Source organism: Miscanthus floridulus, chromosome 6, assembly GCF_019320115.1.
Source record: "Miscanthus floridulus cultivar M001 chromosome 6, ASM1932011v1, whole genome shotgun sequence".
NCBI lineage: Eukaryota > Viridiplantae > Streptophyta > Magnoliopsida > Poales > Poaceae > Miscanthus > Miscanthus floridulus.
Window position 1 is genome coordinate 144,555,765 of NC_089585.1, and position 69,117 is coordinate 144,624,881.

General features: G+C 46.7%; 8 protein-coding genes and 3 pseudogenes across 10 annotated transcripts in view; 3 read left to right on the forward strand and 8 right to left on the reverse strand.

Moving 5' to 3' along the window:
• The first annotated feature begins 24,557 nt into the window (after window positions 1-24,557).
• Window positions 24,558-28,927, forward strand: LOC136457239 (zinc finger protein VAR3, chloroplastic-like). Its single transcript, XM_066457302.1, has 5 exons — window positions 24,558-25,181; window positions 25,279-25,396; window positions 25,547-25,821; window positions 26,623-26,721; window positions 26,812-28,927. Exons 1-5 carry the CDS (start codon window positions 24,760-24,762, stop codon window positions 28,616-28,618), a joined length of 2,721 nt encoding a protein of 906 aa, XP_066313399.1. The 5' UTR covers window positions 24,558-24,759; the 3' UTR covers window positions 28,619-28,927.
• Window positions 28,928-29,461: 534 nt separating this feature from the next.
• Window positions 29,462-33,507, reverse strand: LOC136460062 (pentatricopeptide repeat-containing protein At2g22410, mitochondrial-like). 2 transcript variants are annotated; one of them, XM_066459899.1, is made up of 2 exons: window positions 33,327-33,507; window positions 29,462-31,384 (listed from the first exon to the last, which is right to left on the reverse strand). In XM_066459899.1, exon 2 carries the CDS (start codon window positions 31,309-31,311, stop codon window positions 29,593-29,595), a length of 1,719 nt encoding a protein of 572 aa, XP_066315996.1. In that variant the 5' UTR covers window positions 31,312-31,384; window positions 33,327-33,507; the 3' UTR covers window positions 29,462-29,592. The 2 variants fall into 2 exon arrangements, with proteins under 2 accessions (XP_066315996.1, XP_066315997.1); XM_066459900.1 differs by lacking the exon at window positions 33,327-33,507 and having other exon boundaries at window positions 29,462-31,129; window positions 31,234-31,372.
• Window positions 31,788-32,563, reverse strand: LOC136461424 (pentatricopeptide repeat-containing protein At1g09220, mitochondrial-like). Its single transcript, XM_066460721.1, has 2 exons — window positions 32,089-32,563; window positions 31,788-31,987 (listed from the first exon to the last, which is right to left on the reverse strand). The coding sequence occupies exons 1-2, from the start codon at window positions 32,561-32,563 to the stop codon at window positions 31,788-31,790; spliced, it is 675 nt and encodes a 224-aa protein (XP_066316818.1).
• On the reverse strand, window positions 32,560-33,201 carry LOC136461425 (pentatricopeptide repeat-containing protein At1g09220, mitochondrial-like). The gene has a single exon (XM_066460722.1). The coding sequence runs from the start codon at window positions 33,199-33,201 to the stop codon at window positions 32,560-32,562; it is 642 nt and encodes a 213-aa protein (XP_066316819.1).
• Window positions 33,508-35,429: 1,922 nt separating the features above from the next.
• Window positions 35,430-37,890, reverse strand: LOC136461426 (uncharacterized; annotated as a pseudogene).
• Window positions 37,891-39,632: 1,742 nt separating this feature from the next.
• LOC136460063 (pentatricopeptide repeat-containing protein At5g15010, mitochondrial-like) lies at window positions 39,633-41,802 on the forward strand (annotated as a pseudogene).
• Window positions 41,803-47,477: 5,675 nt separating this feature from the next.
• Window positions 47,478-48,611, forward strand: LOC136461427 (uncharacterized; annotated as a pseudogene).
• Window positions 48,612-48,852: 241 nt separating this feature from the next.
• Window positions 48,853-50,042, reverse strand: LOC136460064 (protein ALP1-like). The gene is made up of 2 exons (XM_066459901.1): window positions 49,557-50,042; window positions 48,853-49,485 (listed from the first exon to the last, which is right to left on the reverse strand). The coding sequence occupies exons 1-2, from the start codon at window positions 50,040-50,042 to the stop codon at window positions 48,853-48,855; spliced, it is 1,119 nt and encodes a 372-aa protein (XP_066315998.1).
• Window positions 50,043-51,718: 1,676 nt separating this feature from the next.
• LOC136460066 (zinc finger BED domain-containing protein RICESLEEPER 2-like) lies at window positions 51,719-55,565 on the reverse strand. The gene is made up of 3 exons (XM_066459902.1): window positions 55,061-55,565; window positions 52,513-54,925; window positions 51,719-52,402 (listed from the first exon to the last, which is right to left on the reverse strand). Exon 2 carries the CDS (start codon window positions 54,883-54,885, stop codon window positions 52,543-52,545), a length of 2,343 nt encoding a protein of 780 aa, XP_066315999.1. The 5' UTR covers window positions 54,886-54,925; window positions 55,061-55,565; the 3' UTR covers window positions 51,719-52,402; window positions 52,513-52,542.
• Window positions 55,566-62,267: 6,702 nt separating this feature from the next.
• LOC136457240 (NAC domain-containing protein 68-like) lies at window positions 62,268-63,920 on the reverse strand. Its single transcript, XM_066457303.1, has 3 exons — window positions 63,534-63,920; window positions 63,036-63,319; window positions 62,268-62,947 (listed from the first exon to the last, which is right to left on the reverse strand). Exons 1-3 carry the CDS (start codon window positions 63,730-63,732, stop codon window positions 62,501-62,503), a joined length of 930 nt encoding a protein of 309 aa, XP_066313400.1. The 5' UTR covers window positions 63,733-63,920; the 3' UTR covers window positions 62,268-62,500.
• A 4,716-nt stretch (window positions 63,921-68,636) lies between these two features.
• The window catches only part of LOC136457241 (protein MOR1-like), a 17,192-nt gene continuing 16,711 nt past the window's right edge, over window positions 68,637-69,117 (reverse strand). For both annotated transcript variants that reach the window (XM_066457306.1, XM_066457304.1), the window contains exon 53: window positions 68,637-69,117. This exon is cut by the window's right edge. In XM_066457306.1, coding sequence (XP_066313403.1) covers window positions 68,987-69,117 — 131 coding nt within the window. In that variant the 3' untranslated portion in view covers window positions 68,637-68,986.

A 69,117-nucleotide genomic window follows, 5' to 3' on the forward strand; every position in this document is an offset into this window, starting at 1 on the left:
CGTCTTCTTCTTAGAGCTGAACTCCATCACCGCCGCCGCCACAAACCACAGTACAGAGCAAAAACAAGGTAGAAACTGCTCTATTGATTGAGTGGCTCTCTCGCTCGATCTTTCAAAAAAAAAAAAGATTGAGTGCCGCTCTCTCAGTCCTCGGCTACCACACAAATGAAATGAACCAACTGTGGCTAGCTCTCGCGCCAATCTGATAGGCATGCAGTGGATGGTGGCCAATGGCCATGGGTAGTGGGGGATTTTATACACAACAACAGGACGGCTCACCCTCTCTTTCTCTCTCCCTCTCTGTGCCGCTTGTGTGTGTGTGTGTGTGTGCAGGTCTCAAAGTCAACTTGCACAGTTTGCTTTATTCGTTTCAGAGCGAGGGGAGGACCGACCGATGATGGAGGATGTGTCGTTTTCCGCGACCTGTGTCTTTACATTTTTTGGTGCTCTTGATTTCTTCATTTCCATCTGATCGCTCGATGCCGCTGACACTGGCTGGCCCGTGGTGAGGGGCGAGGTGTCGCATGCGCAGGCCTGGTGTGTGGTGGTGGGCGCACCGCAGCTGGCATGTGTCCACGGGTCCGTTCGCCCGTGGGAAGTGCGAACCCCACCTAACATCCGCACCCGCCACCGATCTTTGGCTGCTGGTCAACGACACAGTCGGGGCGTCCGTCCAAGAGCTTGGTGATCTATATGTATATATCGTACGTGCATGGAGCAACTCTGAGCTGTCGGATGCGCGCCTCTTGCAAATGAGCATCTGGACGGACATACACGTACGTATGGGATGGCGGGCGGCGTTGTTGTGCATTGCGATTGCGAACCAACTGTGACGCAGCAGTTGAATGGCTCGGTTAGGTATTTGGGTGCACGTCCACTCGATAAATTACGTACAGCACTTATCAACAAAAGTCCCAATTTGCATCGCAAGTACGAGCACACGGCAGGATTCCTCCGCTCCGATCCAATCCTTGGTGGCTCGCGGACGGCGTAACGAAAAAGGCGATCGTGCATGCAAACGAAGAGTGAACACGGAAGATGGTGTGTAATCCACTGCGGGATCCCACGTTCTGCGCGCGACCCTTTTTTTCCACACGGCGCAGTGCATGTACCTAACCTAGCCTAGCGGTCCGATCGACATCTTAGTCGGGAACGGGAAGGAATATATATGCTTTTCGCTGCAAGGCACGCAGCTCAACGAGGCTGCAGTGGTCATCATTCATCGGCACCCGTGACAGCCGAGAGCCCATGAAAGTACCATGAACGATCTCTACCATCCTGAGGGGCCTAGCAGTGGCACACCTCGGCGACTTGAATCGTGAATTGACATGACATCGGCCGGAGGATTCCGCTCACCTTGGACGGGCGTACGGTACGGGCAGCACGGCGCGGTGGCCGACGAGGCGAGCACGTAAACGACACCGCGGACCGCACATTCTCTTCTCATTCTTGGTCGCGGATCGTGGACTCGTGGTGGAGGGGACGATTGGTCATCCCCCGGATCCTGGCGAGCGGGCTCCCATTGGCCACCGCGCCAAAAGCTATCGGAAAACAGAATGGCGACTGCAGCCGCCTTTTGGCTTTTTGCACGTTATCGCTGACATCGGCCTTGTTTAGATTAAGGATAGGAATCAGTATTTGGCACTGTAGCATTTTCGTTTGTATTTGATAATTATTGTTCAATCATGGCTTAACTAGGCTCAAAAGATTTGTCCCGTAATTTACAATCAAACTGTGTAATTAGTTTTTTTATCTATATTTAATACTCCATACATGTGTCCAAAGATTTGATGTGATGAAGAAAGTGAAAAAACTTGCAATCTAAACAAGGCCCTCGTTTTGTTTCGACGAGGGGCAATCGGGTGTGGACGTCCCTTGCGTCGCTGAAAAATCTTTTAACCTACCCACAGATCAGATCTGGATCCCCCATCCATACTCCATGTGCTAACCCTTGTACCACGAGCTTATTTGCGGGTCATTGTTTTATTTTTATCTTTTATTACTCTATCTGTCCTTAAAAAAAGTGATGTTCTATGATTTTTCAGATAGATTAATAGAGAAGAGAAATATCACTAATACCTTTGGTTTATTGCACTTGATTTCCTTAAAAAGGATGTCAAATGCTTTACTTGCCTAATTAACATGCCCTGCATGCAAGCATGCGGACTATCCTGGCCGGTTGCGTTCGGTTAAGGAAATTAAAGGACAGATTTTGTCAGGGTCATAACCCCGGGTGTCTCAAAGCACCGATTAGTTAGCAGGCCGCGTGGCCTGCAACGCAACAGTCAACACGGGCCCAAACGACCGAGGCCAAGCAAGAGCCGAGTAGAGCGAGCCAGACGCTAAAGATGGGGTCAGCCACGACCTCTCCCACCCGCCTTAGTACACGACACTCGCAAGATGCACGAACTCTCCCCGTCACGACCCCTGGAAGGGATGTGGGAGGTCAAGCGTAGCTAGGCGCACCTGCCCTGACAAGAGCAAGCATGCCGCACCGACCCCGCAAGGACTGAGGGGTACGACACCCACCATCCAAATACAAACCGACTAGACGCTCGTATGATCCCACCCACTACGGGATAGGGATCCACGACAAGGGGCTCGACGAAAAGGCCATCCAGACTGGCAGAGTGCCCCGACCCCGACGATCGGGGTCGTGGCCCTCGGCCCCGCAAGGTGACCAAGCGATCGACGACCCAGGGCAGCTACCTACTTTGGGTACGACGCCCCTAGGAACCAGGAGACGATGACGAAGGCCACGACGGACACCACGTTGCACAGGACGGCTGATGAACCGCCATCGAGGCTATAGTGCCGCCATAGCCGGCACAGTAGCGCCACGTCGCATCCTGCCACAACACGGCCAGAAGGCCATAACGATAGCCACGACCGGATGTGCACCAGAAGACGGCGTAGCTTGCAAGTCAAGTTAGCTAGACCCCCCTCAGGCTCTCGACCCTTCGGTTGGGAGAACCCCCCCTTTATACAAGCCCTGGCCCCGAACTCTATATAAGGACCTCTAGGGCAACACAATTCAGATCATCTACTACCATTTCATTCATTCACCATTGTAGTAGGGCTCCTGGAGCTTCTCTTCGGGCAGCCCTTCGCCTAGCATAGGACCTTCCATCTCTTCCACCTTTCTTGCACCCCGATTGTAAGAACTTCAGAGCATTCAAGCGAGGAACACGCACTCGATCATCTTTGAGACTGGACATAGGGCTCCGGCCTGAACTAGTATAAATCCTCGTGTCTATTGGATGCTACCATCGTCTTCCTAGAGCAGCGCGACAATCGTATAAGTTTACTAGTCCAGTTTACAAAACTCCGACAGTTGGCGCGCCAGGTAGGGGACAGTCGCGCACTCTCGTTTGTTGAGAAGGAAGCGATGGCTCCTCACACTGCCAGTGGACTCGCTGGTGGAATGGCGCTCGACGGCCACATCCACCGTAAAAACTACGAGTTCACCGACATCAAAGGGACAATACCCGCGACCGCCCGTGGCTACGACCCGAGTACGCATCAAGGAAGCAGAGGGTTTCGTATCCCGAGGTAGAGTCGACTATTTGGTCTATGCTTGGCAAAGGAAACGGATCCTTTGGGCACACTTTGTTGAGACCCGTATAGTCAACACACATCCTCCATTTCCCGCTCTTCTTTCGTACAAGAACGGGATTAGCAAACCACTCTGGGTGGTGTACTTCCTTGATGAATCCGGCCGCTGATTGTTTTGCTATCTCTTCACCGATGGCCCTACGCTTCTCCTCGTCGAAGCGACGCAGGCGCTGCTTCACCATCTTGGAGCCTAGATGGATCTTCAAGGTATGCTCAGCGACCTCCCTCGGAATGCTTGGCATATCTGAAGGTTTCCACACAAAGATGTCTTTGTTGCCGTGGAGGAAGTAGACGAGAGCGCTTCCCTATTCAGAGTAAAGTGTGGTACCAATGCGTACCATTTTACCCTCGGAGCTGCTGGGATCTATAAGGACCTCTTTGAAGCCCTCTATCGATTCAAACAACCCAGTCAACTTTTTGGCGTTAGGCGCTTCTTTGGCTACCTCCTCCTTGAGGGCGGTGAGTTCCCTAGAGGCAACGATTGCTGTGGCATGGCCGCAACACTCGACCTCGCACTCGTAGGCGCGCTGGAAGGAGGTGTCGACGGTTATGACCCCATGGGGGCCCGACATCTTTAGCTTGAGGTATGTGTAGTTGGGGACGACCATAAACTTTGCGTAGCATGGACGTCCCAGGATGGTGTGGAAGGTTCCGGGGAACCCAACCACCTCGAAGGCGAGGGTCTCAGTCCTATAATTGAACTGATCCCCAAAGGTAACAGGCAGATCAATCTGCCCAAGTGGTATGGCCTGCTTCCTGGGCATGATGCCATGGAAAGGTGCTCAGGTTGGGCGGAGGCGCGTTCGATCGATGCCCATCTTATCGAGCGTCTTGGCATACATGATGTTGAGGCCGCTGCCCCGTCCATCAGCTCTTTGGTGAGTCGCTTTGGGCCAACGATTGGGTCGACCACAAGTGGATATCTTCTTGGGTGGGGGATGGTATCCGGATGGTCGGTCCGATCGAAGATTATGGCGGACTCCGACCACCGGAGGAAGGGGGGTGTGGCCGGTTGGGCCGTGTAGACTTCGTGGCGCGTGACCTTCTGACGGCGTTTGGAGCCATAGGCCATTGATCCTCCGAAGATCATAAGGCAGCCATCTAGTGTTGGAAAGCTATCGTCCTTCTCCTTGGCATCGTCCACAGTGGGGGAGGGTCTTTCCCTTGCTCCCCTTTGCTAGAGCCTCTGGACAAGAACCGCCGCATGAGGCCACAGTCCTTGAGCAGATGCTTAATAGGAAAGGCGTGGTTCGAGCATGGCCCCTCGAGTAATTTTTTTGAAGTGGTTCGAAGTGCCCTCCGCAGGCTTTTGACCACCCTTATGGTCAGCAGCGGCCACGAGCGAGTCCTCACGCCATTGCTTCTTATTCTTCCTTTTGGCAGAACGATTGGAGGTGCCTTTGTCGGCACCCTTGTCCTGCCTTGCCTTGCCCTCAAGGCGATCGAAGATCGCTCTGACCGCCTCTTCTCCTGAGGCATGGCTGGTGGCAATGTCTAGGAGTTCCTTGGTGGTTCATGGGCCCTTGCATCCTAGCTTATGGACCAAAGACTCACAGGTCATCCCAGATAGGAAGGCTCCTATTACGTCGACGTCAGCGACGTTAGGGAGCTTGTTGCACTGTCGGGAGAAGCGCCGAATATACCCACAAAGGGTCTCACCAGCCTTCTAATGGCAGTTCTTGAGGTTCCATGGGTTCTCAGGGCACTTGTATGTGCCCTGAAAGTTTCCCACAAAGATCTCCTTCAAATCCGCCCAACTCTAGATTACGTTGGACAACAGGTGCTCCAACCATGCTCGTGCTGAATCAGCCAAGAACAGTGGAAGGTTGCGAATAATAAAGTCATCATTATCCGCACCACCGGCTTGACATGCAAGCCAATAGTCTTCGAGCCAAAGTCTGGGGTTTGTCTCCCTAGAGTATTTAGGGATATTGATAGGTGGTCGATACCTTGGCGGGAAAGCAGCGTTGAGGATGTGTCGGCCAAAGGCCTGAGGGCCTAGTAGGTTGAGGCTCGGGCTTCGGTCCTCGCCGCTATCGTAGCGTCCACCACGACGTGGATGATAGCCACAGCGGGCTCCTTCCCTTGGGTGGATGTAGGTACGTCTACGGGCATCGAGGGTGCTACGTGCGTCACGATTACGACCGAGATGCTGATGTATCTAAGCCGCAGCGCACTGCCTATCGCCTTGTGGTGCTTGGTGGACTGATGCATCCCTGGTGGGATGCATCAAGGGCATGTGCTGGCTGGTGTTAAGCTCGCATCGCTGAGACAACAAGCTCTCTGCCTGCTGCACCGCTACACGCTCGAGCAGCGTGTGAATTTCACGGTGGGCCCGACGATCCTCGGGTGTTGCGACCTCCGAAAAGCCATGGAGCAAGGCCGTTGCGGCGGCGATGTTCTGGCTTGCCCGAGCGAAGTGAGAAATGGTTTCATCATCAGCGATGATCCTTTGATTTACGTCACGGGCCATGGCTCGTGCGCGCCCACCATCTTCGCGACGTTCGATCTCCTGATCAACCTCTGCATATTCCCACACAAGCTGTTGTCTGACTTCATCGATCTCCTGCTTTTGGGCTCTCAGCTGCTCCACCCCTATGCAAGGTGTGGCCACTATCTCCCCTTTGGTTTCGCTACTAAGGTTGCCTACTAGGGTAGCCTTCGCAGCGGAGACGCTTTCGACGTGTCCCTCGGGGGTACCTGCCATGAAACATTCCTGGGAGGGGTGATGGATCCCCCTGCTGGAGTCAGAGCCAGAGTCTGACCCCGGCCCCTCCATGAGGAGGCCATGGAGGGATTCCATGATGCTTTCGATCATCCCCATGAACTCGTTGTTCATAGGGGACAGGATCATGCACTGTGCCACAAGGTGGCTAACGGTCGCCGTGGCATTGCAGAGACTGAATGGAAGCGCCGTTGGGGCGCTCCATGCGGAGTGTTCCAGAGAGAGGGTGAGGCAGCATGGGTCCTCCCTAGATAGCTGGGGTCCAAGGGAGACGCCGGGCCAGCGCTCAAGCCTCCCGTAGTTGAAGCCGATGGAGGGGAGAGATTGGATGGTGGCATGGGCCAATGCCAACTCTCCTCCCACCATGACGATAAAGTCTAGGTCACCAAAACACACGTGTGCACCCAGGACCCAGCTAATTGCATGGTTAGCCATCTGAGGCCTAATTTGGAACGCGCAAAGGCCCCTACCTGGCGCGCCAACTGTCGGTGTTTCGAACAAACACCAACTAGTAAATTTATATTTGTTGCGCGTTAGGCTCGGATGGTGTACTAAAGGACACAAGGTTTATACTGGTTCGAGCATAATGTCCCTACGTCTAGTTTGCTACTACTCATGTTATTAGTACCGAAAAAGGTTCATAGTAGGGGGTACAAATGGTCGAGAGACGAACAGGTCCCAAGTCTCTGATGAAAAGGTCGAAGGGATACCAAGAGCTCAGTTGCTGCTTGGCTATGTGTTGTGTGTGGAATTGATCCATCCCCTTAGTGGGGTATCCTGCCCTCCCTTTTATAGACCAAGAGGGGAGTAGGGGTTACAAATGAGAGAAAGAGGAAAAAGCCAAAGGTAGAGAAGGTCCTTCTAAGGTGCTGGGTCTTCCTTTTCCCTTGAGCCTGCCCTGCTGACATGGCAGACTACGCTAGGGATAGCATGTCTCGTTGATCCTAGTAGGGCTGGGCTCTGGCTTTGTTTCAGCGAGTGGTCATGTCCCATCCTCTCCCAGCGGACGGTGCAGTGTGTCAGGGCACCGAGCCATGACTCTATGGGGAGTAGATGGGGAAGTGACTATACGCCTATTGTTGTTGATGATGTGAGTTCTCTCTTGGACTGTAGTAGTTGTCGTATGCCTATGTTAGCATCCATGCCCGAGGGTTGATGGTGGCGCCTACAACACTGTAGGACAAAAAGTCAGCGCCTACAACACTATTCGGGCTCTGTTAGGTCGGAAAGGGCTTAAAGCGCCCGTCCCATCGTATCCTGATGGTACCTTCCTACAGGCATGCAGGGCATGGTCCTCGATACTGCGGTTGACTTGAATGTCCTATCGTACCCTGTGCTTATCATATGAAGGAGCAGGGTGTAGTCGTTGGGAGAGGCGGAGCCAGCCCTCAGCTATCGGGTGAGGCGGAGCCTATCCTTAGACATCGGGTGAGGCGGAGCTAGCCCTCAGCCATCGGGCGAGGCAGAGCCAGCCCTCAGCCATCGGGCGAGGTGGAGTCAATCTTCTGTCGTTCGGGCAAGAAGTGTAGTAGCGTTCTTGTCTGACCGGAAGTGTCAATGTTCGATGGTTATTAGCTTCACCTCATTGGGTACCCCGGTATTAGGTCCCTGACATAGAGCATCTAGTGGCACTTTGATAACTGTATTTCAATATGAGTTTCACCCCTCTTAATAGTACGACTATCAGTCCTAAATGTGATCACACTCGCTAAGTGTCTCGATCACCAAAACAAAATGGCTCCTACCACTTATACCTTTGCCTTGAGCCTTTTTTTCTTTTTTTTCTTTTCCAAGTCCAAGCACTTGATCATCATGTCCACACCATCATCACATCATGATCTTCATTTGCTCCATCACTTGGAATTGTGCTACCTATCTCATAATCACTAGAGCACATAGGTTAGCACATGGCGTTTCATCAATTTACCAAAACCAAACTAGAGCCTTTAGCCTCGAGCAGCAACTCCACCACAAACAGACACTCGAGGGCTCAACATGCCCTAAGTTACAACAACCAGATCTGCAATGGCTTTTGACACATCGGTCAGTAACATTATCTCTAGCTCTAGCCGCTCTACCCAAACACGTCCACTTACACGTATAGGCGCACCCTTAGCTCCAAAACACCACGACCAACCCATGGAGCAAGCTACAGAATGGTGTGCCCATACACCTTGCCTTGAAACTGCTTAGGTTCCCAAGCAACCCTATCTGACTCGCGCTAGCAGCTGGACATGACCCGCTCACGGAGGCCACGCACGAGAACACGTATTCGTGCTCCACAACGTAGCATTGCTTGTCACCATCCTAGTGACCCCTTCTCGAGCACCTTATAACCGCTCCTAGCGCCACGACGAGCCGACGACCCATGTCTCGACCTCACGATCAGGTTGCCCCGGCCGACCCAACAGACTAGCTCCTAGGCATGGCTAGGCACCTGCGCGCGAGCCTAAGAGGAAACAGGAAACTCGTTCGTTTACGTCCAGAGGAGCAAAGGGAAAGAGAACTAACATCGACCTCTCACTTTCTTCTCACATCATGCTGGATCTCCTATCACCCCTCACCACTCTACCGCTTCAATGGACCATGCACATTTTTAGCCTCGTGGGCCAGCCCCTAGGGTAAAAAACACGTCCACAAGCGTAGGACCCTGGGGGAGAAGCACATTCCAGCTCGAATGGAAAGCGGGCAAAAGAATGACAGCATGACAAGCGAATGCGTCGGTCGCGCATTATGCGCGAAGAGCCCGAACATTGTCCGTCGCCGAATGAGAGACCTTGATAATCTCAATTTGCTTGATCATTAGTGTAGCCATTGAGAAATGCACTCTTGACATCCACTTGATAGAGCTTAATATTGTGGGTATAAGCATAGGCTAGCAAGATTCTAATTGCTCCCAATCTAACAACTGGGGCATATGTTTCTCTAAAGTCAAGACATTCAACTTGTGTATAGCCTTATGCTACCAATCTTGCTTTGTAACTTACTACTATCCCATCTTGATCTTGCATGTTTCTATAGACCCATTTGGTTCCAATCACATTGTGGTTCTTTGGCCTCTCAACTAGTTCTCATACTTGATTTCTAGTGAAGTAGTTTAATTCTTTATGCATAGCATTCACCCAATCAATATCCTTCTATGTCCATCTATCTTCTTTGGTTCAATGGATGACACAAATGAGAAATGCTCACAAAATAAAGTCAATCTTGATCTAGTTTGCACACCTCTAGAAATATCTCCAATTATTGTGTCTAATGGATGATCTCTTGCAATATTGGTCGGTTGAAGAATAGGAACATTGCTTGCACTTGCTTGATCATTGGATTGAGATGATGTACTAGTCACTTGATCTTGCACATTGTCATGAAAGCCACTTGCACTTGCTTGATTAGTATCATCTAGCACATTTGAGTTAGAGAGCACTTGCACTTCATCATCTTCTTCATCATTCACTTGCCTAGGCCTCAATTCACCAACATCCATATTCTTCATGGCATTTGAAAGTTGAATGCCTCTAACATCTTCTAAGTTCTCATTCTTATCTTGAGAAACCCTTGGTTTCACCAAAGTCAACATCATGAACCTCTTCAAGAGTACCACTTGCGAAATTGCAAACTCTATATGCTTTGCTAGTGGTTGAGTATCCAAGCAAAAATCCTTCATCACATTTCTTGTCAAACTTGCCCAATCTAGTGCCTTTCTGAAAGCTCTAGTTTGGTTTTGGTTAATTGATGAAACCCTAAGTGCTAACCTAGTTTATCAAAGTGATCATGAGATAGGTAGCACTATTCCAAGTGATGAAGCAATGATGAAAATCATGACAATGGTGATGGCATGGTTATGATCAAAGGCTTGAACTTGGAAAAGAAGAAAGAGAAAAACAAAAGGCTCAAGGCAAAGGTATAAAATGTAGAAGCCATTTTATTTTAGTGATCAAGACACTTAGTGAGTGTGATCACATTTAGGATAGATAGCCGTACTATTAAGAGGAGTGAAACTCGTATCGAAATGCGGTTATCAAAGTGCCACTAGATGCTCTAATTCATTGCACATGCATTTAGGATCTAGTGGAGTGCTAACACCCTTGAAAATATTTGTGAAAATATGCTAACACATGCGCACAAGGTGATACACTTGGTGGTTGGCACATTTGAGCAAGGGTGAAGGAGATAGAGATGATAGAAGGTCAGTCTCGCTGTTTTACAACTGACCGGACGCTGGTCTCTGGGGGATCGGCGTGTCCGGTCAGGTGTGGCAGTGATAACCTAGCATCGGTCATACGACCAGACATTGGGCCTCTAACTAACCGGATGCTGGAAGGCTGCGTCCGGTCAGAGCTGACATAGCTGCACAAAAGTCAGGGTAACTGACCAGACACTGGCTGTGTCTAGTCAAGTGCGACCGGACTTGTCCGGTCGAAGAAATGCGTCTTTGGGAGCTTACTAGAAATGACCGAACGTTGTGGTCCAGCGTCCGGTCACTCTCTAACTGACGTGTCCGGTCAAGTCTTGACCGTTGAGATCCATTGGCTCCTATTGAATGCTGAATGACACGTGGCCGCCATCGGGCGACTGGACGCTGAGCCCTGCGTCCGGTCAGTAGGACCGGAGCGTCCGATCACCCCAATAAGTGCCCAGTGAAAGGGTACAACAACTCTATTTCGTGGGGGCTTCTATTTAAGCCCCATGGCCGGCTCAAGCTCACTCTTTTGCACATTTTCATTAATATAGCAACCTTGTGAGCTTAGCCAAAGCACTCCCACTCATCTTCATCATTGACCCATCATCTTTGTGAGATTGGGAGAGAATCCAAGTGCATTGCTTGAGTGATTGCATCTAGAGGCACTTGGTATTCGTGTTGCGCTGCGGATTTTGCTTGTTACTCTTGGTGGTTGCCACCACCTAGACGGCTTGGTGCAGCAGTGGAGGATCGACACGAGTTGGTGATTGTTCGTGGCCGTCTCCGGTGATTGTGAGGGGAGTTGTACCTTTCCCGGCAGAGTGCCTAAAGGTAACTCTAGTGAATTGCTCGTGTCATTGAGTTACCTCACTTGTGGGTAGGTTCTTACAGTGTCCAATCATGTGGATAAGGTTCTTGAAACACCTCTTAGCCGCCGAATCACTAAGTGTTGGTCGACACAACGGGGACTAGCGTGTTGGCAAGCACATGAACCTTGGAAGAAAATCGATTGTCTCTTGTCATTTGTATTCTCCCAGTGATTGGCGTAATCTTCATCTTGTGATTGGTTCATTCCTCTACATGGTGGTATAATCATCCTACTCACTCACATACATTCTTGTAAATTAGTTGTAGCAAGCTCTTTAGTGTAATTAGAATTGAGAGCTTGTATTGTTATTCTAGTTCATCTAGCTAGTAGGATTGCAAGTGGTGTGTCAAGTGATCATTGCTACTAGAATTGTTGGATAGGTGGCTTGCAACCCTTGTAGAGCTAGAGCAAGTTTGCATTTCGCCATTTGTCATCCTAATCAAATTGCTCTAGTTGATTTGTAGAATTTAAATAGGCTATTCACCCCCTCTAGTCATATTAGGACCTTTCAAGTGGTATCGGAGCCATGGTCACCATTTGATTGAAGGCTTAACAACCTCGGTGTCAAATTATGGCTCAAGTTGTGTTCAACCATGTGAGGGGCAAACCACCGTTCTTTGATGGCACATGCTATGATTATTGAAAGAGAAAGATGAGGATGCATCTTGGTTCAATCAATGATCAAGTATGGGAAATGACCGAGAATGATTATGCTATCATCGATCCCGATGATCCCACCAACCAAGATAAGATCAACAAGCAATGCAATACAATAGCTCTCAACACAATATGCAATGCCATTGATTCTAAGGTGTTTGAGCAAATCAAGGATTGTGAAAGAGCAAATGAGGTGTGGAAAAGATTGGAAGAAACATACGAGGTCACACCGGCGGTGAAGAGTGCCAAGTTGTACATCCTCAAGGACAAGTTGATAAGTTTTAAGATGAAGGATGATGAGAGCATTCTGGAGATGTTCCATCGATTGCAAGTCATTGTCAATGACTTGAAGGCATTGGGAGAGAAGCTTGGAAAAGCTCACTCTAAGCTTGAAAAGGCTCACTCCTCTCTCATTGAGCAAGTCAAAGTGGAGGAAGCCAAGAAGGAGCAAGTGATCATATCATGTGATATGGGACTAACATGTGATCTTATTGATGAATCTATTTTTGTTGCTCCCACTAACACTTCTTGTAGCACTACCACTTCTACTTTACCTTTGAGTGATGGTCTCACTTGTGAAACCTCACTAATGGTGGAAAATAAGACCCTCAAAAAGGAGGTGAATGAGCTCACTCGTGCCTTAGGCAATGCCTATGGTGGAGAAGACCGCTTGCTAAAGTGCTTGGGTAGCCAAAGGTTTTCTCTCAACAAAGAGGGATTAGGCTATACCCCCAAGAAAGGCAAGGCGACCTTTGTCACTCCCAAAGCTAGCTTTGTAAAGGGCAATGGTCGGTTTTGCAATAGATGCAAGCAAGTTGGGCATATAGAGCAAAATTATAAGACTAACAAGAACAAGCTAGCTAATGTATCCTCAATCAAATTTGATTCTTGTTACATGCTTTATAAGGGTGCCAACGGTGTGAACGCTAAGTTCATTGGTACATCAATTGTGGGCCTAAAGAAGAAGGCCATTTGGATACCAAAGACCTTGGTAACTAACCTACAAGGACCCAAGCAAGTTTAGGTAATTAAAAGGAATTGATCTTCTTTTGTAGGTAAATTATAAAGCCAGATAAAGGCATTGGGTGCTTGATAGTGGGTGTACACAACACATGACCGGTGATCCAAGAATGTTCAATTCAATCAATGAAAATAAGAGCAATGGGTTTGATAGTATCACATTTGGTGACAATGGAAAATGCAAGGTCAAAGGGCTTGGTAAGATTGCAATATCCAATGACTTGAGCATTTTCAATGTGCTACTAGTAGAGAGCTTGAACTTCAACCTTTTGTCGGTAGCTCAATTGTGTGATCTTGGTTTCAAGTGCATATTTGGTGTGGATGATGTAGAGATCATAAGTGTAGGTAGCTCTAACTTGATATTCAAAGGATTTAGATATGAGAATCTATACTTGGTTGATTTCAATGCTAGAGAAGCTCAATTGTCAACATGTTTGATCATTAAATCTAGCATGGGTTGGTTATGGTATAGAAGGCTTGGTCATGTTAGAATAAAACAATTAAACAAGTTAATCAAGCATGACTTAGTTAGAGGCTTGAAAGATGTCACTTTTGAGAAAGATAAGCTATGTAGTGCATGTCAAGCCGGAAAGCAAGTTGGTAACACACATCCTAAGAAGAGTATGATGAGCACATCTAAGGCATTTGAGTTGATGCACATAGACTTATTTGGACCAACCACATACACTAGCATTGGTGGAAACAAATATGGATTTGTGATTGTGGATGATTTCACTAGATATATATGGGTCTTCTTTCTTGTTGACAAGAGTGATGTGTTTGCAACATTCAAATCTTTTGTTAAGGGTATTCACAATGAGTTTGAAACAACCATCAAGAAAGTTAGAAGTGACAATGGTAGTGAATTCCAGAATACTAGAATTGATGAGTTGTGTGATGAATTTGGAATTAGACATCAATTCTCAGCCAAGTATACTCCTCAATCAAATGGGTTAGTTGAAAGAAAGAATAGAACCTTAATTGATATGGCAAGATCAATGTTGAGTGAGTACAATGTGAGTCATTCATTTTGGGCCGAAGCAATCAACACGGCTTGCTACTATAGCAACCGACTCTATTGTTACCCCATGATGGAGAAGATACCTTATGAGCTTTTGAATGGAAGAAAGCCCAACATAGCATACTTTCGGGTTTTTGGTTGTAAATGCTACATATTAAAGAAAGGCACTAGATTGAGCAAGTTTGAAAAGAAATGTGATGAAGGTTTCCTGCTTGGTTACTCCACTACTAGCAAGGCTTGTAGAGTTTGGAATTTGGCTAGTGGTACTCTTGAGAAGGTTCATGATGTGGAGTTTGATGAAACAAATGGTTCCCAAGAGGAAGATGAGAATCTAGATGATGTGAAAGGCACTCACTTGGTCAAGGCAATGAGAAACATGGACATTGGTGAGTTAAGACCTAGAGTGGTGATTGATGTTGAAGATAACAAAAATCAAGTGCTCTCTAACTCAAATGTGCAAGCTAGTGGTTCTCATAATCAAATCTAAGCAAGCACTAGTGATGGCAATGTGTAAGATCAACAAGTGGCTAGTTCATTATCTTAACCAAGTGATCAATCAAATGCTAGCAATCAAGTGCAAGTGCTTCAACCAACCAATATTGCAAGAAATCATCCATTAGACACTATCATTGGTGATATTTCAAGAGGTGTGCAAACAAGATCAAGATTGGCTTCATTTTGTGAGAATTTCTCATTTGTATCATCCATTGAACCTAAGAAGATAGATGAAGCTTTGAGGGATGTTGATTGGGTCAATGCTATGCATGAAGAGCTAAACAACTTCACAAGAAACCAAGTATGGGATTTAGTTGAGAGGCCTAAGAATCATAATGTGATTGGAACCAAGTGGTTCTTTCGGAACAAGCAAGATCAAGATGGGATAGTAATAAGGAACAAAGCAAGATTAGTGGCTCAAGGTTACACTTAAGTTAAAGGTCTTGACTTTAGAAAAACATATGCCCCGTTTGCAAGATTGGAAGCAATTAGGATTTTGTTAGCCTATGCTTGTACCCACAACATCAAGTTGTATCAAATAGATGTGAAGAGTGCATTTCTCAATGGGTACATCAATGAGCTTGTGTATGTTGAGCAACCTCCTAGTTTTGAAGATGAAAAGAAACCCAACCATGTTTACAAGTTGAGAAAGGCTTTGTATGGATTAAAACAAGCACCTAGAGCATAGTATGAGAGATTGAGGGATTTCCTACTCTCTAAGGGATTCAAGATGGGAAAGGTTGACACCACTCTCTTCACCAAGAAGCTTGGAAATGACTTGTTTATAATGCAAATCTATGTTGATGATATCATATTTAGCTCAACAAATCAAGATTTTTGTGAGGAGTTTGGCAAGATGATGGCAAGTGAGTTTGAGATGTCCATGATTGGAGAGCTTAGCTACTTCCTTGGTCTTCAAATCAAGCAAATGAAGAATGGCACATTTATGAATCAAGGCAAGTATATCAAGGACATGCTCAAGAAGTTTGGAATGGATGATAGTAAAGTTATTAGTACACCAATAGGGACAAATGGAAGCTTGGATAGTGATGCTAGTGGCAACATGGTGGATCAAAAGATGTATCGGTCTATGATTGGAAGCCTACTCTATGTGACCGCATCAAGACCGGATGTGATGTTTAGTGTATGCATGTGTGCTAGATTTCAAGCCTCACCAAGAGAGTCATTTGAAAGCAACAAAGAGAGTATTGAGGTACTTAAAACATACACAAAATATTGGATTGTGGTATCCCAAAGGGTGAAGGAGATAGAGATGATAGAAGGTCAGTCTCGCTGTTTTACAACTAACCTGACGCTGGTCTTAGGGGGACCGACGCGTCCGGTCAGGCGTGGCAGTGATAACCTGGCATCGGTCATGCGACCAGACATTAGGCCTCTGACTAACCAGATGCTGGAAGGCTGTGTCCGGTCAGAGCTAACATAGCTACACAGAAGTCAGGGTAACTAACCGAACACTGGCTATGTCCAGTCAAGTGTGACCAGACTTGTTCGGTCGAAGAAATGCGTCTCTGGGAGCTTACTAGAAACGACCGGATGCTGTTGTCTAGCGTCTGATCACTCTCTAACTGACGCGTCCGATCAAGTCTTGACCGTTGAGATCCGTTGGCTCCTGTTGAACGTTGAATGACATGTGGCCACCATCACGTGACCGGACGCTGAGCCCTATGTCCGGTCACCCCGATAAGTGCCCAGTGAAGGGGTATAATGGCTCTATTTCGTGGGGGATTCTATTTAAGCCCCATGGCCGGCTCAAGCTCACTCCCACTCATCTCCAGCATTGACCCATCATCTTTGTGAGATTGGGAGAGAATCCAAGTGCATTGCTTGAGTGATTGCATCTAGAGGCACTTGGTATTCGTGTTGCGCTGCGGATTTCGCTTGTTACTCTTGGTGGTTGCCACCACCTAGACGGCTTGGTGTAGCAGTGGAGGATCGGCATGAGTTGGTGATTGTTCATGGCCGTCTCCGGTGATTGTGAGGGGAGTTGTGCCTTCCTCGGTAGAGTGCCTAAAGGTAACTCTAGTGAATTGCTCATGTCATTGAGTTACCTCACTTGTGGGTAGGTTCTTGCGGTGTCCAATCGTGTGGACGAGGTTCTTGAAACACCTCTTAGCCGCCAAACCACTAAGTGTTGGTCAACACAACGGGGACTAGCGTGTTGGCAAGCACGTGAACCTCAGAAGAAAATCGGTTGTCTCTTGTCATTTGTATTCTCCCGGTGATTGGCGTAATCTTCATCTTGTGATTGGTTCATTCCTCTACACGACGGTATAATCATCCTACTCACTCACTTATATTCTTGCAAACTAGTTGTAGCAAGCTCTTTAGTGTAATTAGAATTGAGAGCTTGTATTGTTATTCTAGTTCATCTAGCTAGTAGGATTGCAAGTGGTGTGTCAAGTGATCATTGCTACTAGAATTGTTGGATAGGTGGCTTACAACCCTTGTAGAGCTAGAGCAAGTTTGTATTTCGCCATTTGTCATACCAATCAAATTGCTCTAGTTGATTTGTAAAATTTAAATAGGCTATTCACCCCCCCCTCTAGCCATATTAGGACCTTTCACTTTCTTCAAAATATAGCATTTGCAACCAAAGACCCAAAAATATATAATGTTGGGCTTTCTACCATTCAAGAGCTCATAAAGATGTCTTCTCTTTCAATGGGTGTCGATAGAATATCGTCGGCAGTCCTCCGAGGGGTATCCCATGAAGGTAGATTGATCGGTAGAGGTACGCGTAATCAAGAACAAGAAGGCAACAGAGATACAAGAGTTAGACAGGTTCGGGCCGTCAGCACGACGATGTGCCCATACACCTTGCCTTAAAACTACTTAGGTTCCCGAGCAACCTGATTCGACTCGCGCTAGCAACCAGACATGACCTGCTCGCGGAGGCTGCGTATGAGAAGGCATATGCATGCTCCATGATGTAGCACTACTTGTCATCGTCCTAGCGACCCCTTCCCGAGCACCTTGCAACCGCTCCTAGCACCACGACGAGCCAACGACCCATGTCTCGACCTCATGATCAAGTTGCCCCGGCCGACCCAATAGACTAGCTCCTAGGTGAGGCTAGGCACCTGCGCGTGAGCCTAAGAGGAAATAGGAAACCCGTTCGTTCAGGTCTAGAGGACCAAAGGGAAAGAGAACTAATGTTGACCTCTCGCATTCTTCTCGTATCGTGCTAGATCTGCTGTCACCCCTCACCACTCTACAACTTCAATGGACCGTGCATGTTTTTAGCCTGGTGGGCTAGCCGCCAGGGTAAAAAATGCATCCACAAGCCTAGGACCATGGGGGGAGAAGCACATTCCATCTCGAATGGAAAGCGAGCAAAAGAATGACGACATGACAAGCAAATGCACCGGTCACGCATTATGCGCGAAGAGCCTAAACATCGTCCATCACTGAATAAGAGACCTACTTCGAGCCCCTCTATGCATACCCACGATGGGACAGAACATCGAGCTGTTCCCGACACCTCGACCGTGATGTTGGGCCACACAATGTTCAGCCCTATAGACCAAACCCTGGGCTAGAACTCACACCCAAAGGTCACAAGGCCAAGGGAAAAGGTCCTGAGCAATGAGCTTGATGAGGGCCGAATCGGCAAGACCGACTCACCTACGGAGCACTCGCGCTGGCCCGAACGACCATGGCAGGCGCATCATCTGGCCAAACAAAATCATTGAAAACTCCCCGAGGCCCCAAGAAGCATGACCCACTCGAGAATGTCGGGTGCCTAGGTGCACACTCAAACGGTGTATCAGAGCCACTCCACCCGGGTCTATGGCAACCGGTCCCCCAGAGGGAGGCCCAGTAGGAAGCGATAAACATGCTGCCCCTATCGATTGCGATGGAGCACGCCATGGTGCGTGGGCACAAACCCCCACAACCTAATAATGGCTCAATGATGAGCCTAGCCAAACAAAGTGATTCACAAAGGTCGACAACTTGGAGATTAAATAGCTTGGGCAAAAACCCTTCATGCCAAGGATCATCGAGACAAGTCATTCAAACAACTGACATTGGTAATGACAAAAGAGAAATCAGAAAGGGCAACACATACATCATAGCCTTGGGGGCTTACACTTTTGCTAATTATAACACTGTCCTAAACATTAGGATCATCGACTTCTAAAGCCGTGAACAAAAACGTCTAGTCTAGCGTGTTACAGGACTAGACAGACTCGAGGTTATAATAATCATTAGATCCCCTCCCGCTTGTGATGGACATATAATGAAGCAGAGAAACTGGTACAAAGTGTCTCTAACCTTCAGCTGCACCATGAGCAGGAGAGGACTATCGAAAGAAGCCTCGGGGACGACCACCTCGTGGAGCTCCCTCTAACATCTAAGGAAGATAAGCCTGCCAGAAACCACCCTGACGGCACTTCTAGTAGAGCAAGGGAGGAGCACCTGGCGATGAGCCAGTGAGCAGGCCATCGAGTCTATGCTCGAATGCTCCTAGACCCAGAGCTGGTAGCCGCATGCCCGCCAACCATGGGGAAGCCTAGCGGCCTGAGCCTCCCATGGCATCAGTCCTCCCCATCTTCACAGAACTTCCTCTAACACTCGTGGAGGATGAACACCATCAATGTGCGATGGAGCCTGATCTCCAAAGGTCCCTCCCGGTGGTGGCGAAGCCGTCGGAACGGACCGTGAACCATGATGCCCGATGGAGACAGTCATTCTCTCACTCGGATTGGACATCAGGGAAAACTCAAAAGACAGGGGAGAAGTAGGGATGAGGTGCACTACCCTCCTCTCCCTCAACTTAAATAGGTGGCATGAAGATGAAGGCGGAGAAGACAGCGATCGACATTCTAGATGGGCACAAACCCCAAGATGCACTCGTAAATCAAGAGGCAGAAGACATGGTGGTTCAGTCTCCCAGGCGACACAAGACATAGCAACGGTCATAGGAGGTACATCAAACACATGCGTACACTCCGCCATTTACTAACCACCTTCTCACAACACTGGGGAAGCAGTCAGATGAAAGGCCGAGCGGTGGACGCCTACACGGTAGCATGTCACGAGTAAACCTTGTTTCTTTCGTTATCTTTTGATTCATGCGCCCATGTTTTATGGCACACAACCATTTACAAGAGGGAACTGCCAAGACACAATGTGGCTAGGGGAGGTCGACAACCCCCTAGGTTCACACGCCGAGCAGCCCTCCACATCCACAACCCCGTGTTGTGCTTAGGAAACTCTCTATCAGGCCGATCCTTAGAAGGGCTCGAGGCCACAAAAGGGATAGGGGTAGGGAGGAGATGGGCCCCCATGGCTCTAATCAATGGTGCAAAGCCACATGACCATCTCTCCCTATGTTTGAGTCATTCGCTTTGAAGTCTCCTAGGTTGACCTCCTCTGGGGGGGAGGCATCTTGCCCTCTGGTCGCTGCGGATAGGGCTAGACAAAATACTCATGGCTCACCAACTCGCTCGACTCGTGTTTGGCTCGGCTTGGCTCGGCTCGGCTCGTTTTAACTTTTTTCACGAGTTGAGCTAGAAGTCTAGCTCGCTGTTTTAATGAGCCAACTTGAGCTAGTTCGTGAGCTACTCATGAGCTCAAACAAACTGAGGCCTATCAGCCCATGACCATGAATCTAGAAGATGATGATGCTGACCTAGAAGTGTACATCTATTCCATTAATACGTAATCCTTATTTTCAACTGTCTCATATGAATTTTAATTTTATAATTGTTGTGGTACTTAAATGTTGATTTATGGATTGTTTTCCAGGGAGAAGATGATGATGCTGACATTGAATTTGTGGACTTTCCTAAGTCTGTGGTGGCATGCAACTAGTAAGTATGCTGGAACTGCATGGATCATGGATGGACCGGCTATGCTGCATGGTTAATACATTTGATGAACATGATATGTATTAATCATGTATGGTTGCATAATGGTGGATGTCACCTTCTGGAATTATTATGGCATGAACATTATAAACATGTGTGTCCTACTTTTTTAGTAGCTCATGAGCTAAACAAGCCAGCTCGAGCTCGCTAACGAGCTGAGCTGAGCTGCCCCTCTAGCTCGTAATATTAATAAGCCGAGCTGAGCTGGCTCATTATCCTAATGAGCCAACTCGAGCTAGACCGAGCCTAGCTGAGGTGGCTCGATATCTAGCCCTAGCTATGGAGGTGGTTGGGGACCAACGAGATTGACAACCGACGATTTATGGGACGTCTCATGTGAGGCACAGCCAAACTTCACGTCGATTGGGAAGGATATCGAGTCCCACTCGAATTACCCATAGACCCCGACGAGGAGCATTGCTCCGACCGCGTGGTTATGGTAGACATGTCTCTCCCCACATGGGGCAAAACCAAACCTGCCTATAACAAGGCATCGTGACCTCTCGAGGTCGTCAAGGACGTCAGGGAAAGATGAAGTCAGGTCCCCGCGACCCCAAAAAGATCCAGGGACAAATCTCGGCCGACTCCTCCCTGTGTCATAGGTCTTAGACCTAAGGCCAGCTCTAGAGACTCATAAATCGCCAAGGGTCTACAACCCTTCTGGGAGAGGACAACAAAGCAGATGGCTAGGGAAACACGATATAGTCTTCCACGAGAAGCGACTTGTGTCCCAAATCGTGATCACGGCTCGGTCACACAGAAAAAACCCAGAGGTCCAATACCTATGAGACAAATGGACGTTCACAAAAACCTAGCGACCATAAGCGTAGGGGTCGGGGAAACATTTCCTCGCATCATCAATGTGAGAAGAACCCACCAACAACCTCAAGTTGAACCCACAAGTCTGGCCCTCATGACACGGAGGCCCACTGCCTCCACAAAGAGGAGAGTTAGCGTTGAGAAAAAGGAACTCTCACCCTGAGTATCCATATGAGTACCAAAACGATCATGTCGTGCGACAATGCAAAAGGTACAAAGGGTATGGTGCCACCTCATTGGTGGCACCTCTAAAAGCCAAAGGACGGATGCTACAAAGGCAGGGAGGGTCAGCTCAAGTTCGCCACACCATCCCTCTTACAAGCATCAAGCTCCCATGGCCAAAGCACAGAGGAGTGAGGATGTTAGCCCCAATGGCCCTAAGGGGCATTCTATGTGCACCAGGAGACTTCCAGGAAGCACTCCTAGGAAGCACGGAGCCCACCAAGCCAATGGGAGCCAACCTCATCCCCATGATGGCAAAAGGAAGACTGGCTGACAGTCGAAGATCACTCAAGCTATGACTACATTCTGCCCAACGAGGGCAACATGATAACGCCGTGCTACTTCATTCTCCTCCTGTTCTATGAAGGGCGCAAAGCGGCCACCGAGTGACCTCCCTCAAAGGGCACAACGCATCGTCGGCCAACGCACGACACTCGAGAGGAAGCCGAAGACGTCCCCTGCCATCGATCGCTTTGGGCATCCAAACCAACACAGTTTAGAATAGGAAGCGGCACTAGGACAGAGGCCCAAGGTCACGTATGACTGAACTCGGAGCCCGCAGCATCTCTCACTCCCCTGCTCGCAAGTTCCCTTCTAGCACTGATCGTTGAAGGAACAACACTAGCTCCAGCCATCACAAGCAACCCCCATGAGGGGCTCATAACGAGAACCAGGCAGTTCCCCTCGAATGATGATACTCTTGCCTCCTCACCTCCTCAGCACCTAGCCTTTCAGGAAATTCTAGGAGGAATCAGAGTCACAACCATGAGCAGTTCAAACAATAGAAGGACCTTTACTTATAGGCCCCTACGCCGCACGACGAACCATTGGGGGACACTACCAATGTCAGATGTCCTCATGAGGTCAAGAGGATCGAGACCCTCACAAAAGCAAACTAGTACAACATCGATGAGACTACTCGGTTTCGCTTGGGTCGCAAACCCCGACGTGTGGTGCATTAACATGGCAAAGCTCAACGACTACCAACCGCATTAAACACACTAGCCCGCAGGGGGTCGAGCAATGAAGCTCGAGAAGGTCACGACTATGAACCCATGCTCCAGCATACACACGCATCAGCACTTTCACGACCACTTCATGGTCGTGAAAACACTCGGGGGCTACTATCGGGGTCATAACCCTAGGGTGTCTCAAGGTACCAATTAGTTAGCAGGCCGTGTGGCCTGCAACGCAATAGTTAGCAAGGGCCCAAATGACCGAGGCCAAGCAAGAGCCGAGCAGAGCGGGCCAGGAGCTAAAGATGGGGTTAGCCCCGACCTCTTCCACCTGCCTTAGTACACGACACTCGCAAGATGCACGACCTCTCCCCATCATGACTCTCTAAAGGGATGGGGGGAGGTCGAGCGTAGCTAGGCGCGCCTACTCTGACAAGAGCAAGCATGCCACACTGACCCACAAGGACCGAGGGGACGATAGTCACCTCGGCCCGGTCAGACACCACCCCTGTTCCATGCTGCACCGATGAGACAACACCGCACCACGATGGCAATGGGTATGACACCCATCGTCCAAATACAGTTGACTAGAAGCTTGTATGATCCCACCCACTATGGGATGAGGATCCACGACAAGGGGCTCGACGAAAAGGCCATCCAGACCGACAGAGTGCCCCGACCTTGACGATTAGGGTTGTGGCCCTCGGCCCCGCAAGGCGACCAAGCGATCGACGACCTAGGGCAGATACCTACTTTGGGTACGATGCCCCTAAGAACCAGCAGACGATGACAAAGGCCACGACGGACACCGCGTTGCACAGGATGGCTGATGAACCGCCATTGAGGCTATAGTGCCGCCACAGCCGGCATAGTAGCGCCACATCGCATCCCGCCGCAACGTGGCCAGAAGGCCATAACGATAGCCACAATCGGACGTGCACCCGAAGACGGCGTAGCTTACAAACCAAGTTAGATAGGTCCTCCCTTAGGCTCTCGACTCTTCGGTCAGGAGAACCCCCTCTTTGTACAAGCCCTAGCCCCGAACTCTATATAATGACCGGCAGGGCAACGTGATTAAGATAATCCACTGCCATTTCATTCATTCACCATTCTAGTAGGGCTCCTAGAGCTTCTCTTCAGGCAGCCCTTCACCTAGCATAGGACCTTCCATCTCTTCCGTCTTTCTTGCACCCCATTGTAAGAACTTCAGAGCATTCAAGCGAGAAACACGCATTTGATCATCTCTGATACTAGATGTAGGGCTCTGGCCTAAACTAGTATAAATCCTCATGTCTATTGGATGCTACCATCATCTTCCTAAAGCAGCGCAACAATCGTATAAGTTTACTAGTCCGGTTTACAAAACACCGACAGATTTGTTGAGGATGTAGATTCTCCTGTGGGCCAAAAACATGTCTAAGACTCAAAACATCGTTTTTTCTGGGATAAATTTCAAATCACAGAATAACATTTTTTTAACGGAGGAAGTATATAATAATACTTTTTCTACGGTGTTATTTGCACTCGCTGTTTAGTTTTAAGTGGATGGGTCCTGTTCGGATCCACATTACCAAGGGCAGCCGCAATGGCTAACTCATAAGCTAGCTCTAAATATTTTTTCATATTTTTCATATTCTAATAGAAGAGAGAGAAAAGCTAGATCTTGATCATGAGCTAGACTCATACACACATTCTAAGATCATGTGAGAGTGTCGTGTGGTCCTAATCGTACTACGAGCCATTACTAAAAGTTAGGACTATTGGAGAGGTTAACTTAGAGCCAGTAACTGGCTTATACCATTACGGGTGCCCTAATGGAGTAGATAGCAACTAAAAATTAGCAAGTCTAGATCTAAACAGGCCACGTGCTAATTGGTGTGCTAGCGAAAATTAGTAAGGTTGTTGCTGCTAGCAAATAGCAATAAGAGAGTTTTAGCATGCTAATTTTACTAGGATCCAAACAGGCGCTTCAATATGGCTCGGCCCACTAAGCATGAGGTAGACGGGCTGTACCTAGAACTGCATCCCACAGGCCCAAGGACCAGCCTAGAACTGCATCCCACAGGCCCAAGGACCAGCACGAACCATCCATTCCCTCACCGGCGACCACACAAACAGAATACCGTCCGACCACAGCGAGATATTATCTCTCCAAGCTCCGTCCGCCGTCCGCCGCCCGCCGCACCGCGCCGTTCGGCTAAACCCGGCCGGCCGGCCGCCCGCTGCACCCCATCCCGAAGCCGGGAGCGGAGGCGCAAAACCCTCTTTCTGCTGCTGCTCCGGCGCCATGGGCGGCGCCTCCAAGCTGCTCTCCTCGCTCCTCCTCACCTCCTCCCCTCTCCGCCTCCGGCCCACCACTACTGCCGCCGCCGCCGCGCTCTTCCTCTCCCCGCCCGCGGCGGCTTCGCGCCGCCTGCTGCTGCTCTCCTCGCCCTCCCCGCCCCGCACCCTCTCCACCTCGTCCGCCGCCGCCGCGTCCTCTTCCTTTCCGCAAGGCTCCAGCTCGGCCTCCCCGGCGCCACCGCCCCGAGCTCCTTTCCCCGAGTGGTCCCGCCTCGTCGACCGACTTGCAGCCGCCGGGTACGGCTCCGGCGCGCCCTTTCCCGCTGACGAGCTCGCCCTCGCGTCCGGATGCGGCCTGTCGGACGGGGCGCAGGCCGCTGTCTCCACCTGCCTCGCCTTCGCGCGCGACCGGCCTGGCCTCCTCAGGTGAAGTGAATCGCTTGGCTGGTTACCTGACCGGGCTTTGGCGGGGTTGAAGGTCTCTTAGTTGCTGTCTTGCTGACTAATTCGGGTGTGCGTCCAGTTCGCTTCCAAGGAAGGATGTGGAGGTCCTGGTGGCCAATGCGGCGCCGTCTCTGTTCAAGGACGGGGAGGCATCAGCACAGCGGCTTCGGTGCTACCTTGCTGGGGAAGAAATCGATGTATGTCATTTGGGCTTCCGTTAATTGGTCACATTGCATCATTATTAGTTTGGGCTAGTAAATATTAGTTCAGCCATCTGCATGTTCGCCAGTCTACTGGAATATGACCTTGCTCAGCTCAGCACACTAAACATGGGAAAATTTTGCCAGGTCATTGTTTCAGAGAGAGCTGAAACTGTTGATATTGTTCGATATCTGCTAAGTTACACGTACGGTTCTTCTGACAGCTACTCAGAAGACAAGGAACTTACTGATTCCGCTGTGAGAAATATCATGGCTGAGTTAGTCAGTTTTAGTGGTCTTTCCCAGTCTTCCACTTTTGCGGAATCAACTCCGAACCAAAGTTGCTTGAGTCAGCATGAACGATTTTCCAGGCCTCTAGGGCAAAATATTGAAATGAAGCGAGGTGACTGGATTTGCACAAGGTATGCCACTTCTCCATTCTTCTTTTTTTCTTTAACATGTGCTCAATGCGCCGCATTAAAGTATGAACCTGCCCTATTATCCATTTTGCTACTAGATATGAAGCATCTAAAATGTGTACCCAGATATTTCCTTTTTTTGCAGCCTGATACTATTATCACATTAACTTGTAACTTTCTACCTGTTTTTCTATAATACTCCGTGTGTTCTTTCATCTGCTACTCATTACAACAACAACAACAACAACAACAACAACAACAACATAGCCTTTCAGTCCCAAGCAAGTTGGGGTAGGCTAGACTTGAAACCCACCAAGAGCCCCAAGTCACGGTTCAGGCACTTCAATAGCTGCTTTCCAAGTACTCCTATTCAAACATAGATCTCTAGGTATATCCCAAGCTTTCAAATTTCTTTTTATTGCCTCCCCCCATGTCAATTTCGGTCTTCCTCCACCTCTCCTCATATTATTAGCTTGGCTTAGGACTCCACAATGCACTGGTGCCTCTGGAGGTCTCCTTTGGACATGGCCAAACCACCTCAACCGATGTTGGACAAGCTTTTCTTCAATTGGTGCTACCTCTAGGCGATCACGTATATCATCGTTCCGAACTCGGGCCATTCTTGTGTGACCGCAAATCCATCGCAACATGCACATTTCTGCAACACTCAGTTGTTGAACATGTCGAATCTTTGTAGGCCAACATTTTGCTCCATACAACATAGCCGGTCTAATCGCTGTTCTATAGAACTTGACTTTCATCTGCTACTCATTGTTTTCATGAAAATTGCTTCACAACTTGCAGATGTAGCTTCATGAACTTTGCAAGAAATGTTAGGTGTCTTGAGTGCAATGAGCAGCGGCCAAAGAAGATGTTGACTGGTGGAGAGTGGGAATGCCCTCAGTAAGATCTGACATGCTAATTGCTAAATTATTTGTATTAAGCTTATATAACTCTGACATAGCTGACTTTTTGTCTTGTCCTTTTGCTAAGGTGTGATTTCTGTAACTATGGGAGGAATATGTCATGCTTAAAATGTGATTGCAAGAGGCCAGCAACAATCCCACCGAATCCTGAATCTGTTGGTGCTGGTTTAGGTGGTGTGGCACAGCTTCTTAGTGTAAAGAGTGTTGGTAAATCTGAAATTGAGAGAAAACTCGCTGAAAATGATGAAAAGGCAGAAAGATGGTTGAGCAAAGTATCTCAACTTCATGATTCAGCTGACTTAAGTAGTGTAGCAGAAGACGAGGACTTTCCTGAGATTATGCCTATGCGCAAGGGGGTGAATAAGTTTGTGGTTAGCACGCGCAAAACACCACTGGAGAGAAGGCTTGCAAATGCACAGTACAGCAGTAACAATAGCCCTGCATTGTCGGACCCAAAGATAAGTCAAACTTTGGACAGGATACTTGGGCGTTCAACTCCTACTGCAGCCCCAAACAATCAATCTGTTACTAGTGACACACCTACTGAAGCTCCGAAGAAATCAACAGGCCACCTTGGTGGCATTGATCCTGTTCCGTTTGTGCCTCTGTCTGCAGATCTCTTTGCTAAACCACAGAGTAATAATGGACAGAGCAATGGGAACGAAAAAATCAATGCAGAAGATGACAGTTCCATGGCAAATAACACAGTGCCTGTACCCGAGAGGCAAAGCACGGAATCATTAGATACCGCTGAGAGATGGTCCGAGAAAGTAGCAGAACTTGACAATGCAAAGGATTCCTCAAGTGCAAGTTCTGATGGAAATTTTCCTGAGATTATGCCAATAAGGAAAGGTGAAAACCGATTTGTTGTTAGTAAGAAAAAAGATCGCTCATTGACATCACAACAGTACAAAAGGCGCAGTATTCTTGAGCAGGCAGACAGTTCTGATTTTGTCCCATTTGTTCCATTTCCTCCTGGCTACTTTGCCAAGAAAGATACTCCAATAGAGAGTACTACAGACACAGGAATTGTGTCAGAAGGCAGTCAGACAAAAGGTAACCTGAATAATGAGAACTGGAACAGAAATTACTATCAGCATCAATCACAATCTCATGGGGCGCAATCTAGGCCTAGTGGTACTGCATATACTGGCACTCAGATCACGGGCAACTCCCAGGGAAACTATAATGGTGGCAGAGGTGAATCTACTTACCATGGAACTAACTTTGAACAGCAACCTTATAACTCAGGTTATAGCAACAACAGTTATTGGAGCAGTGATAACAATAACAGCAACAATGCCTGGAGTGAAAACAACAATTATAACAACAATAATGCTTGGAGTGGTAACAATTCCTATAACAGCAGTACTAGGAACGGCAATAGCAGCTACAACAGCAGTCATGGTTATAACTACAATGGTACATGGAATGACAGCAGCAACAGTGCATGGAGCAGCAACAGCAACAATAACCAGAGTGGTTCATTTGCTGATAATAACAGTGTCAATAGCAGCAGTAGTTCCATGAATGCTAATCACGCGGTTCACAGTTCAGGTTATGGAGGAAACTCAAACAGAGGTTATACTGGAAAGAGCTTGGAAGGATCTGCTGTAAAGGATCCTGATCCTCTAGACATGTCCGAGGAAGCTAAGGCTGAGAGATGGTTTAGGAGGGCAGCTCAGATAAAGGACATCTCTGAGCTAGCAAACATTCCCGACGAGGACTTCCCTGAGATAATGCCCATGAGGAAGGGGGTGAACAGATTCGTTGTGAGCAAGAGGAAGACACCATTGGAGAGGAGATTAACATCCTCGCAATACAGAAGGAACCTGCCAATCGTCAGTTCTGAAATGGACAAAGATGCCAGCTGAAAGCAGAAGTATGATTGCCTGCATACCACAATCTTAACTGCGATGCGATGCACCATTGTTACACCAAGGTATTGCTCGATACCAGTTTGTGACGATAAGCGAGCAATCAGAAACAAAAACATGAAAAATAATGCCCTAGGAAAGGTTTTTTGTATGGTAAAATTTTGTTCGCAATGACCTGGGGTTTGCTGGATTGTGTTTGCTACATGTATACTATATACACATTTCTGTTGTACTAAAAAAAACTTTTTACATGCAACCCGTGCATCGGTGCGTGGCATTATCAAAGTTTTGGCTTTTCTGAGGTTATTACATGTGTACTGAGTTTGTTCATAAATCCGGATACTATAATATATTCTACTAATTGGTTTTGATGATGCAAAATATGTCTGCTTTTTAGACCACCTTTAGCAAGGTTTTTGCTAGGGCTTCCTTACCAGTTTAATCAAAAGCTCTACCAGACGTGCGCACGTGAGAACAGCTTGCAAAGTTTAAACCAAAGTTTAAACCAAGCCAAAATCGATGAAGCCAAAGCTATTCTCCTAGAAGTCGAAGCCACAAAAACATGGATTTCCTTAGGTTGTCCGTTATTAGTTTAGCTCAAGTACCTTATTTTTACTTCTTACCGGTATATAGTTTGAGTGAAACAAGTTGTATGATTCTGCATTGGTCAAAAACACCATCACGGACAGATCTAAAATTTGAGTAAAAGATTACATGTTCGTTTGTTTCAATGCAATTAATAAATTTTCCTTCTATGCACAATTTTTTTTTAAAAAAAACTGAACTATTACGAGACGATTTAAAAGACAACTCATTATAAAGGTTGCCCTTGTGAAGTTGTGTGCATGAGACTAATATACACCCATGTACTGACCCTAATTGGGACAATGGTTGCAGCTCACGAGAATACCATAGGCATTGCTGCAACACTGACAAAATTGGGCCTGATAAGCAAGACAGTACGGTGGATCCTAACAATTCGTCGAGCTAGCTGAATCAACAACACTACAAGCGGGCGACTTCCTCACTTCAGTATCAGCCATCCATCGCCTGACGTTCATGGCGTCACTCCATCGATCAGCACTGGCATAAATACTGCTCAGCAACATGTAGTCCCCGCTGTTACCGGGGTCTAGTTCACTGAGCTTCTTGGTGGCCACCTCGGCAACAGCCACGTTACCATGTGCCTTGCACGCCCCTAGCAGTATCCTCCAAATCACAGGGTCAGGAGCCAGGGGCATCTCACTGATGAAACTCAGCGCCTTCTCCAGCTGACCAGCACGGCTGAGAATATCGACAACGCATCCGTAGTGCTTCATCTGTGGTTCCAAGTTGTGATCTGATTTCATCCTTTCAAAGTGGTCAAGCCCTTCCTGAACTAATTGCCTGTTAGCACAAGCGATCAGCACGCCAAGGAAAGTAACCTCATTTGGTCTGGGACTTTCAGTGAGCATGCTGTAAAAAATGTTCAGTGCCTCATCCTCAAACCCATTGTTTGCTAGTCCTAGTATGATTGAGTTCCATGACAAGGTATCCTTCTCCTCCATCTCTGTGAACACTTGTAGTGCCTCCTGCATGCACCCGCACTTTGCAAACATGTCAATCAGAGAGTTCTCCATAATAGTATCAGCTTTGATATTGTTTCTCCTCACATAGTCATGAATCCACTTACCAAGATCAAGTGCACCCAAGTGTGCGCAAGCAGAAAGTACACTGGCAATCACAACAGCATCTGGTTTCACCTTGGCTCTCTGCATCTGCCTGAAGAGCTCCAAAGAATCAGAGAAGTGACTAGCCTGCGAGTATGCGCATATCATAGAACTCCAGGAAATCAAATCTTTGTTAGGAATTTGATCGAATATTTTATTTACTGAGACCAAATTCCCACCCTTTGCATATGCGGTGATCATTGCATTCAGTGTCACGGTGTTCTTATCCTTCATCTGAGAAAACACCTTTTCAGCTGATTGCAGCTGCCCAATTCTACAGTAATAATCAATCAAAGTATTTCCCAAGTACACATCCACCTCAATCTGATTACGCTCGATGTACCTAACCATACAATCTGCCATGCTCCAGTCTCCTAGATGAGTGCAAGCTGAAATCACCTTGACCATAGTAACCTTATCAGCTTGCACTTCTTCAGCCTGCATTAGCTCGAATAATGCCAATACTTCTTTAAATCTATTGCGCTGGCTGTACCCACCGATCAAGGAATTCCAGGACACGACATCCTTAACTAGCATCTCATCAAAGACAGATCTTGCACAGACCAGATCACCGCAAGCAGCATACAGATGAATCAGAGAATTGGAAACAAAGATGTCCAGAAGAAATCCAAGTTTTATAACATGGTTGTGCATCTGTTCACCTTCCTTGGGAGCATAAGTTTTTGCACAAGCCTTCAACGCGAAAGGAAATGTCAGATTGTCTGGCTTCATACCCTTTTCCTGAGCTTTCTTGTAAAAAACAATTGCATCTTTTGGCGCATCACTCTGAGCAAGCCCCCTGAGTAGAGTATTCCAAAGAAAAGTTGTTGGTGATTCGATCTGCTCAAATACTTTATGAGCAATAACCAAATCTGATTGTTGAAGAGCATAAGATCTGATAACCTTGGACATTGCATATTGACAGTTGTGCAGGCCAGAAACAACGAGATGAGCATGGAGCTTCTTTACAGCTTCCATCATTACAAATGATCTAGTTACTAGTTAAAGAGGAGCAAGAACTGGACATGAGGTTCACTTCACCTGCTTCCTGCAACTGCAAGGAATCATAATAATAGGTAAAAGGTCCAACAAACAGTTGTACTGGGCGAAACAGTCATTTTGAAGATAGAAACGTGTGAACAAATACATCATGCCTTCAAGGCTTATTATCAGTACTTAAAAAGAAAACAAAGTGAGATGGCACAATGGTAGCACCGAGTTAACAAATATGGAACTGCAGACATATCATTTATGACAATCTATTTAGCAACCAAGAAACAATAAAATTCAATTTTGTCTCTTTACATGGAAGATAAAAAGGTAAAAAAGTGCAATAACCCACCATTAGGCTGGGAGATTTTTAATGAAGTTGGTATGCTACTGGGAGATAATTAATGTGGTAAGGTTGCAACGAAATTTTAGAGAGTTTCTCTCATCAGACTGAACAATTTTGATGACTACTGAATCTCACCAACCAAAGCAAGCCCAGGAACCTTAACAATTTTCCTCTCATCCAGTAACTTCCGTGCTTGTTCAGCATCACTGAACCTACCAAGCTCATTAAGTACACTGGACAACACCGCAAAATCACCTCCGGATTCTCTTTCTAAGTCTGATATCATCTTTATTGCCCTCTTCCCCATCTCAACTCTCCATACTTACTGCAACAACCCAACAGTATCCTCCATACAATTACATTAACCTCCATAGGCAACCCTTCTATTATTTGCTCAGCCTCACACAAACGTCCAACCCTACCTAGCATGTCTATGATGCACCCAAAATTCTTGATCTCTGGATCTATATTGTACTCATAAACCATGCTTTTGAAAAACGCTAACCCTTGCTCTACCAGCCCCCCATGACTGCAGGCATTGATGACACTCAAGAAGGTGATTCTGTTGGGCCTAATCCCTGCTCTTCGCATCTCTGCAAACAGCTCAAGTGCCTCAACTGACAGCCCATGCATTGCAAAACCAGAAATTATTGATGTCCATGACACCAAGTTTCTTCTATCCAGCATTTCATCAAACAACTTTAGCGAGTTTTGCACAGAGCCAATCTTAGCATACAAGTCTATGAGTGAATTCCCAACCCAGGCATCTGACACAATACCCTTCTTCTCACAATAGCCATGCAGCATCTCACCCATAAGGATCCCTCCAAGATTAGATATTGCAGGAACAACTGCTAAAACAGTTATCTCACTCGGGCTAATGCCTTCTGCCATCATGCGCGGAAAAGAGCAACAGCCTCTGCATAACGACAAGCACGTGTATATCCATCAATCAGCCCGGTCCATGAGACAACATTCCTGCAGGGCATCTGATCAAACAGAAGCCTCGCATACTCAACCTCACCCCATCCAGCAAAGCCAATGATCATAACATTCCACGAAACTACGTTCTTCACTGGCATTTCATTGAACGCCTTCAGTGCTTCCACCAAGCACCAGGACACAACATACACATTGACAAGGGCGGTGTGCACGTAGGCATGGAACTCGAACCCCTTCTGGACCATGAGCGCATGGAGCTGCGCACAGGCTCGAGGCCACCCCAGACCGGCACAAACCTTGAGCACGAACGTGAAGGCAAATGTGTCATCAGCCAGGTGCTGGCGCGCGTGCCTGAAGAGGTGCAGAGCTTCCAGGGGGAAAGGACCGTGGGAGTAGGCCTTGAGGAAGGCGCGCCACGGCGCGGGATTTCGGTCGAACACCTGGTGGGCAATAAATTGGGTGTGGGTTTGGAGGAGTTGGCACCTCCTGTCTTGGTGCCTCAGGACGAGAGCAATTAGGTCGCGGAGGCGACGGCTAGTGGCGGGGCGGAATGGTGGGCTTCGTTGCCGCAAGAGGTGGGAGGGGGAGAGCATGTCATGGAGGTAGTAGTCCACAAACCTTCCTCTAAGCAAGCATCAAGTGCTAGAAATCAGTAAATCAGGATCCCTGCGCACTGCCAGTATGGTGAATTAGGCGACGCAGCAAAGGGCGCGCGCACCTTGAGAGGCGTCGCGGAGGGTAGTAGATGCCGGCGTGGATGACCTCGCTGTTGCGACTGGTGCAGTGGTGCTGGATCTGAAGGCCTGGAGGCTCGAGATCGACCTCAGACCTCAGCTTCCTTCTCCAGCGCCGTACAATTCCAAGGCGGGAAAAAAGTTATAGGGTCTGTTTGGGAGGTTGGCTGAGGCCGGCTTGCCCCGGCCGCCTGGTCCAGGTCAGTCCATGCCTGCCCCAAGTGGCGTAATAGCTCTGGTTTGATATCCAGTGTGAAACAGGCTAGGTCTATTTGAGATTATATTTATTTACACACATGTAGTCAGACTGACGAGTCAACTAACTCTAACTACCAAACTGAGATTGTGTTTGGTTGTTGGCTGCCTCGGCCAGGCCCATAGTCAAGATGCAGAAATACAGTTATAGCAATGAAATAAGCAAGAATTGGAGATCCATTACAACAGTTTTGAACAAGTAAACAATATAATTAGTGTTGTTAAAAGCACTAGGCCTCAGACAAATTAACAGTTGATCAATCTATAACATTGCTAGCTACACAGTACAATTGAAGAAGTAAACAAGGAACAACAGGTCCATTTGTAGCATAGTCGGCCACCAAAGACAAATATGTGAAGCCCAGCACACGTCAAAGATCACAGAAATGGATTACACAAACAAAAAGCACATGTAGCCAGCTAATGCACCCATCCATTTTGTCATCATCGACCTAATCCCCACCATTACAAAAAGTACTAATGAAGCAAGGCAAAATAAAAACATCAACAGCCTAACAACACATAGGAGATATGTAACAGAAATGGATGACAGAAACTAGTAAGACACAGCAGCAGCTCATCTAGTTGTAGTCATCACAGGCCTAAGTGGGACAGTCGTAGTAGCCTGTATTGCCCCCTTCATCCATAGTCCAAACAGCAAGATAACAAGAGAGGTGATTAACACATTCTTCCACCAATCAGTCTTACCATTATCATAAGAAGGAGCAATGATTGGAGCAAAAGCATCATCAGGAACCGGATCATAGGGAAGGGGAGCTGCTGCTCCATGAGATGGATTGACATCTCTCATTACTGCCTAAAAATCTCTAACAGCCTGCTCATAGTTGTTATACTTCTTGTATATAACATTTCTGACCCCAAGAACTTGCTTACGCACTCATGCCAAGTCAGTTAAATCCCTAGAGTCTTTTCATATAAAACCACATAGTAAGTTGGCATTTCTGTGAAATGAAACAGTGGTTTAGCCTCAGTCAAATATAATGCATGAAACTAGCAATGAGTGTGGAACTTGAAGATATACGGTTTGCGATGAAACAAATCGTTGATCTTAAGTCCCTCACTGATGACCAACATCATCAAGTTCAAATCAATAGTTATGACATCACAGGCATTGTAAGAAAAGATTGGCCTCAGCTTTAGAATCTTGTGGTGTTCATCAAGTTGAAATCATTGGTGGCTGCCATACAAATAAAAAATCAGTAGAACAGCAAGTTACAAACTGCAGGCAACAGAACAACCAAACAAGTGCAAATCCAAGGTCACGGCTGCCATGGAACCCTATTGTGCACATCCACTCACTACCATCAGTGCAAGAAAGAAGTGGGTTGTTGCTAAGGGAATGTATGTGCACACATAGGGTTTGATGACAGTCATGAAAAACATCAAGAACCAGGTAAACAAGGTTGCCACCTCATATATATGTTGTTTGCATCATAGGTCTTATATATTTTCCACAGTTACCACCAATCAAAACAAACAAAACCAACAGTTCATAAGTAAGAGAATAAGGAGCAACATATCTCAAATAAAGTAGCCAACAGAGGCTACAAAATATTGCCTTACAACATGATTGTTCTGCCCAACAGTTCTGGGGTCAAATGCCTACCATGGTGCCCTCTAGCACATATAGTTAGTCACCCTCCAAAAAAAAGAACCCAAAAGGACAGGTATGGGTCAACCAAGTAACCTGCACAAAATACCTACAGCTCAACTGTAGTCAAAAGAAGAGAGAGTGGGTGAGGGAGGTAGAGGAACTATACATCTCAACAGTCAACCCCCTCAATGCACATGGTTGCCAACATGTGCAGGAACTACATGTAGTAGTTCTTGGCTAGATAGTTCCTGAGTCAAATGTCCCTATGGTTGTCACTCATGCCAACAAAGCCCCTGCCTTAGGCCTTGTTGTCCAGCAGGTAGGTGTATGCCACTATCAGTGTCTCCTCAGTAAAACTAGTCATTGTTGTGAAATCTGTCAGTTAAGTAAACTAATAATATTAAGAACTAGATCATCTAACGCCATTGAAAAATGAAATTGGATTTTCGGGGGAATTTTGGAATAAAAGATAAATAAAGAATTTAATTTGAAAAAAGAAATTCTTTCTATTTCGGATTATTTCTTTTTTAATAGGATGGATTTCATCCTCTTTTTGGAGCAAACGGTCGAATATTCCCCTATTCCTCCATCGCAGCAAGGTAGAGGTCAACATCAACATGGGTTGGTCTAGTCTCCCTAAGAGCATTGGCAACATTGTTCACATCATTAGACATATTGATCAACATAAGCATCTCATACTCACTAAAGTTGCCTCTCTTCCTCTTTCCACTCACAGCTGAGGAGAGGAGCTCAGTTGCCTTGCTGTTGCATCCTACATCAGTGTGGGCCTTCTCAGCAAGCACATGGGTAGAGGAAGGACCCTCTACCTTAGCAGCAACACTATCAGCCTGGTTGGGCCCTAGGGCTTCACCAGAAGCAAGTGCAAACCTACCAGTGGCTATAGCATGGTCAAAGATGGACTCCATCTCAGTGTAGAACCTTATAGGGCAGTTTAGAAACTCTGCAGCTTTAGAATGGTCCTGCATTAAGGGAGAGGGAGGAGGGTACAATTTTAGACAAGTAATTGAAAGATAGGTACAAGGAGACATAGAAAAGAAATCAAAGTTCTACCTTGCAGTGGCCAAGGTAGTGCTCCTGCTCAAGCATGATAGCATTGGTGTCACTATCCCACAGTGCCCCACTTAGGTCCTTGAGCTTACAAACCCTAGACCACTTCTGCCTCCACTTCCTCAGGTGGTTGTACACCTGAGTTGGGCTCATTGCCTCCCCACTGTACTCCTTAAGGGCTTTGGCAACATGGTTAACATCCTTATCCTTGAAGACTTTGTCAGGACTACTACCATCACTAACAAGCTGAGCCATCCTCCTAAGGACAAAGCCAGAGGTGTTGTTGTTCCACCTCATGGCCCTAGGACCCCCTACAGCAGCACCATCACCGGCTGCTGCAACAACAGCACTACCACCACCACCAGCACTAGTTGGTGCACCAGCATCAGCAGCACCAATACCAGCTGCAGCTGCTGCACCAGCACCAGCTGCAACAGTAGCAGCAACAACACCCCTAGCAGCCCATTTACTACATTAGAAGCAGCCACAAACCCACCCTAGGCCACCAAGCAAATCAACTAGGAGTGAAGCCATCCTATTTGGTATTGCAATTTCAAAGTAAGTAGGAGAATAACATCACAATCATGAATACACAGGTTTTGGCCATGGGATATAGCCATGCAACAGGAGCATCATAATTGATTTATGCTGCTACCACTGTATAGCTGAGTTTCATGGCCAAAGACCATGAACCAATGACAGATGATGAAAAACAACATGAACCAAACAATAAACACTTGAGAAGGAAATAAATTTGGTCTCAGGCTTGTCCAATAGATTATTACATAAGTATCACACAAATATGAGTTCCATAGCAGGGTAAACAAACTGAATTGAATAACAAAGTTACTGCATGATCAGATACTAGAGGTACCCCTCCCTTCCCACATAGCATTATAGATGTCATCCCTCCTAAGTGCCATGGCATTGGAGTCTTGGGACTAGCTGTCATTATTAGGCAGGTTGTCAAGTGGGTCAGGTTAGCTGCCAGTGAAACCCTTCTCAGGTGGCACTACTTGGTCAACACCAAAACCTAGGATCCAATTGTGTAGAATACAGCAGGCCAATACAAGCTTGACTTGAGTCTTGTATGGGTGAAATGGTTTGTTGTCTAGGATACGAAACCTGTTCTTCAGTGCACCAAAAGCCCTCTCCACAGTGACCCTTAGTGATGAGTGCCTTAGGTTGAAAAGCTCCCTTGCATTGGTTGGGTGGTTTCTACTCCCAAACTCAGTCAAGTGGTACCTAACCCCCCTGTAGGGGGTAGAAAGCCACTACGGCATGCATAGCCAGCATCTATCAGGTATAATTTACCTACAATTGGATAACTACTGTGAGCGTGCGTGCCCATCTTAAGGACATAAGTGCATTGACTAGGTAGTGCAGTTACCTTCAAGTATAGTGAACACATCATTCCTCTCAATGGCATCAGCCAGGATAAGTGCATCATGGGCAGAGCCCTCCTAACCAGCAAGGACATATGTGAACTTGAGATCAAAGTCCACAACAGCCATGACATTTTATGTGGGATTATGTTTCCTACCCCTAAAAGCAGACTGCATGTGTCTAGGTACCCTTGCCAACACATGGGTGCCGGTCCTAAAAACCATGGAAGTGAGATAACAACACATGTAGATATGCACATCTACCAAATGAAGGAACATGTGCTTCACAATTACCTTCAAGATTGGATTCCATCTATGGCTCCCAAGTACCTTTGGGTGAATGACAGTGCTAGGAGGCTTGATCATCTCATTCCTAATGTCATCTACAACATACAAAACATGGTGGAAGTGTCTGTGCACTATCTCAATGGACCTCCTAAATGACTGGTGGACAACTCTAAATCTTTGGTTGTGACCAACCACATGAAGGAACATTGCAACCTGCTCCTCTACTGTCACCCCTCTCTATCAGACACTAAGCTCCTAACTCTAAACAGATTGCATAATGCAAAAAAGATGCTCTGGTCATCCTAAGCATGGATAGGCACTCTCCATCATTGGAGTTATAGATCAGGTTAAGGGTTTGTTGCCTGTGCCGGTCAGCTTCATCCCTAAGTGCATATAGCAGAGGGTCAAGTTTGCTATCAGGTCTAGTCCTTTTTCTTTTAAGCCTACTGGTAACAAAGGACACCATGACTATAACTAGGACAGTTGCTTACCTACACATCATCTCGCAGCTCACAGAGGGATCCATCTACATGCATATAACAATGTAACACAAACTCAGATCATCATACCCTATCTGGCCTCAACATGATTGTATAATGATTCAGTAAGCAAATAAAGCACAGCTGTGTTTAGGTACATGCCTCCAGGCGCTCAGGACAACATCATCGACCAAAATGTAAAAATACAGAAGCAAACCATATGAACAACAAGAAATGCATTAGGCATATAGAGTTCAACAAGGAACAAGCACATCATAGTAGCAAGCAAGAAAGACTGTAAGAACGACCATCACTGAACTATGATAGCAAACCCTAATCCATCGAGGAACAACAAGTAGTACTCAAATAAGATGAACCAATCATGAACAACAACTAGGATATGAAACTCTAACATAATCATCGTGAAAGGAGGGAGGATTGAGGGTCGATTTCACCTCGGGGTTAGCGTCGGCGCAAAGGAACAACGCAGCGGGAGGAAGAACAAGACCCGACGAGGCAGACGAAGCAGATCCGACCAGAGAGAAAGTAGATCGGGCCAGAAGAACAGCTTCACCACCCCGCACCAACAGAAGAAGAGGAAAGAAGACGGCCGCCTCCAAGGAGTTCCCACGATCGACAGAGCGGCGACATGTTGTAGCAGATCCAAGGCGGGGGAACGAAGACGAAGCCCACCGGGGGAGGACGCCGCCGCGACGCACACCAGCTCACCACCATCACCGGTCTCTAACGTGGCTAGAGGAAGGTGAAGAGCATGAAGAGGAAGGAAGGAGAAGCAGCACCAAGCGTCGCTTATAAAGGTGGAGGATTTCGCCGGTGGAAAGAGCGCGCACTGAGCTTTCCCTCTTCTCGTGCGAGCCCGTGCTAGCCACCCACCGCCACTGAAATCGCCCCCAAATCGCTCGCCCTCATACCGCACAGAGCCGCGCCCAGGAGAAATAAACCCTAGTTTTGTTTTCCCCGAGTCCGATGCTCGGAGCCGTTTTGCTCTCGCCGGCCGAGCTCCAGGGAGGACCAAAGCCTCCCAAATACGAGAGTTGCAGCCTAGGAACGTAGCCAGGGTCCTGGGCCACACTCCCAAATGCGCCCATAGTCTCGGCCTTTGGGGCTTCGACAAGCGACGTTCCATGACAACATAATAACAGTAGCCTGACACAGCGGGCGGCGGCCAGTTCCTCCTCGATGTTGCGCAGAGTCCTCGTGAGAGCGATCCCACTCTCCTCCGCCTCCTACGGGTTCCCCAAACCACTAAGCCCTATCCTCCGCATCGGTGGACTGCGCCTAGTCACTTCTTCCGGGGACCCCATCGCGGATGGTGGCATCGGCGGCGAAGATGACCCTTTCTCCTTCCTGGACCACTACCACAAGCAGCTCCCGCCCGATGTCGCCCGAGGGGTGGAAGCCGTCGTAGCAGCTGTCGAGGCCACGGGCTCCAATGCCGCGGGCGCCGCGCTGGCCCTTGACGGGTGCGGCGCCGAGGCGTCCGAACCACTCGTGGTGGCCGCGCTGTCGCGCCTTTGCAACAGCTGCGGCGCCGCTCATGCCGTGTTCCGGTGGGCCGCGGCGTAGCCCGGATACGAGCCGAGGAGGCGCGCGTGCCACTCCATGCTCGCTATCCTCGCCAGGCACCGCCGCTTCGACGAAATGTGCCGCACGTCGACGGCGTCTTCGGGCGCTGTACTGCTCCTCATCCGGCGCGCCACTGCGCTGTGAGGGACGTCGCCGACGCCGTCGCTGCCTTGTGCCTTCCGAGCGCTCTCGAGCTTCGGATTCGACACTGGCGTCGCCGAGTTCCATGGCCTCCTGAGCGCGCTTTGTCGGTACAAGAACGTGCAGGACGCGGAGCATTTGCTGATATCCTACGAGAAGGAGTTCCCCTTCGAGACCAAGAGCTTCAACATCGTCCTCAACGGGTGGTGTAACATTGTTTGTAGCTTGCGCGAGGCGAAGAGATTTGAGGGAATTTCTTGGGAGCTATTAAAAAAGATCGCAATGAAAAACGTCAGCGGACTTCAGGGCTACTGCTTCAACTTTTTTTTTGACCTCCATGCCATTGCCGTCAGATTGGGCTCTAACGGTGTCAAACAGGTGTAAAAAGTCGAAAATACCCTTAAGTCTAAATATTACATTAATTTTTTTAGTATCTTAACGACTTCAAATAAAAAAACTCAAAACTAAAAAGTTATAAATCTCGTCGAGATCTATAATTTTCATATAAACATTTTTTTCGTTTAACACCACAAAAAAGATATGGTTTTTTAAGATATATTAATCATATCAAATCATATCTTTTTTTATGGAATTAAATGAAGATATTTTTTATATGAAAATTATAGATCTCGACGAGATCTATTCTAGTTTTGAGTTTTTTCATTTGAAGTCGGTAAGATGCTCAAAAAATTAATGACATATTTAGACCTAAGGATATTTTTGATTTTTCACACCTACAGTTGACACCGTTAGAGCCCAATCTAACGGTAATGGCATGGAGGGCAAAAAAAAATTAGAGCAGTGACGCTGAAGTCTGCCAAACTTTTTCAGTGGCTCACAAGAAATTACAATATTTTATAATGGCTCACAGGAAATTCGCTCAAGAGATTTTGGAGCTCCATGGAGAGAGAGGGCATTAACAGGGATGTTGTGTCGTATGGGAGTATGATCTCGTGCTTCTCAAAAGCCGGGAGCCTCGACTCAGTCATGAAACTCTTTAACCGCATGAATGAGGCTGGAGTTGCTCCTGATCGGAAAGTGTACAATGCTATTGTGTTTGCACTAGCCAAGGGTCGGTGCTTGAAGGAGGCAAAGATGCTTGTCAGGACTATGGAGGAGAAGCAGGTTGCCCCAGACACAGCCACTTTTAACTCTCTCATTGGCCCCCTTTGTAAGGCTCGTCAGGTTCAGGAGGCAATGTAAATGTTTGATGCTATGTTAGAAAGGGGGCTGTCTCCTTCAGTAAGGACCTTTCATGCGTTGCTTAATGTGGCTAGAAACTCTACTGAAGTGTTTGATCTCTTGCATTATGTTGATCAGAGATGGACACTTACATTATGTTGATCAGAAAATTCTGCCGGTGGAGACAGCATGAGAGTGTGGAGAAGTTGTGGAGTGCAATGCCTGCAAATGGGCTGAGCCCTGACCGGAGCGCGTACATTGTGTTGATACATGGTTTATTCCTGAACGGAAGACTAGAGGAGGCAGCAAAGTATTATGAAGAGATGAAAAGTAAGGGCTTTTCGCCAGAGAAAAAAGACAGAAGAAATGATAACGGCTTGGCTTGAAGGCAGAGAGCTTGCCAAGGCGTCAGTTAGTTCTAAGGGTGGGTTCAGTGTCTCTCAAGCTTCCCAAAAAGTGACAAGTTTAAGGTTAGCCCTTAAGGGCAATTCATAAAAGAAATGAAACAAGATAGGAGGGCACTTATTGATTCCTGAAGAACTGCTAAAAGTTCAAATAGATATTTTGCTGCACAGGAAATGGGTGCTACTTTATGTTAGGCCTAGTTGTTTTTCACTTTATTAATAAGTCGAAAATTGGAACCACAATGCCAAGGCATGTCCAACTTGTTCAAACATACAAGTTGCATGTGATTTGCTGTATTTATTCACATTTACATTTTAGTCTGCATCCTGCACTGACTACATGCTCAATTATTGGCATACAAAACTTATCCTGAGGCATGGAGGGCTCATGCCTGCTGATTTGCTGAATACTTCCATTAATGTCCAAGGGGCACTACAGTTTATTTTGCAGAAGGAAATCAGGGAAAATGAGATGAAGATTAGGGGTTGTTCGGCTGTTAGGTTGCACAGTAGATTTCAGATGATTTCGAATGATTCAATAGTGTTATGTGAGAGAGAATAAGCTGAAACATGAGCAGCCGAACACGCCGTTTGCTGTCATGTTTCTTGGATGCCCCAAAGCAAAGCCGCAGATACCATCCATCAACCCATTAGCCGGTAGATTCCAAGGAGATACTTGCGCTGAGCTGCTTCCAAAATTGGACTGCCTGAGGACAAGGACGTTGCGAGGGAAAGTGATCTTGGCCATTCAGCCTGTTCGGCAAGCTGCAACAGTATTTTTCTCTCACACCAAACCAGCCAGCAGTAAATAATCCACGATCCAGCCCAGCTAGCCGAACATGCTATTGTTCAGGAGTGAGGACTGGCACTGTGATGCTGGCCCCTAGCATTTAACTTCAGTTTCCACTTTCCATCATGTTCATGCTTCCTGTCACTACGTAAGAAGAGAAGAAATCTCTAATTGTTCATGAAGGTTAAATTTTCGGTTGGATAATTACTTCTTGAGTATTTTAATGATAAGCCCCGTTCGTTGGTCTGAAACATGCTGAAAAATACTGTTCTGGCTGAATTATTGTGAGAGAAAAATACTGTTCTAACTAAAAAAACAAGCCGAACAAACTCAATATGAGGTAGGCCGAACGGGCCAAAACCCCGTAATGACCCAAGAAGTTACGGACGGACTTCCTTCACATTCACTGGACGGGGTGGGTTCCTTAGCCATTCTCTTCTGTTCAGTTCTTTTCCTGCTATGCTACTTTGTAAAGTAACTCGTCAGACTCGAACTGGCAGACGCTGATTGGGGGCACTTGTCCTGGGACGGCAGCAGAAGTCATTATTTTGCTGTCCAACTTCTTTGACAGGATCTATAGTAGTATTAGGGTTTGTGTAGTCAGCCTATTTGGTTGGCTGGTTCGTATCGTTGCTAGTTCGTGAAGAAATACTGCTGGCTGGTTTATGTGAGAGAAAAATACTGTTCTGGTTGGAAATTTACGATCGTTTACGACAAACCATAGCCAAACGACCAGGCTGGTAGTGTTTGTGTGGTTGCTAAATATGCAATGGCACAAGTTTAATACCGTTTGTTAGGTATTATAGTTAGGGATGAAAACTTGTTTACTGGGCTTGTTTCCATATCGTTCTCACAAAGGTGATACCGTTTCCGATAATTACTGTAGATAAATTTAGATTTTTCTAATTTCTTTCAGTACCTGTATTTTAGTCGCCATTTGAATAGTTAAATTGTGAAATCAGGAAAATTTCCGACTGACTGTCAATCATTTCCGTATAGATATCGTTACAGACCGTTTCCGACGCGCTTTAATCCTTAATTAAGGTACCATCTAGTGGCACAATATTTGTTACGAGGACTAGAGGCATGTAATTTATTTACATGGAATCGGGGATGTAGGCAGACCTGATGACTAAGAAATTTCGTGCCTCCAGACCATACCCAAATTCCTCATAGTACTGCCATTTGTGAATGACCAGAAAGGATGGAACGGGCGCGTGTGTTCTAACAGACTTGGTGTTTAGTTGGCGGCTATTGTTTTTTTTCCGCTCTTGGAGAACATGCAAGCTCTCAGACTAGCTACACTAAAGAGCTTACTACACAACTATATATCAATATAAATACATGAGAGTGAGTATGGTGATTATACCGCCGTGGAGGAGAGATGAACCAATCACAATATGAATACCAAGTGAATCACCTAGAGAATTCCAATCACAATAGACACAAGATTTTTCTCCCGAGGTTCACGTGCTTGCCGGCACGCTAGTCCTCGTTGTATCGACCAACACTTGCTGGTTCAGCAGCTAATAGGTGTTTCACAAACCTAGCCCAACAAATGGGCGCCGTAAGAACCTACCCACGAGTGAGGTAACTCTATGACTCGAGCAATTTATTAGAGTGGCTTTTGGCGCTCCGTCGGAGAATAAGCCCAAAAACCCCTCACAAATATATCCTTGATTGGGGGTGGACACACTCACCAAATTCCTTCACCAATCAACAAATCACCAACCGTCTAGGTGACGGCAATCATCGAGACTAATAAGAAATCCACAATTACAAGAATCACCTATTGCCACCAAACACGCTTGGAGATGGACTTGAAGCTCTCAAGATTAATCACTAGAGCTCAATCTCTCATTTGAATGGAGCATAAAGCTTTGGGAGTGAGAGAGGAGAGGATGAGAGCTTTTTCTTTTCTCTTAGGTCTACTTTGGCAGCAGGGAATCCCTCCGGGATCTCGGCCTTTTCCCGGGGCGAGAAGCCCGCGCGGAAACTGGCCACGGGCTAGATTACAGCGCCGTTTGGAAGCCTACGCGGAGGGGGAGGGCAGCCCAACCCACACATTTTCCCCGGGGCGCCGCCCCACGTCTTGAGACACCGGGCACGGTTCCCCGTCTGCTCGCGGGTCGCTTTGTCTATCTCTCGACGCGAGTAGGCGAGGACCGAGGAGGCGCTGCGCCACCGCCGCCCGTCATCCCTTCGACGCGAGGAGGCACTGCACCGCCACCGTCCGCCACAGATCTCCGCCGCGCCATCCCTTCGACAACCTCTCGCGTCCCGCAACTCCTCGTGGCAGGGATTCCACAGACCACCACCGCTTCGCTTCACCTCCGCCACCCTTCCCTGCTGATCCTCTGCGTTTCTGTCGCCGTCGCCTCGGATAGCGGCACCAGCAGCTCTTCTTCCGCCTCCGTAGGTGAGTTCTCCTCCAAACGCATCTCCTTCCCCATTTCTTGATCCACTAGGGTTTCATCCTCAACTTTGCATATCTGTGCTCCTTTTTGATGAAGCAACGGTACTGCTTCTGTTGTAAATGGAGGAAGCAGAGATTGGAAAGCCCATACTAGCTAGTTGTTCAGGACTCATAGTAGGGGAAAGCAGAGATCGAGTAAGCCCCGTAGCTAGAAAATGCCAACGGTGCCTGAAAATTTAGGTCAATGGTCTGTTGTGTCTGCTTGCCAGCACATACTGAAGATTTATCTACTTAAGGTTCAATCTTTGTTCAATGTTTGGTGTTTGCTATCTGTTGCAATGCATTTAGCTCATTTCTTTAGTAGTAGACTCTTATATAAATATTATAGGCACTTATGGTGTTGAATGCGGCAATAATTGGATATGTTGTACTAGCAATTGAAAATTGGAAACGTCAGCGCTTGGCATAATCTCTGCTTAATTTTCCCAAAGTAGCTAGGCACTAATTAGGGAAAGGGTAGTAATGGTGATTGTTGTTCCATCTTACTAGCGCTAGTAGGTAGAGATGCACTATTGTCAAAAGGAGGCAAATTGGCCTTTGTGTGATTCTATTGGTACTTCTGCAGTTCTGCGTCATCAACATCGCCTCTGGTTTGTTTGGAAAATTGTCGCAATAGTTATCTCATCCTCAGGGTCAGGTTAGCTTCAATCCTTTGTTTGGATGTTTGCTTCCTCTATTGGTGCTTTAGGAAACCTGCTTGTTGGCTTTGCTCAGCTATTTTTCTCCCAAAATCATGTTTTCCCCCAATCCTTCTCGTGCTCCAGTTCTTCACAAGTGTGGCTATAGCTAAGAGCTCCCTCAAACTCCAAATGGCAGCTACCAATATCAGCAACCACTAGCATTCGTAAGCAAGTCAAATAGATGCAATGCATCCTTTCTGTACCTGAATATTTTGATCAATAAAATAGGGAGCAGATATGTGCATGCATGCGTGCTACACTGCTACCATTCGTTCATTATATGTACTTATCTGATTGATTGATAGCTTCTGGTCGACTCACTCAGAAACACTTTTTGGGTTCAACTTATTGATTGTGTGAATTTAGAGGTTGAAGTGATCCTAAATAACGTGATATTAGTCACAATGGATTGAGTATAGGGGAATGACCTTTTTAAGGCAGCCAAGTTTGCTGACGTATAAATTATGTGAACATGTCTACTGGGGTTATTGATGTAACTGGATGTAGGGAGAAGGAAAATGCAGCGACAATGTCTATGTGAGAAGCTTGTGAAAGTAAGTTTAAAGTCAATTTATTATAGTGCCGAAATTATTGGTTCCAATTTATTTTTTGTTACTAGTCCATTATGTCTGTAATGACTGTATTTGATATGACGATAAATGGATTAGCTTGGTTGGGTGTTAGGTTTGATGTGATGATAAATGGAGCTATTTTCATAGAAAACTTTGTAGTTTTCACAAACTTAAATGCAGCTATTTTCTCATCGTAGTTTTCTAAAGAATGAGTCTTTAGCACTTACCAAGGCTAATACGCAGTTTTACATTACTTGTATGAACAGATGTGAAGTGGGCTTAATCTGCTAAATCCTTACAAATCTCTGTGTTATTCATATAGGTTGTTTATGGCTGCACCTGACACTTTTGGATAGTCCTACGCTTTCCTTTTGAAAGTTGAAAACTGATAATGCTAGCTAAACTTTATCTGATCGTTGAAGCTCAGATTGGGGGGTAGGAAGGTTAACTTGGAGGTCACACATTTCTTTAAGGGGCCGTTTGGATTGGAGGAAAGTCACAGGAATTTTGGAGGAAGCAATTCCGGAGGAAAGGAAACGAGAGATGTCGTTTGGAACAAAGGAAGCTTCCCTACCGTTCCAGAGGAAAGGAAACTGCTTGCACACAAAACGCAGGAACGAGAAAATCCACTCCGACCCAAGGGGACAGAGGGAATGCTGTGCTCGCTCTCTCGACTCTCCCGCCACGGGCTTTCTTCCTCCCGCCACTGCCTTTCTCCCTCCCGCCATGTCCTAATCCCTAGCCACACAAGAGCATGCGGACGCGCTCGTCGCCCTCCACCTCGGATAGAGGACGAATCCGCGACTTCAAAGTGCATCTGGGGGACAAAAACCAACTCCACCCCTTCTGTCTGTAGCACCAGAACACGGTCTTGGCGTTCCCCAATCTAGAGGGGATGGTGAGATCTCACAAGAAAAAGGTAATCAATTTGATAACTAAGTAGCCCTTACTGTAATTTCTTCCATGCTTTGTTACAGATTGGTTGGGATCTCGTTCATAGGTAGAGTCCTAGATTAGATCCGAAAATACTAATTTATTTTATTTTCCCCTAATTCAAGATTGCATCTGCTAGTTTGGTAATTCCAATGCATGGTTAAACTCATGAAGTTTGTTTATCATAAAACAAATTGCCTTTCCTCCTTTGCATTTTTTAGTCCGTGGCATTCATCTTTCCCAATATTATTTGAAACTAAAAATTTATGTATCTGAAATTATGTTAGGCACCACAAGAACTGTTAGTAGAGCAAACTGGAACCATCAGAGGATTCTTTATCTTATTGGACTTTTAAAACAACACGATGTACCAAGATTTCGGACAAACAATGCATAGAGCAAGGATGCATGGACTAGTATGGTTGGTCAGTTCAATTCAAGATTTTCTTTAGCATTCACCGTGGCTCAAGTAAAACAAAAGGAGCAAGATTTGAAGGAGTTTCGAGTTGTAAAGGAATTGCAAGAAGAAAGTGGTTTTGGCTAGGATTCTAGTAGAATGATGGTGACTGCCCCAAAAAGTGTATGGAGGGGGTTAGAGGAACGTTGAAACAAAGACACTCTTCTTCGATGGCGAGATAAATCATTTCCATACTTTGATGATCTGTTTGCTTTATATGATGGTGAGTTTCAGTTCATGGATCTAACTGCCTATATTTTCATTAAACATTGTTGCACCTATACTTAAAAATTTTCTGTACATATTTGTATAGGTCGTTATGCTGAAGGAAGGAGTTGTCATGGAATGGATCACTATGCGAATAAGAGAAAACAATGTTCAGAAGTTCCTGCATCACTTTCACCTCCACGACATGTTCCTGTTACCACATCGCCCTTGCATTTTGATATTGAGGGGCAAAGAGATGATACTAATTGGTTTGGCACTGATGAATTTAGTCCTTTCTCAAATATAGTTAATGACTCTACTTTTAGTGCCTCCCCAGAAGGAACCCAGCCACAAGATTCCTTAAATCAAGAGACACTTGCCCCAGAACAGTTTTCAGTAACTCAACGTCACACTTCCCGACCATCTAGTTTGACTTCAGAGATGGTTGATGGTAAGCGAGGAAAAAAATAGAAAACCAGTCGTACTGCATTGACTAATGATTTCCTAGAGAGGTACTTAATGCTCAAAAAGGAAGCAATTGAGCGATTTGCAATCATAGAAGAGAAGAAAATGGAGGATCCATATAGCATCAAGAAGTGTGTCACAGTTCTTGAAGGGTTGCCTGATCTACAAATGGAAGAGATGATAAAAGCAGCAGACATATTCAAAGAAAACCCAGCAAACAGGAAAACTTTTCTTTCATTTTCTCGTGATGAAACAAGGCTGGGATGGTTGCGCAAACAAATTTAGCTTCCGAAAATCAAATTCACATGTGCGCAGGTAAGCTACATGGTTCTTTTGTAAGTAGAAATGGCTAGCATAACTAGCACGTCTTTTGTATAGTGTAGAATTGATACTAACATGCCTTTTGTAAGGTAGTACAAACTAAGTTACATTAAATATTTGAACTTCTCTATCGCTGACTTGTTCTTCTTGAAATGTAATCGTTCCACATCCTCATTGCTATTTCATCTCTTATATCATTCCCAGCTTAGCGCAAATTGTTAAATGCCGGCACATCATTACTATATTCGTCGTCGCCTTCTGGTACATCTTGCATGTTACTTTGATTGATATCTTCGTTGGCACCATGCGCCAATGACATATCTCCATTGTATAGCCGTATAAAATTATGAGTTACATAACAAGCTACAGAGATATCAACTTGTGTGTCAAAATCATATAATGATGCAGCCTTCAGTATGGGGTACCTCATCTTCAATATACCAATGATTCTCTCTATATGATTTCGGAGTTCAGCATGTCGTAGATTGAATAATTCCTTGTGATTTTGTGGTTTTTGTCCAGCCCTTCCCTGTTCTTGTAGATGGTATCTAGTTCCACGATATGGAGCAAGAAATTCTGGTGTGTTAGCATAGCCTGCATCTACTAGATAGAATTTACCGGGAGGGACACTAAATCCATGGTTAAGTGCATCTTGAAGAACTCTTGCATCAGAAGTAGACCCCTCCCAACCAGCATGCACATGCACAAACTTTAGATCAAAGTCACATGCGACCATCATGTTTTGTGATATACCTTGTTTTCTATTTCTATATGGCTCTTGTTGTTCGAGAGGAATAGTGATAGGAATGTGAGTGCCATCAATAGCACCAATACAATTCTGCATGTATTTGTATGCTTATTAGTACTAAAATTTATTTTGCCTTGATATACTAATAAAAAATACATTACCTGGAAGTATGGAGCAAATTTAGGTTGCCTTAAGATCCGATGCGGGTGCAGAGAAGGTAGCCGTATGTAGTTGCATGTGAGTGATGTAAGTGCGTTGAGCACTGATGTGAAGTGTCGGCTAATTGTTTCTCCACTATGTTGAAAAATATCTTGCAATGTTCGATTGGCTGCATTTTTTGATATGGCATAAAGGAATATGCCTAACTGCTCTTCCACGGATACATACCTTGAATCAACAAGAAGGTTATTTTCACGCAATCTTTGAACAAGAGCTTGAAAAATCTCTCTTTCCATATGGAACCGCCTTCTGCATAGGGCCTCATGCCCTGTTAGAGTTTCATGAATAAATGTGGCTCCATTTCGGATAGATGTGTGTATTGCTTTCTTCTCAGATGATTGGGATGAGGTTCCTTCTGCTAGTGTTGGGTGGATGAGGAAAATGAATTCATCTTCATTTTGTGATCGTCGGTGATAATTTGGATCCATAGAAAGAAAAGCACCTCCTATCACTACAAGGGATGAGAGATGTACAGCTATGCAAGTGTAAAGAATGAACACGTACGTGTGCTTGTGTCTACTACTTGTCTTGCTAGTCTAGATGGGAGGTGCAACTCTCCACGGTATGCAGCAGCATGCTTATATAGCGCCGAGCAGCAAGCAACGGCTAGAATACATGAGCAATTTCTGACCAAGCAATGGCTAGAATACATGAGCAATTTCTGACCTGGCAAGCCAACGGCTACTGGCTACAATGCACGAACATCAGACCAGGAAAGAAACCAATGACTACTAGTGTATGCCAACGGCTACTTTGTTCATTGAAAAATGTGAAGATTCAAATTCATTTCCTGCAATCCAAACCGTCCAAATGTTTCATTCCTATGGTTTCCAATCCTGTAGTTTTCCACTTTTTACTTTTCTTTATTCCTGTGTTTCCTACCATTCATCTGTTTTACATTCCTTTGTTCCAAACGGGGCCTAAGTATCTGCCCTTTGCGCTGTCACTTCCATCCTCTGATCCTTCGACGAGTAGCAGACCAGCTGGTACAGATACGTCGTTTGACGTATGAAGTTTGCACCTTATCCTTCTAACTTCATATGCATGTGTTCAAGAGTTGCTATCTAAATATCTGATGACTCATTTTGTACTCAGCATAGGATGGCTTATTGCTTCAATTCAGTGTATTATATTTACCTAAAAATATAGCAAGAAGATGGAGGTCTGTCCAAACTGCTGTATTCTGCCATTTACTAGTTCGTATATACCCCTGCATGAATCTGGATTGCACTGGACTAAGTATTGGCTACTTGTTGAACTTTCAGACCTCAAGACTGGATACGGTTTTGTGGCACTTGTATGGATACAGTGGAAGGAATGCATCTATCTAAGATTATGTGCTCCTGTGAAGTAGTAGTTTGTTCAGTTCCAAACTTGCCAATAAGTCTCATGCCCCAATTTTATTTTTCATTACCTCACTGGGCATATATGTGGATGGACATGATCATGTGAAAGCCATAGTTTAGCTTTGTTGGAAGATGGTACTCGAATAGTTTCTGTATGAATATATTACTTGTATTAATTAGACTTAATTTTAGGTTTGAAATATTTATGTATTTGTACGGAAAGATTTATTCCTGATATTTTTTATGATTTTGTGGATTTTTCTGATTTTTTGAGACATACGGTACTTGATTGCTTCAATTGTGTGGTCAGTTTTACCAAACGAATCCTTAGAGTATTATATATTAAAATAAAATAGTAGCAGGGAAATTTCCCCAGCAGTCTGCCAAACAGCTACAGTGAAATTCTCCCATGCATGGATATCCACCCTGGGTGGAGGTGGCAACGAAAGATCCAAAAAAAATCCACGTCCGGGGCTATATTCCCTAGGCTAAATTGCCCCAGCTGCCAAAGTAAGCCTTAGGGTTCTTCAAGAAGGAGCAAAGGGGAATGAGCTATCTGTTCTGTCCAGAGAGAAGAGAAGGAAGGGGAAGGGGAAGGGGAAGGGGAAGGGGAGGCCTCGGCCTTATCCTAGTCGTACCAGCCAGGCCGACTCAGGCGCTCTCCAACGGCTCCTCGCAACGGATCCAGACGGCAAGGCAAACGGCGATGGCGGCAGTGCGTGGACACGCGCACGGGGAACGGTTATAGTTGGCCACCGTGCCGTGCCGACACGGCACGCGGCACGGCCGTGCCGTGCTGGCCCGGCACTGCGCCGTGCCGCGGCGTGCCGCCGTGCCGGCCGTGCCGTGCCTGGCCGTGCCATGGGCCAGGCCTTCGGCCCATGACACGGCACATGGGCCGTTTCTCCGTGCCGTGCCGCCCATGTGCCACGGCCATTTTGGCCGTGCCGTGCCGGCCCACGGCCCATCAACAGAAAACACTCAAAATCAACAGAAAATTTCAAAGTCTAAGTTCAAAACTTCAAATGATCACATGTCACAGAATTATAAAGTAGTAAAGAACAGAACAACAGAAAATATAATGAAAATGATTATCAAAAGTCAAAAGAGCTGTTGTGCAATGCTGCCTCATTAAAAACCTTTCTAGGTAAAACTCACCCTTGTGAGAAACCCTAGAAAGGAAAAGAGTACAGCTAGCTCAAGTAGTCAAGTCTTAGTTCAAGCACAAGTCTAAGTAGTTCATCCTATTACAATAGCCAACATCAGTGGCAGACTGGCAGGCTGGCAGCAGCCAGCAGCAAATGTTCTTCTATCCTATTACAAAAGCCCAACAGTGGCATTGTGGCAACAAGAAGCAGCAAATGTCCTTACTTCATCACATCATGCTTCAAGCTTCATCATGGTGAATCAGCCTGGCAGCCACTCCCAAAAGTGCAATCAACCTGCAAAAATGGATCATGATGGATTGATGGTCATGGACTTGAAGATGTAATGTAAACAAGCTAATGGAACAAGCTAATGGAACAAGTTTAAGAATTTCAGTGAACTCTACCTCTCCTTTTGTAGAGGTTCTCTTCTTCTTCTATCCAGCACCAGCACCAGCAGTACCGCCGCTGCCGCTGCCGCTTCCGCTTCCTTCGCCTTCATCCAGGTACAAGTTGTCGAACAGCTCCTCCAGTGCCGTGTCCTCAGGTGCATGCTGTTCCTTCCTTGCTGCTTGATCCCAGTCCTTGATGCAGGTGAGCATCTCCACATGCTCAGGCAACAAGCGCCGCCGCCGGTCTTCAAGTATCCTTGCTGTACAGCTGAAACAAGACTTGGAGGACACAGTAGATACAGGAACAGACATGATATCGCGAGCCATTATCGATAAGATGGGGTAGGTCAGCTTGTGGTCACGCCACCACAACAGGATGTCAAAGGACTCCCCCCAATCAGTGACAGGATCACTGTCCAAGTAAGCTATCAGCTCATTGACACCAGATGTAGAGGATGAAGCGGGGGAACAGCTAGAGGAGGAAGCACCAGGACCACCATAGATCTTTCCCCATGCCTGCTTCCTTTTTCCTGAAGGAGCACTAGGCATAGGAGGCCTTTGAGACCGAGCTGCACCATATCTCTGCTCATACTTGCTAAACAGTCTGGTCATGGACTCTTTCACATCACCATAGTAAACACCATAAGGGGTACCAGTCTGTTTAGCAAGTAACTCAAGCACATTAAAGAAGCCTTTCATCTTAGCTCTTGGATCAAGAATGAATGCATAAGAATACAGCAATGGGATGTCCCCCCAGTACTTAAGGAACTTAAGTTTCATAGGAGATGCAATACTTCTAAATCCAGGATCAAGTTCAGCTTTATGCAAATGCTCAGCAAAGTCAAGGATATGATGCATCATAAGTGGAGCAGTTGGATAGTAAACACCAGACAAAGCAACAGTTGCATCATAAAACATCTCCAGGAACTTCATAATCTGATCAGCAGCATACCAGTGCTGGGGAGTCAACAGTTGCTCACCATAATTTGACTCAATCCACACAGAAAACACATCTCTATATGGCAGCAAGTGTTTAAGCATCAGATAGGTGGAATTCCACCTAACATCCATATCCAATCCAAACTTTCTAGGTCTGACACCCCTAGCAATGCAATAGTTCTTAAACAATGCAATTCTTTGATTAGATGAATTCAAAAAGTTGATTGCAGTCCTAAAAGCTTCAAGATAAGGACTGAACCTCTTCAAGCCAGACTTAACAATCAGGTTAATGATATGGCATGCACAGCGCTGATGCACAAGCAAGTACTTGACTTTGTGAGGATCTTCCTTAGTAGGTGTTGGGTAAGAGCCCAGGTAACCAAACAACATAGGTTGCAAGATATCAAAAGCCTTAGAATTAGCAGAAGCATTATCAAGACTCACAGCAAAGACCTTATCAATCAAACCAAACTCCTCAACCACACTACAAATTTTCTCAGCAATGTTGGCACCAGTATGTGCTGCCTCAATCAGCCTAAACCCTACAACCTTTTTATGCAACTCCCAATCAGCACCAACATAATGAGCAACAACAGAGACATAATCTTCCTTAGCATTACCAGACCAGATATCAGATGTTATGGAAACAGATGAACAGGCAGGCAGCAAAGAATGCATAAGCAAAGCACGCTCTTCAGCAAACAACTTATGCATGTCCCTAGTAGTGGTCTGCCTAGAAACCTTCTGGAAAGCAGGATTATGAGCATTCTGAATGTAATCTTCCCAGGCCTGTGTGTCACCAACACCTAATGGAAGATCCAGCCTAGCAATCAACCGGCACAGCTCATTACGAGCACGAGCAGCATCATAAACCCAGTTATGCAACCCATTAGCATTCATAGAAAGCCTAGACTGAACCCTACGATCATTGTCCTGCTTCTTCCTACATGTTGCCATGTGCCTATTCAAGGATCCAGTGCCAATATTGGCCCTAGCAACAAATTTCTTACCACACCGTTTACAGATGGCATGAGTTCTAATCTTCCCTGACTCGTCAAAGATCGGTACGAAGTCCTCCCAACAAGCAGCAGTGAGCTTACCAGATGAGGCACCATTGGTGTCCTGAGACTGAGAGGTGTCCACCCCACCATCGCCGTCGCTGGAGTCAACATCGATCGGGTGCTCGCCGTCACCCATATTGATGCCGAACAGCGCAGCTGCGCCTTCGGTGATGTCGTCGTCGTTCTCAATCTCCAACTCCTCCACGGCCTCCTCGGCCTCGGGGTGCTCGCCGTCGGCACGGTGGTTGTACTCATCCGCAGGCACTGGCATCGTCACCGAGGCCATAGGAGGTTGGGGTTGGGGAGGCTGGTTCCGGCCCCTAGCCGCAGCTCCAGCACCGTTCCTCGACGGTGGGCAGGGGCGCTTCAAACCGGACGGCTTTGCCATCGAGCCTCCAGAGGAGGAGGACAAAGCGTCAGGCACCAACCTGCGAAGCACATGAGCACAAGAAGAAGAAGAGCATTAGAACACAACACAAGAACTCAGGAAGATGCAGAGAAGAAGAAGATGAAGAACAACTGAACAAGAACATGAACATGCTAGGGTTAGGGTTTTGACTGACCTACGCCACCGGAGCCCAGTGCCGGAGAAGAAGCCAAGGAGCCAGCATCCAAGCAGAGAACGACGAGACAAGCACCCACCGTTAGACCGACGGCGTCACGGCGAGTGGCGGCGGAAGAATATACAGCTCAATGACTCACATGGTACACCGGAGGAGGAGGAGGAGGACTGGAGGAGGTACGAGAGGGAGAAGGAGTGGTCGGCGAGGTGTCGAGGTCACCGGAGCAGGGCCTGCGAGGTCAAGTCGAACGGCGGCGGCGGATCGGATCGGATCGAGTTCGTCTCGACTTCGAATCGAGACTCGAGAGCGAGAGCGGAGGGAGAGTTGCGGCCTGCGGCTGCGCGGAGGGAGGAGAAGAAGTGGCCGGCGAGGTGAGGTGTCGAGGTCACCGGAGCAGGGCCGGCGAGCTCAAGGCGAACGACGGCGGCGGATCGAGTTCGAGAGGTCAGAGCGAGGCTGGCTGCGGCTGCGCGGAGGCGGAGGGGGGCAAATGAATTAGGGTTAGGGATTTGGGGGAGGGGGCGGGGGGGGGGGGCTGCGGCCGCGCGGCTTATATATGGCGCGGGGTGGCCGGTGGCGGGGGTGTGGGCGTGGCGTGGGCCGCTGGGCCAAAAGAGGCCGTTGGCCTGGCAGCCGTGCCGGCCACCGTGCCGGCCCTCTGGCCGTGCCGTGCCCGTGCCGTGTCATGGGCCAGGCCTGCGGCCCATGCACTGCACGGGCCTCCGTGCCGTGCCGGCACGGGCACGGTGGCAGCCGTGCCGTGCGGCCCATGGGCCATGCCAAAAGGCCGTGCCGCGTGCCGTGCCACCGGCCCATGGGCCGCCTGGCCATATATAGGAACGGTCGACACCGGCGCCCCTTTTTCTCTCTTGCAAACGGCGCAGGCAACGCGAAAGGAGCAGCAGCAGGCGCGCAGCCAGCAGCTTCCGTGAAGCTTCCTTCCAACGGACGGAACCGACGGCCCCCCACGCGCCGAGCGAGTCAACGCGGAGCCACGCGTCCCTCTGCTCGCGGTCCGTACGTGCGCACGCGGCAGGCAGCAATAGGGCCAGGCGCTCCTGCTCGGTCCTCACGCGGTCAAAGCGGCACCAGGCGCTCGGGCAGACGGCCACGCCCGACGCGGCACCGAGCGAGCCTCCCAGGCGCCAGAATTTTTTACATTTTGATTTATTTTTAAAGTTTATCATAAATAGACTCTTAGCGGAAATAATTCAGAAAATAGACCATTAACTCGGCACCATTGGTGTTAGCGTCGAGCTAACACGTCTCGGCGCCAGCGTCTCTGACGCCAAGCTCCTGGGCACGGTAGATGACATGGCAGTGATCTCGGCGTCAGTCACTCTGACGCCGAGCTCAGTGTCATTTAACCCCGGCCAACCTTCCTGTCCGAGCGTTCTTCATCTTCTTTCTCTTCCCTTTCGGATTTTTTCTCTCCCCACTTCACCCTACCTCACGAATCGGCATATTGGACCTTGGAAACTTTGATTTGATCCGTAGATCTTCGAGAGCAAGGTATCCTCGCTTCCCTCCTAATTTTTTTCGCATCGATTCGGTATGTATTAGTCGAATTTTCGAACGTAATAATCGTCATCACTTAGGGTTTCATTGTATCCATCAATATATGTATTATACAACCGTAGGATGATGCCAAGGCGTGAAAAAGCTAGCAAACCTAGGCGCATATAGTTATGTTATGGGTTCATTGTTGTGCATCAAATGAGAAACCCCAGGTTTATGGTTTAATGTTAACTGCTTTGGGTTCTTATAACGAAATTGGTTGTATTGTAGTTATGGTTCTCATTGACATTTATTTGTGATGTTTTGATTTATGTTTGTTAAATTACATCGGTTTTGTTAGATGCAAGAAATGTTTTGGGAGGAGTTTCGACGAAAACGGGGTCGTCCTCGAGAATTATACCCCGACGCGTCGAGCAAAGATGCTCCCGTCCCTCCCGACCTCACTATCCCTCCCGACCGACGCGGCCGAGGGCGGTGGTGGAGGACGGCAAGGCGGGGCGCGGGCCGTCCGCTGGGGCAGTGAGGTCCAGGACCTCAAGAAAAGTAAGGGATGTCAGGCTCGAAAGGATGTCTCTTCATAGTAGGGATGAAAACGGATCGAATACGAACGGATACCATTTATATTATATTTGTTTTTATATTTCTATCCGTATTCAAATTCGAATACGGATAGTGCCAACCATTCCGAATAGGATACGATTGGATATTGACATCATAAATATGCGATTTGAGTATTTGGATACGGATACGGTATCGGATGTTGAATATCCGGATTTGAATACGAATAGATTTAAACCCCTCTAAACGGATTCGGTCTCGAATACGGTTAGAAAATATCCGTACCATTTTCACCCCTGGCTGAGGCGGTTGTGGGAGAGGTCCAGTGATTCCAGCTGTACCATGCTCGACACCTGAGAGGGGATCGCACCAGCAAATGAGTTCCTTGATAGGTTGAGCACTTTGAGAAGCTTGAGTTTGCCAATCTTGCTGGGTACGATACTCCCTCCGTCCACAAAAGAATGTAATTCTCGTTGTTTGAGAAGTCAAACAGTTTGAATTTTGACTAAATTTTTATAAAAAAGTGCAAACATTTATGATACAAAGTAAATACCATTAGATTAGTTATGAAATATATTTTTATAATAAATATATTTGGAGACATAAAAACTAATAATATTTGCTATAAATTTGGTCAAATTTAAGCTTTTTTTGACCGGCACATAAGTGTTCGGCTGAACTTGATTATTTACTATTTATGTTAAAAAATATTATTCAATATTGTGAGAAAAAAATATTGCTCCAACTAAAAAAACAGAACAAGCCGGCTGACCAGCTAGCCGAACATGCTCGTATTCTTTTGCGGACGTAGGTAATACCGTCGCAGCTATTTTTTTGAGACATCAACGGATTTGAAGGTTGACAGGATCCTTACAAGCGTCACATCCAGTCCCCTGAGGCCGCGTTTAGTTGCTTGCCAGAGTTGGCGCCGCCGGAAAGAGCGGCGACTGTAGCGCACTGTAACGTTTTGTTTTTATTTGGTAATAATTGTCTAATCGTTGATTAATTAGGCTCAAAACATTCGTCTCGTAAAGTACAACCAAACTGTGCAATTAGTTTTTGATTTCGTTAATATTTAGTACTCCATACATATACCGTAAGTTTGATGTGACGGGGAATCTTCTTTTTGCATAGTGTTAAATTCTGGAAAATTGGGGAACTAAACATGGCATTGAAACTGTTCGAAGATATGTCAAAGACTTGCAATGCTAGAAATGATGTGTTTAGTTCGCGAATTTTGGGAACGTGGTTACCGTAGCACTTTGGTTTTTATTTGGTAATTATTATTAAATCATGGACTAATTAGGCTCAAAACGTTTGTCTCGCAATTTCCAACAAAACTGTGTAATTAGTTTTTTTTCGTCTACATTTAATGCTCTATGCACGTATCGTAAGATTCGATGTAATAGCTACTGTAGCACTTTTTAGGAAAGTTTTTGGGAACTAAATAAGCACAAATAAACTTGTTCCATAACCGATGGAAATGGGGCCATGGAATCTATTTGATCGCAGAACAAGCACTCTGAACTGAGAGAGGTCTCTTAACCAGTCTGGAAAATTGTCTGCCATCTGGTTGTCCCCGACATCTAGAACCTCTAGCATCTTACAGTTGACTAGAGTAGCCTGTTCGCTTGTTGGTTTCAGCCAGCCCAAACCAGCCAGCCAACAGTGTTTTCCTCTCACAACAAACCAGCACCAGCCAGCCCAAACCAGCCCAGAAATCAACCAGCGAACAGGCCCGTCTGGAGTGCACATCCTTTGCTGATATTTTGGGGGCAGTGATCCCTGAAAATTGTTGCCTCTCAAGTTCAACACAACAATGTTCTTTGTCTCCTGTAACAGACAGTGTGGTATTAAGCCACCCAAACTGTTAAAAGAAAGGTCAAGAACTTCGAGGTTGCTTGTGTTGCAATGTTGCAGATCATAGGTGGGACTTCTCCTGTAAGCATATTGTTTGATAATGACAGGAACTTCGCATGTCAGGCCTGACAGAAACTTTGTTGGAATCGAGTGAGTGAAATGGTTGCTGGAGCAGTCCAAGAACGAAGTGTTCAGTGGGGGAACAGGGAGATGGCCCCCAATCATGTTAGAATGGAGATCTAGGTAGAGATATGAGGGTGCTAAGATGTCCCCCTGGATACTGGTGAATAAATTATGGGAGAGGTTGATGTAGTAGAAATCATTTGCTCCAGCCCTCCAAATCCAATCAGGTATGGGCCCAGCAATGCTGTTGTCTGAGAGGAGTCCAACCGTTCAACTTCATTCCGATACATCAAGAATGCAGGTAGCTTTGTTAAGTTGCACGATGCCAGCCCCAAGGACACAATATTGGGATATCCAACATAAGATCTAGCATCACCTTTCTCAAGAATAGACAACTTGTTGTCCGATAGGTAGAGCAGAGAGAGGTTCCTCAAATTCTTTATCACACTTAGATCCATGGTACCTGTGAGATTGTTGGATGAGAGATCCAACCTTGTGAGCTGTGAAAGCTGGGACAATGACTCTGGAATCGGCCCTTGCAGATTATTTTCTCCTAGAAAAAGATATTGCAAACTAGAAGATGCATTTGGATGCACCAGTAGGTGCCCGGTGAAATTATTTTGGCTGAGGTCCAACACTAGCAAACAAGGGTGAGAAAACAAATTTGCAGGTGTGAGTTGTTGCTGAGATTAAACCTCAGTGAGGTTATATAGAGCACTGTACCTATCCGAAGGTAATGATCCAACGAGGTTTTTATTTGACAAATCTACCTCCTGCATCATCGTCCATTGAGCAAAGGACGGCATAGCTCCATAGAAGAGGCAACTGGAAAGGTCCAGTGTAATGAGGTTGAGGTTGACAATAGATTCTGGTATGTTTCCAGAGAACATTACGGTGTTCCCTGACATATTGTGTGGAAAAGCACCAAACTCTGTAAAGCACTGCCTGGTGTGAACTCAGGCAGCACCCCGTGCAGTACGGTGTTCCCTGACAAGTCTAGCATTGTCAAGCTCTTGATGGAAAATATCCTTGATGAGGGAAAATGTTTCGATCAGCCCAGAGTTACTGAGTTTAAGAATCTGCAAGGAAGACAATTTGTCAAACCCAGTAAAGGATTCGTTGTTGGATAGCTAAATATACAGTCGTACAGTATCAGCTCTGATAGTGACCTTAACTTTGGAATAAGAGAAGTTGCAATAGGCCCGTTGACCCAGCAGTCTGACAGCCTCAGCTCTCGGAGGGGATGCCTGGAACTGGAATGAGCATCAGTGTTAGCAACAGAAATGTTAACGTAATCGAGGTATAGCCTCCGGAGGCTGATCAGGTTGGTGATCAGTGTGCCAAGAGTAGGTTCTTTTAGCTCTAGGAAGGGAGTTGCTTGTTGCCGTAGAGCGTCCCAGATGAAGGCACCGGAGATATTAAGGGTCTCCAAGTTGGGAAGCTGGGCAATGGTACTGGGCACTTGGCCGACGAAGCCACAGCTGGACAGGTTAAGGTAGGTGAGGTTGCTGAGCCGCTCAAAGCCGGCGCTTGGCAGAGGGATTCACGTGAAGTCATTGTTGGCAAGGCTAAGGAAGCGAAGGGATGTAAGCGTGAAGAGAGCAGAGCTGAGGTGCACGGCGAGTAAATCAGTAGGTGCTGGGGCGCTGGCCAATCACGGAAGCGTCCAATGAAATCAATTCCGTCCATCCCGGTCCTCTGCCATGTCGTCTAAGCATTTCAGTTTTTTTTTTTTTGAGGGGAATCTAAACATTTCAGTTACCTTGACGTTAACCCTGTGCATCGTCCGGCAACGACTCCGGCCCACGATGCTCAAGCTGCCCAGCCCGATAGGAACCCAAGGATTCGGAGGCCTAATACTATGGTGACTGGTCCCATGTGGCAGATGTAATCGAGTACTTAAGGGAGGGAACCTGAGGGAGAGAGGATTATGAAATTTGTAACCCATAGCTGAATTCTGTTATTCCTCTTCCTGCCCCAACGTACTGTCTTCCTTCCCCAAATTCCCAATTCCTTATCCTACCTCTGAGTCTGCTAACAATTGATCTCGTTACAGATACAGAATTTTGTGCTATCTTTTCCTCTGGTGATGCATCATGCACCACTGCATATTTCTTTTCTTTTGTTTCACGTTTATTGCAACCGAGGATAGCAACCTTTCTGATAGTGTATTACTACTTTGCATGTGCATATGAAGAATCTAACGACAATAACACGTTGGATTTGAAGCTGGGAACTTTTGCCGCCAGCCTGCTCTTATTAATCAAAATGGTGGTTATTAATCGGTTTGTTCTGATAACAACTCACCTGATATCTGAACGACTGAACCTAAACCTCTAATCTAATCTATCAAGCATTCTTTTGGTTGGCACCTTGTGGCTATCCTGTGGCTTCAATAATAATGCCTACTAGGAGCCGGTAGCTTATATCAGATTGCTGATAACATGGTCTAAGTCAACGAGCTTATCCTCGTACGGTCTGAAGACCATTGTACCATATTCTTAGAGATATATGCCGATGCTGATTGCAAGTGGCTCGTTTAAGTATATCTTCTCATACGCCTGAACTTTTCTGATGTATATGTACTGCAGAATTTGGCGTTATCTTGCAACCAGATGCAAGTTGATTTAAACAGTGCAGATGATATATAGATACAGACGCATTTTCTGGAGGAAAACGATACTCGATACCACTTCCTGTGTGCGAGTGGCAGGCATATGTTCATGTCATTTTCATGGTACGAATCTAATCTACCAGACATATGGGTCATGATGTGGTGAGAATTGATAAGGCTAGCGTTTTTCATTTGAGGAACGTAACAGTCCGGTTTGAGAAATAGATTTGGTTGGTTCTATATCACTTCATCCCATTGTAGAATGATACTCGATCCGTTTCAAATTATAAGACGTTTTGGCTTGTCTAGATTCATGACTTTTGCCACGCACTTAGATATGTCTAGATGCATAATAAAAACAATGTATCTAGAAAAGTCAAAACGTCTTATAATTTAGAATGGAGGGAGTACGTACGATTTTAGCTACCCATCCACTTAATGCTACTCCTACCATTGTATCATCTTTGAAAACTGTACGAATATATCAGAGAGATCAAATGTCCTAGATCAATTTCGGTTCAGACCGACATGAGATATGAAAACTGTAATTTTGTATTAAGTAGTGCAAAGGGAGATGCAAATTTTTTTTGGTATATTACCAAACACATGTAACAATCTAACAAATGAATAAACGTTACAAGCCTACAGCAACAGTTGCAGAATTCATACCCTCCAAATTTCAAACTTGCTGTTTCTAGGTCCAGTCTAGCCACTCCTATGCCCCCTTATTTACAAGAGCATCTCTTCCCCTTCCATCTCAACAACTCTCAGAACGGTGGCAGGATTGTCTGCCACATCTTCATCGACGGCGAGCTCATGGACTGCAAGTAGCCATGGCCTTGCCCAGCCACCAGGTTCACCGTCTGGACCGGGTTGATCGGATTCACCATATGGGCCATGTTGTAGGACGCCTGCAGGTCATCCAGATTCAGGTCGGTGAACCAATCGTTGTCCTCCTTCACCGTCACGGTGCCAATGCCGTTGTTCCTCATGGTCATGGCCTGCCCCTGCACCATGTCACCGAAGCAGCTCTGCTGCATGCCGGAGGCGTTGTCGATGTCCGAGTCGTGCGTCTGGAAGCTGTCGGACATGGAATCCTCCGCCGCGCTCTGCCGGTGCTGGTGCGCCGCCGCCTCCGACTCCGGCTTCTCCACCTTCACCTTCTCCCAGTTGTTCTTCTTGTTGTACAGCCGGCACAGCACCCACTCGTCCAGCTGCAAGAACAACGCAAAGAGACATGAGCACCATGGCTCGCCATGGAATGCAACCGGTGGGATGGAACGGCCACACACACGCACACACCTTCTGCGAGCCCTTCTTGCCCGGTGCTCGGTCCGCGTCGGCGAGGCGGTACTCGTGCATGATCCAGTCTGTCTTGACGCCCCTGGGCGCCTTGCCGGAGTAGAACACGAGCGCCTTCTTGATCCCCGCCACCCTGCCGCTGCCCTTGGACGCGATCGGCTTGTCGGCCCCCGTCGCCTTCCAGTACCCCCTCCCGGCGGCGCGGTTGGGGCGCGAGCCGTTCGGGTACTTGCGGTCCCGCGGCGTGAAGAAGTACCACTCCTTGCGGCCGAACAGCGCCTTCTCTGAAGGAGAGAATCAGAGAAGCACAGAACCGAGGTCAAAAATGTCAATTTGGATGAATGGATCCATGGGACAATTAAAGAAAAGATTGTCTTTTTTCGTAAAACGAGAAGATATTTTGTTTGAAACCAAGATATTGATGATAAATAAAAAGAGGAAAAAAACAGAGGAAAGCAGAGCAAGAAGACGCCGGAACAGGGGAAGAAGGGCACGCACCGGGCAGATCCCACGGATCGAACTTGTAAAGATCGACCTCGGCGATGATGGGCACGGGCAGCTGCTGCCGCGCCACCTTCCTGCAGAGGTAGTACACCACGAGCTCCTCGTCGGTGGGGTGGAACCGGAACCCCGGCGGCAGGTTGAGCTCCGCCTCGGCGTCCCTGCGCCCGCTCCCCTCCGCCGCCACCATTGCCATCCTCTTCCTCTTCACAGAAATTCCCAACGGCTGGATAGATAGATAGATGGGGTAGCTCGCTCGAACCAGGTTCCAGAGACCGCGTCTGCTCCCTCGTGCGTGCTCGGTTTCGAAAGGCGGCTGGCTGGCAGGCAGCCGCTGGATGATAAATAATCCTCCTTGCCCGTGAGCTGGTTCCTTGGCCACCAAGGCGGTTATATGGGCTGCGCAGCGCAGCCCAGCTCGTGCCGCCCCGCCCCGCCTCGTGCCTTCGTGGGCTGGCTCCGGATGAGGATGGCCGACGTTGCCGCGAAGGTTCCCGCGTGGAAAAGGCTCTGACCCTGTTCACCGTTGGGTGGCCTGGCCGACGACGGCCGCAGCCCACGCGACGCCCAACTCCGCAACAAGCGTCAAAAGCACTAGCGAGGGATCTCGCCAGTTTCCATCCGGAAATGTACTAAAAAAATCCGAGCGATCTCGGCGAATGGGACGCCCCGGTCGCCGTGAAAGCTCCGTGGTTTTGACTGCGCTGGCGGCAGGTGGCACGGCGCGCGCGAACGAAGGGGTCGGTGGCGCCACGTGCGGATTGCGCCGCCGACTGCTGTTTAGTGCAGGCGTTCACGAAGGCCCTGCGACGTGGTGATGGATCTGTGGCTGTGTGGTGTGTGGGGGGCTTTTTCCAAGGATGGTTTTGAGCTGCAGATTTGGTTGGTGCTCGACATTTCTGCGTCCAGTCTATGGAAGATAAGGAACGTGTCTTGGTTTGAATTGGCAATTCGTAATTTTCGTATCACGCTTGAGGGCACAGACAGCACAGAGGTGCGGTGACAAGCGTCTGAAATTCTCAGCAGGAATTACGCACAAGTTTCCAGCCCGGAACGTGACGATGATGGAACACCTGCCCGATGGATGGACAGCTAGCTAGGTAAAATTCAAAATGTGCTGTGAGCGATGAATCCGCTCGCTGCTTGCCTGCCGCTGCCGCCGAGCGCCGATGCCTGCACTGGTCCTGGAGGCACGCTATCCTGTTCCTATCCCGATGCGTTGAACCTTGCCCCGGGTGAGCCGCAATGGTGGCGGCGACCAAATCCGGCGGGGGTTGGTAGGCCCGCAGCCCGCTCTAGTCGTCGACATCCCATGCGTTTTCCTTTCATTCCTCCTGCGGTGGACTATATAGGTGAGCTACTACATGTCTGTATATATGTAGGTGAAAAAGACGGGCCGCTCGTAGGAAAAACGGGGTCGGAAAGCGATCTTTCCACTATGTTTGTCCGTTCCTTTAAGGAAAAAGGAGAATATTGTGTTTGGCTGTAGTTTTACTTAACTACATTAAATAGTAATTTTAAGTGCCTCGCAGTTGGATGTTCACTGAGCTTTTCCTGATCAGAACGTGTGTGCGGTGTGAAGAGATTTACAGCTTTGTGTGCCATGATGCCCTGACTGGCCAGTACTTAGTTTATTGAAGTTGTTGTTACTTCCTCCATAAAGCCAATACAGTTAGACTTGTCGATGGGACGGATACCCATTTCATTACCCAATAAGTCCATGACAATCGATCACATTGCCAAACTAAAAGAAATTGGACTAAAACAAAGGTGGCCTTTTAAGTTCTACACTAGGTTCTCAAAAAACAGCACAAAGGTCGACGACGACATAAGCTGCCGATGAGGGTCACGGTCAGAGAGGTAGGCCGTAGGCATATCCAAGAGGAGGTCGCGAGTGACGCCAGCGCTGACGCAAACACAGGCACACTGACAGCCTCGGTGTTTCGTCCTGCTTCCTTTAGCACGAAGGCGTCAGCCACGGCCGCCGTGCATGCGTGCTCGTGTTTGTGCGGTGGCGGGTGGCCTTGACTGGACCAAATCCCTGCAGCCCGGTGCAGGATCATCGTCACCACTCATCCATCTGACCATCTCGCTAGTTGCTACCCAACCGATCCGTACGTGCGCTGGCTGGGTCATGCCTCACGTGCGCCGCTTCGCAATTACCTGCGGCTCCTGATGTGTCCATCGGCGAAGCTCTCTGTCCCGTCCTGTGACTGTGTGTGTGGCTGCGGGCTTGCGGCGCCGGCGGAGCATTTGTCTGACTCGATGACGATGTGTATCTGTAAATGTGGACTGTGATGCCTGTGGGCTCGTTCGGTACGAGGTGCAGCAACGTAGGTTCTGTTTGAAGGATCAGAAAAGAAAGAATTGGGGTTTGAGATCACGTATGGTTAATCAATTGATTTAATTACGGTACCACCGGAACGAGAAGTATTAGCAAAAAACAAGATGGCAGTTGCATCACAGATTCACAGTTAAATTATAGAGTAATGAGGACCAACCATGAATTAACCCGCGTAAACCAAAGGATATTTATAAAGCACTTCTATATTTCAGGTGCTTGAATTTTAAGATTTCAGGCAATACCCGTGTACAACCAACTAGTTAAAAATTACTTTTGTGATTTGTTATTTGTCTTTGTATTGTTAAATATTATTTTTTTGTTCTTGACTAACTATAGAAACAATCTTTATGCCAACGCGGATCAAATTTTGTCAGATTTGTGGTTTTGTCTAATGGTTATTCTTGAAATCGAAAATTGCAGACTATACCTACATAATAAATTGTAATGAACTAAAACTGTAATTATAAGTATAAAATATCTGCAATAACCATCGTCCGAAAGAAAGCTAAAATTCAGACACCTGAATTTTAGCAAGTCCCTTATAAAAGATGTGCCAATGAGGTACAACAAGAGGTGAACTCATTCCTTTCTAAACTATTCTTCAATTTAGACATTAACTTTATACTACCTAACAGTTGTGTATTTGATTGACAAGGTTTAGGCATGAGAAGACATTGATAACACAAGCTGAAATTTGTTACAAGAAGATGACAACAGAATACATATTATGGAACAACTCTTCATCCAAGCCAAGATGGATTATAGGGAGTACAAAAAGGTCTACAGACAGACCAGCATGTATGCTACGTAAGTGGAGAAAGGATTACACAAAGATGGAGAACAATTATTCAAAGGGAAAAGTCTACATCACGCCATGAGGTTTGGAGATGTGTCTACTTAACCCCCTCAAGTATAAAACCAGGTATTAAACACATTAAAGTTTGTAAAACCGGTCAATTAACTCTCTGGTGTGGTTTTGCTAGGTGGTTTCGTATATGTGGCGCTCCACGCTGGCTGCCTTTGATGACGTGTTGTGGCCGACAGCGGGGATGTGCCACTCCACGAAGCCGACAACCAGGGTGGCGAGCACGCTGATGGGCCAATGATGCTGGGGCGACGATGTTGTTGCTGTCGCCGCGCCGGCGGCCCATGCTCTCAAACAGCCTCATCCAAACGCTACCAGGAGCCCTAGAGGTCAGGTCATCAAGGACAACCAGAGTGGAGCATCACATGTACAAAACCACCTAACAAAACCACCCAACAAAACCACCCAAGGGGTTAATTGACTTGTTTTGCAAACTTTAATGTGTTCAATACCTGGTTTTATACTCGAGGGGGTTAAGTAGATACATCTCCAAAACTCAGGGGGTGATGTAGACTTTTTCCATAATTCAAAGTCACAACAAACTGTTGGACTTCAATGCTTGCTGAAAGATGCATCAAATGTCACGAGCCATGCACACTAACCTATGAAGATCCGGGTTGCATATTATAAATTGATGAAAAGTTTATCAAGTCTATTTTCCAAGGCAACCAAACATTGCATCATTTGGACTTCCAAAGAGTTATAACCATATTAGTGTAGACTGCTTAGGGGGGCAACAATCATGCTTAGACTTCCGAGAATTCATCTCGTGGAGACCTTTCACCTAACTTATCTTCATAAACTCCAAGCCCAATTCATACCCAACCAATAGGATTGTTTCTTGTATAAATATATCTCTTTCTATCCAGGCAAAGCAAGATTTTAGATAATCGATATACAAACCCCTCTATTAGTTGTATGCTAACAAACTTCAGAGAGTGATATCTACCCCTTTGCTCTTGCATTTTCCTTCGTGGGACTTACAAAAGTGGACGCGTCATTGTCACCCAATATGTGCTTCTGTTCCATTGATTCTAGGTTACATAGGTTGGTTCTTTGAGTGTGGTTGGACGAGTCCTTGGTTCAAGCTGCTATATAGAGCCGGTGGTTGACTTCTTGTGCGTGTCATTAGGTTGCACTAGGTATTCGTTGCCTGCAACAAGTTGTCTTGGCTATTTTAGAGCTAGTTATCATGTTCGTGATCCTACTCTATAAAGATCGGGACTAGGTCTTCATCGCTAGTGGTAACCACCACCACCCCCGTTGGACCACTAAAAGTTGACTTCATGCTTATTTTAGATGTATTTCTTAATATCATCCCTAATCAGGCTTTAGCTAGTATTTTTTTCACAAAGGGAGGATTTTAATACTTCAAAATCATTATATGGAGTTTATATAATATTCATAAATCCATAGCCTAAAAACAACAAAAGGAGAGTCTGGTGCTCTAATGATAGTCAATTCTTAGACTACACCATCATCTATGTACGAGGGAGAAAAACACCGTAGCCACTTGCAACAGTTCACCACAGAATGAAAACATGATCCTTGCAATCTCCATGTTTTTTTGTGTGATGACAAGGTAGTGTGGTAGTACAAGTCTCTAAAGACTAAAACAAAGTTATACTTTATGAAAGTGTTTTCAAGACATGTTGTAATGCTAATCTTTTGTTTTCAGTTTGTAAAATATAGATATTTTTTAGAATAAAATATAGATATTATTAAATATTGATCAAAGTTGGAAAATAGTTGACTTGAAACACAATGGGCTTTCTTTTACAGTTGGATGGTATCTCAAATAAAACAAAAGAAAGGGTGTCAAACTTTTTTTTCCAATCCATAAACCATTTCATAATCCAAACACTCCCATAATTTTTCCACCACACCAACGAAACCAAACGAATATGCATACTGAAAACCGTATATTTCACAACATTTGCAGTTAATTTAGAATGAAAAATTCTATTGCTGTACACCACAGGAAAACCAATACAGTACGGCAAAATGTGTCAACACTAATTAGCCCTTCATGGAGTAGCTACAAGGAAAACATCTGGCTAGCTCTTATCTAAAACTGCACCCAAAGGCTCTGAAAGAATGGCTTGACCTGGCACAGGGGTTACGAAATGTCGGCCCCGTGTCATGTAGTTCTTCCGACATTCAAATACCTATCTACAAACAACAGCATCACTATGCCTCAAATTTACAATGAATTACAATGGTTGGTATTTCTCTTCGTATCTATAGTGATTCCATAGACCCACTCTTTAGCCTCTCCATTCGTGCTTGCAGCCCAGATAGAGCTCGCTCATCCATGGGTGGAATATTGCTTTGTTGTTGGGGTTCACCGTCCAATCGTGTTCCCCCATGCA

Bases quoted from the DNA above. Each gene is read 5' to 3' on its own strand.
- LOC136457240 (XM_066457303.1), bottom strand. From the start codon at position 63,732: ATGGCAATGGTGGCGGCGGAGGGGAGCGGGCGCAGGGACGCCGAGGCG. The intron at 63,320-63,533 runs GTGCGTGCCCTT...TCTCTCCTTCAG, and splicing joins CGATCCGTGGGATCTGCCCG to AGAAGGCGCTGTTCGGCCGC. The intron at 62,948-63,035 runs GTGTGTGCGTGT...TTGTTCTTGCAG, and splicing joins GCAAGAAGGGCTCGCAGAAG to CTGGACGAGTGGGTGCTGTG.
- LOC136460066 (XM_066459902.1), bottom strand. From the start codon at position 54,885: ATGGCAAAGCCGTCCGGTTTGAAGCGCCCCTGCCCACCGTCGAGGAAC.
- LOC136460064 (XM_066459901.1), bottom strand. From the start codon at position 50,042: ATGGATCCAAATTATCACCGACGATCACAAAATGAAGATGAATTCATT. The intron at 49,486-49,556 runs GTAATGTATTTT...AAATACATGCAG, and splicing joins AATTTGCTCCATACTTCCAG to AATTGTATTGGTGCTATTGA.
- LOC136457239 (XM_066457302.1), top strand. From the start codon at position 24,760: ATGGGCGGCGCCTCCAAGCTGCTCTCCTCGCTCCTCCTCACCTCCTCC. The intron at 25,182-25,278 runs GTGAAGTGAATC...GTGTGCGTCCAG, and splicing joins GACCGGCCTGGCCTCCTCAG to TTCGCTTCCAAGGAAGGATG. The intron at 26,722-26,811 runs GTAAGATCTGAC...CCTTTTGCTAAG, and splicing joins GGAGAGTGGGAATGCCCTCA to GTGTGATTTCTGTAACTATG.
- LOC136461425 (XM_066460722.1), bottom strand. From the start codon at position 33,201: ATGCTCTCCCCCTCCCACCTCTTGCGGCAACGAAGCCCACCATTCCGC.
- LOC136461424 (XM_066460721.1), bottom strand. From the start codon at position 32,563: ATGATGGCAGAAGGCATTAGCCCGAGTGAGATAACTGTTTTAGCAGTT. The intron at 31,988-32,088 runs GTAGGGTTGGAC...TGTTGCAGTAAG, and splicing joins GTGCATCATAGACATGCTAG to TATGGAGAGTTGAGATGGGG.
- LOC136460062 (XM_066459899.1), bottom strand. From the start codon at position 31,311: ATGATGGAAGCTGTAAAGAAGCTCCATGCTCATCTCGTTGTTTCTGGC.